Genomic DNA, 72,089 nt, shown 5'->3' on the forward strand with positions numbered 1-72,089 from the left:
GCCCCCCTCTTTTGCTATATGAAGGGTTTCGTTCCATAAAAACATCATTCGGGAGCTTTTTCGTGGTTTCGCCGGCGCCACGAGGCAGAACTTGAGCAGATCCAATCTAGAGCTCCGGCAGGACGATCCTGCACGGGAAACTTCCCTCCCGGAGGGGGAAATCGTCGTCATCGTTATCATCAACACTCCTCTCATCGGAGGGGAGGCATCTTCATCAACATCTTCATCAGTACCATCTCCTCTCCAATCCCTAGTTCATCTCTTGTAACCAATCTCCGTCTCGCGACTCCGATTGGTACTTGTAAGGTTGCTAGTAGTGTTGATTACTCTTTGTAGTTGATGCTAGTTGGATTACTTGGTGGAAGAGTTTATGTTCAGATCCTTGATGCTATTCATTACACTTCTGATCATGATTATGATTATGCTTTGTGAGTAGTTACTTTTGTTCCTCAGGACATGGGATAAGTCATGCTAATAATAGTCATGTGAATTTGATATTCGTTCGGTATTTTGATATGTTGTATGTTGTCTTTTCCTCTGGTGGTGTTATGTGAACGCTGACTACATAACACTTCACCATATTTGGGCCTAGAGGAAGGAATTGGGGATTAGTAAGTAGATGATGGGTTGCTGGAGTGACAAAAGCTTAAACCCCAGTCTATGTGTTGCTTTGTAAGGGGCCGATTTGGATCCACTAGTTTAATGCTATGGTTAGACGTTGTCTTAATTCTTCTTTCGTAGTTGCGTATGCTTGCGAGAGGGGTTAATCATAAGTGGGATGCTTGTCCAAGTAAGGGCAGTACCCAAGCGCCGGTCCACCCACATATCAAACTATCAAAGTAACAAACGCGAATCACATGAACATGATGAAAATAGCATGACAGAAATTCCCGTGTGTCCTCGGGAGCGTTTTTCCTCCTATAAGACTTTGTTCAGGCTTGTCCCTTTCTACAAAAGGGATTGGGCCACTTTCTGCACCGTTGCTACTACTTGTTACTTGTTACTTTTCGTTGCTACGTTTCACCTCGCTACACCATCACTTGTTACCGCTACTTTCAGTGCTTGCAGTTATTACCTTGTTTAAAACCGTTTATCAGAGCCTTCTGCTCCTCGTTGGGTTCGACATTCTTACTTATCAAAAGGACTACGATTGATCCCCAATACTTGTGGGTCATCAGGGAGCTAGCCACATATCTCTCCGTGTTATAGCTGTTACATGATGAATCACATCCGTCACACTCATCCATCACCGATCCACTGCCTACGAGTCTTTTACTTCTGGTTCTCGTTGCGTTACTTTGCCTTGGCTTGTCCCTTGCTACAAGAGGGATTGGGCCACTTTGCTGCTGCTGTCACTTTGTTGTTGTTGCTACTGCTGTTACTTGTTACTTTGCTGCTGCTGCTACGTGACAGCCCGATGCCGGCGTTCCAGAAGATTCCCCTTTTCTTTCCGTTTTTGTCGTGTGTCTATTTTCTTTCGTCTCATCATCATCGCATCATGCACATCATATGCATTCCATCGACATCCTGTTGCCGCCCATTTTGAAAACTTGCATTCGTTAGTAGTTGTCGGTTCTCGTCGTTGTCCGTTCTGAGCCCGACCGCACACGCACGCGTCCGCGGCACCGTCGTAACCCTGTTTTTAAAGCGTGTATAAAACTTTCTCTGATCGGGTTGAGATTTGACGTGCGGTCTTATTTTAATATAGGTAGGCCGCCTATCGAATTTCGTCGCGATCGGAGTCCGTCTCATACCCGAACGGTCGACCGTAGCGGCACCGTCTTTGGTTATTCGTCGGACGTCTGTCGGTGATTTAAAAATCGTTCCCGCGCCGCCCGCTCTCCCTCTCGTCTCCGGATATCCCCTCTACACGGCCGCGTACCCGTCCCGCGTGCGGAAACGTTCGAATCCGACCCTCGGTTGGATCCGGAACGCGATTCTGGTTAACCGAGCCCCTCTTTTCTCTATAAATACCCCACCGGTGCATTTTAGACAGCCCCCTCTCCCCTGCCTCGAAATTCGTGCCACCTAACCCCGAAACCCTAGCCTCTCTCCTCCCACCAGTCTCCTCCCACCGATAGGGCCCGCCAGGCCTACGGCTGGCCCGCCCGGGCCCGAGCCGCCGCCGCCTCGATCTGCCCCCGAGCTCCCCAGCGAGCCGCGCCGCCGCGTGCCCAACTCTTCGCCGGCCGCCGCGGGCAGCCCCACCACCGCCACCGGAGTGCCCTTCGCCGGCCGGAGCCACCGGAGCCTCGGCCTGACCCACCTGCCTCGCCGTGCTCCAGCTCCTGCCGTCGCCATGCAGATCTCGCCGGAGCCGCTGGCCTCCCTAGCGCCCGAGGTCCCGGCTGGAACCGTAGTGTAACGACCAAGATGCGGTCCTTTCCGATCTGGGGGTCGAGGCCCCTGAATAGGAAAGAAGCGCATCTAAGCGTTTCGCAAGCAGATAACACAGCACAAATAATAATAAAAGTAGACAATCCGGGATTCAATTGTCTTCTCATTAATAACTCAGAGTACATCACAGATACAATCAAGGTAGTTCCGCTACGGACTACAAAACATGAAAATGCTATGCTACCCTGCCTGCAGGCCCACAATCACGACCATGCCTCAGTCCTCTGGATAGTTCACATAGAGGCGGTTTGTCTCCTCGTCGTGCTGCCACGCCAGCTGAGTGCCGTCGGGATCATCTGTCTCTGCGATACCTGTACCTGCTGGGAGTTTCGGAGGAATCCGTGAGCCACGGGGACTCGGTAATCTAAGACCTTGGTGCCAGAACTAGTCATGTTATTAGGTAGGGTAAGGGTGAAGTGTATAAGGCTACAGCACCCTAAGCTTGATTTAGTGGCTAACTTACGTAAAGCAATTATGAAGGTGGTCTACACTAGCGGTCGTGGTTACTTGATCACTAAGTGATCCTGAACACCTACCTACGGCATTCATAACCCCACCGTGTTCCCGATCGAAGAGAGGTCTTCGAGGGGGACAGTCATGGTTACGCACACCGTTGGCAATTTTATTAGCTTATGTTTAAGTTCTCTAATACCGGATGTTAACAAAATATTCCAAGTTTGCCACATAACCGCGGGCACGACTTTCCGAAAGATTAAACCCTGCAGGGGTGCTCCAACTAGTCAATCACAAACGAACACAGGCCGCAAAGGCATCCTCTATCACGAATCTCGTGATCTCGTCGGATTCCTTAGAGGAAAACCTCAACTCTGGGGGAAACCAAAGCTTCACTGGGATTCCTATACGCAAGATATACTGCTAAGGTAAGGCAAGGCTAGCAGGACCTCCCGTCGTGTCGACGACCCCGATAAGAGCCGCGTATCTCAGTCTCAGGACACGACGGATGAGCGACGCGTACAGTGGCCTGATAGAAATCTCTCAAGTTGCCCTGAGTTGGCCCCGCACAGTGCTCTAGTTTGGACCAACACTCACGAGGAGCACTGGCCCGGGTTTTTGATTAAATTCCTCGGGGTAGCTATTCCCTATGCAATTTATTATTTAGTGATTAGCAAATTAACACCAATGTTGGGTCCTGCCGGACAAGCCTTAGCACTACGCGATTTATCGAGGGGGTCCCCATAACAACCCCGAACGTGTTAGGAGCGATCATTATGGAATCAAACACCGGTAACCGGTAACTAAGGCGGCAATAACGGAACAAAGCACCCGGCAAAAGGCTAGGCCTTCCGTCATTTACCAAGTGTATAGGTGCATTAATTAAATAACAGAATTTAAGATAATGATATCAAGCTCATGTTACCACATGAGTCAAAGCATCTCCATCTAGCAACGCTAACATTAGTAGCTGAGCAAAGCCTACTTAGCCATACAAGTTTTGCTAGGAAGGGGTACAATGTTTGGCTCATGGCATATGAAGAGGCAATTTAATTTCAGTGGTAGGCAGCGATCAATATGACATGGAAACGAAACTAGCATAACAAGTCTAGAGATGGAATCAAGGTCATATCATCTTGCCTCTAATATCCTCACCTTGAAATGGTTCTGGTTCGTCTTGCACGTACTCTCCTGACTCCACATATTCGTTCTCCGATCCCGGTGCTACCCAACATAAGAATAACAACCAATGAACAGCAGCACCACAATATGCAACAATCACATGATGCATGAGATGGAAAATGAGCATGCATCGCTATTTCATCACTAGCACAAGCAAAAGAAACTACTACCAGTTTCTGGACAGAACTGTACACTAAGCTATTTTGACATGCATGAGGATGGCATGAACATATGTGTCTCGTGAAAACATTGCAAAACCATATAAAGAACATTACAATCGGAGCTACGGATCAACGAGAATCAACGAAACAAGATATGAAGCCCTACGTGGAAGAATCAACACCACACACTCAATTGGCACAAATCTGGTATTCCCAGGTTACCAAGACATATAACAACCCAACATGAATGGATTGGAGCAAGGAAGAACACCACAACATCAACTAAGCACACACAATCATCAAAGAGACTATACTACACAATCTGCCATAATCTGCAACTTAGCTCTTTGTGAGCTACATGCAACATAGCTACAGACCTCCAAATATGACAAATAATATATGTGTCTGTAGCCAACCAAGAACACTACAAGCACCAGCAAGAATCACACCAAAAGGAATTAAACTCTAGAAGATACAAGGCCACAAACTTTCACAAAACCATCAGATCTCACGGACTTAGTGAAAGTTCCTGCACCTGACTTTCTCTCTTAGTTCTGAAGCTTTTTGAAAGCAACCAAAACATAATCTACAGGGCTCAAAATGACATGAAATTTGACAGAAAGCTTAACAAACATATCAGGTCCAAATTCCTAGCACTGAACTAAGGCTAGTACACAACACAATGACCAGCACAACCTCATCTACAGGAGAAGAAAATGTTTCCAGATTCTCAGACTTGGTGAAATTCCAGATTTCACTAAGCTGGACTTTTTTAGCCACATGCCCACTTTGTCTAGGCATAGCTTGCACACAAATAACACCAAGTGATAAATGACACCACTATTGTGTAGAGCAAAACCCCTACTATTACCACACAAAAACTCATGCCCTTGGGCTCCACCTATTCCATGGAAACAAAGAGCAAACTTGCATCAAATCTGAATATGTCAACTCCATAAAGTATCCTAATGGCAAAACTAACTTCACCACTGGATTCCTTGGGAGATTCTACCCCAAAATAATATATAATATGTGGGCACTTACTTGGAACAAGTGACCACAAATTAAGGGAGAGGAAACTACTCCAAATCATGCATAGTGAATAGGGCATCATTTCATGTAGTTCCACTATAACAACAACTACAAAGGTTGAGCTCATGTGCACAATGACAAAGTGACATGGGGTTTGAACCCCATGTTTGTGTCATGCACATCAACTTCATAAACACTACTACCAAGCTATCCACACAAACAACAAACCATGCCCCCTCACATATGGACATGTGGAGGTGCAAGCCTTGCTTGCCAAGGTGGGATGCTACCCACACACACACCTAGTCCACATCACCCACAAGCACAACATGCTCAAGATCAACACCACACACTTACACATGTTATCATAGCAACCAACTAGAACAAGGTCTACTATACTTATGCACACACAACCTAGTACAAACATCAATTGCTAGCATCTACAACAAAGAAGTACCTACACATGCTATATCTACACTGGCTATCATATCCCTAGGATCAACTAATAAGCAGCACCATCATACACACAATCTAGTGCAACTAACCCCATGTGTATGCCCACACACACACATGCACATCTCACAAGCACTTCCACAGACCACAACAACTAACACAAATATAACAGCAAAGGAAAAATTAAAAGAATGCCATTGCCACCTATGTTTTTGTCACAAGAACAGCAACAACAAAGAGGAAGTAAAATTGCAGCAAAAAGAGAAAAACAAAAGGAGGGCACCCTGCGATTCGATCCCAGAACCCACTGGTGCAACAAGCCTAGCCTTACCACTCTGCTAGGGCCAAGTTACTCGACAGTGGAGGTTCGATGCAGGGAATCTACTTACTGCGTTACCCTACTGTCGAAACAGTGAAAGGAAAACAAAAAGGGGGGTTGCTCCTACTGGGATTCGATCCCTGTACCTGACGAAGACACACACACACATCAACCACTGGGCTACGTTACGATGTCTGACAGAGTAGGGATCTAACGCAACGTATACTACCTCGATCCTACTGTCTGGCCTGCACCTGCGAGCTGGTGACAGAGAGATCACTGGAGATGGTCTCCTCTACCACGGACTCTACCACGCCCGCGGGAGAAGGGAAGACGCACCTACATCTACTCTGCATCTACTCACACCGAGCGCCCTACTCCTACACACACAACACAGCAAGCTCCTGCCGTTCTCTCCCCTGAACAGAGGAGCACGGCGGCCACTCCGGCAGATCCAACCGAGGGGAAGGGAGGAGGAGCGATCGTCACGTAGGGCAGGAAGAGGGGGCGCCGATCGGGAAGGAGGAGCCGCCTGGAGTCGACGAGGACGCGCTGACGAAGGCCTGTTGCAGATCCGACATAGGGGAAGGAGTTCGTCGGGTTCGCGCCAAAGACAAGCTCCTGCCCGTCGTTGTGGTCGCTCCCCGACCTCAACGACGGTGGGAATGGAGCGCGGGCACCCTCCCCAAGCTCCCGGACATGGTGGCCTTGCCGCTCGACGGTGCACGCGGGGGTAGACGCGGCGTGGAGCTCTCTATTCTCTCTGCTAACCTACAGAAACTTACCAGGAAAGGAGGAAGAAGAGAGATGGAGGGGGAGAAGAGAGGTGGCGGCGGCAGGATAGGGAAGGAGGGGAACCCTAGGCCGAGGAGGGGCTCGGACACCCAGCTTATATGGGGGGGACCTCGACGTCCGAGCTCACGGCGCCAACCCTCTGTCTCTCAGCGAGCTGACTGAAAGGAGGAAGAAAAGGGGACGGCGTCAGGGAAAGGAGAAGGGAGGTCGCGCGCGCCTCGGCTCTCGCTGGACAGAGAGGAACATGGGCCACCGCAGGGGGAAGGCCCATGCAACGCTAGGAGGAGAGAACTAACTCGCTGGGGGGGGGGTCTAATTAGAAAACAACACAGAAAGGGAAAACAAATACCAGACAAAACTAATGGGATAATTCAAAAGGAAATACCCCCTGGTCATATAAAAATATGACCTATTTAAATAAAATAAGATCAAGATTTTTAGGAGCAAATAATATTTCACAAAACAGAATTAATGTCTCTGTTTTGTTATCATTGCACCTGCTTAAAACACTCTTAAAAATCACCAAGCTAGCACAACTACACACTCACATTAATCCCTAAACATTAGACATTTTTAAAACGGGGAAGGAAGGAGTGTATCTTGACTTAGGAGAAATAGAGAGAAGGGGTGGAGATGGTTTTGAAACCTAAGCATTTACTATCACATGCACACCCCACATAAGCTTTACATCACATGCACATCATCACAAGGCATCACAAGGTGCAACCACAAGATCACCACCACCACATGAAATGCTAAGATCATATGGCAACAACATAAGACAAGGGCATGCAATGATATGCTATGCATGCATGCATTGGAAGGAAGGAAAAAAATAAACAAGGGACACCACATGAGGTCATGGCACAATTGGATACATCAACTCACTGACAAGGTGGACCCACATGCAATAGGTTCCAAATATGGCAAGGTTTACATCTCGGGCACTACATGGAGCCGCCGCTGGCGTCCTTCGTCCAGGCCGTGTCGGATCTGCGCCGGAATCCCGCCGTCACCTCAACCCCGCGCCAGCCCCGCCGCCAGCTCCGTCGCTCCGCGCCTTCCCCATCGCCGCAGCAGCGTGCTTCCGCTGCCAGCATGAGCTCCTGCCTCCCCTCGTCCCGATCGGATCTGGGGAGAGACCAACCCGCTCGCCCCCGCTCGGCTGGGCCCAGGCCGGCCCAGCTCGAGTGCGCCGCCGCCTCCCGAGGCCCAGGCCTCCCAGGCCAGGCGCTCGGCCTCCCACCGCCTCGCAGCCTCCCCTCGGCCCATCTCGCCAGCAGCAGCAGCCAGCCACGCCGGCCCAGAGTGAGGTGAGCCCCTCTATTCCTCGCCCATGGCGTGTGACTGCCATGTATGCCGTGCGTACTTTAGGCCCAGTAGTATCTTTTCCTTTTTAGGGATTTTCGGAATATATTAAATTCTAGAAATACGTAAATATTTAAACGTCCGTAGTTTCCAAGTCGTGTGTCGGATCGCGACGTGTAGCATATGTATCTTGTGTAACTTTTCGCGTAGATCACGAATTTACTACTTGCATAGTTGTTTGATGTAGTCTTGCGTGCCGAATGCATAGATTAGTGTGCTGTCCAAATAGAATATAGCCCGTATTATTTTTCCGCGCGTGTTCGTATAGCCCGAATGCCGTATTAGAAATGCCTATGTTTTAGGAACTATTTTTTCGTGTATTTTAGAGCGGTCATCTGTATTTTTGCGTGTGGGGAATTGCCACTAGTTTATTTTCCCGTATATAGGTTATTTTCCCGCATTTTTGTGTGGCATTATATTGTTGTGCAACCCCACATATTTTATATGTTTTCGGGGTGGGATTTTTCTGTGCAATTAGTTTTAGCTTTTGAGCAAATTAGTTCGCGCGATATTTTGCCCTGATGCCCTTTTGTTTAATTCGTAGGATTTATTCCGTGCTTCGTTTGACGGAGTTGTCAACTAGAGAGTTGTTCTTGGGTGTTTAGACTAGCCCCTGGTATTTTTGGTTGCAATAGAAATGCATGTCTAGGTGTGTTTTTGATTGCCCTCAAGTTGCTAGAAATAGTGCTGTTTTGGACGTGCTGAAATATTTCTAAGTCTGGGATCTGTTATTATTTTGTTGTTGTCTTGTCTTGCTTGCATCTTGTGATCTGTAGCTCTTTTGAGGTTGGTCCAATGGAGTTAGTTGTACCCCTTGTGTTTCTCTAGCATGCTGTAAATTTTCATGCCATTGGGAGCCCTGTAGCTATAGGTTTTGCTGCTGTCAATATAGCTTCAGATCGAAAACTGCACTTTCATGAGGTGTAATTTTCACTAAGTCTGAAATAGTGTGTGGGATGTCTTTTTGTGACTTCTTTCCCTAGTGATCCATGATGTCATGCTAGTTGTTGTTAGTTGTTGGTAATAGTGCTTCTTGCCCTCTTTCCTGTCATGCCTTGCTTGAGTTTATCGGAGTTGTGTAGCCCGTAGTTGTGGGGCGTAGAAAGTGCTATGTGGCTGATTTTGGCAGATTGTAGTGATTTCTTGTTTTGCTCGTAGATGTTGAACCGTAGCTCCGATTTGATCGTGGCCTACATGAAACTTGCTTAGAATCTCGTGTAGTTTCATTTTATCTTGCTGGTTGTGTGTTTTGAAGTGCTTGTGACCGTCGTTACACACATATTGCATTCATGCCATCATATCTTGCGGTGCTTGTATCTTTTGATCCGTAGCTCCGTTGGAGATGTTCTTTATGTGTAGATTGCTTGAAATGACGCTTAGAATCACGTGAACCTATTTGTTTTGCTGTTTAACAACCAATTAAATGTGTCAGTTCAGATCTGGACAGAATTGTAAATTAACTTGTGAGGTCGTCTCGGAGGTGCTATATGTCATTTCCGACCTCATTTAAAATGCCTAGATAGGTAGTTTAATTACGCTTCACCTTTTGCCATGTTTAACCACATTTAATATTGTCGTGTACCTAATCGGGATAGAACTAAATAATTAACGTGGAGTTTCGTCAATATGCAACTCGTTGCATATTAAACTTCACTTAATGTGTAGTGTTTGATCGTGTGAATTGTCATGACGTGACTTGCATATATTCAGCTGCTCATGCATCATATGTGTTGTGCATCGTGTGGTGAATATCGTGTGTTGATTCTTGCTTCCGGTTTCCTTCGTCTCGATAGAGTTCCACAAGCGTGTTAGATTGTGAGGACCCGTTCGACTACGTCGGTTCGTCTGCTTCACGAAGGCATTCTTCTTCCAAGCGGGATCTCAGGCAAGATGACCATTTCCCCAGATACCATTACTATCATTGCCATGCTAGTTTTATCGCTTCTACCGATTATGTCTCGTTGCCTACCACATGTTAAATATCAGCCTCTCAACAATGCCATGAAAACCTTCAACTTGTTCAACCTAGCAAACCACTGATTGGCTATGTTACTGCTTGCTTAACCCTGTTGATAGCGTTGCTAGTTGCAGGTGCAGTTGCTTCCATGTGATAACATGGGTTCCTTGTTATATCACCATATTAATGCTATTTAATTTAATGGACCTTTATACTTGGTAAAAGGTGGAAGGCTCGGCCTTTCTAGCCTGGTGTTTTGTTCCACCTTTGCCCCCTTAGTTTTCGACTACCGGTGTTATGTTCCATAAATGACCGCTCCTAACACGACCGGGTTGTTATGGGGACCCCCTTGATAAATCGTTTTAGATTAAAGCTGGTCCGACAAGGCCCAACTTTGGTACTACATTTGCCTAATCACCTAATAATAATGCATAGGGACCCGCCGGCACCCGCAGACTATTTTAATCAACCCCCGGGCTAGTGCTCCTCATGAGTGTTGGTCCCACCCGAGCGATGTCCGGCGCCCCTCTGGTCACCCGGAGGTTTAGCGATCCCGACGTCTAGCTCATCCGTCGTGTCCTGAGAACGAGCTACGCGACTCCTATCGGGATCGTCGACACGTCGGGCGGCCTTGCTGGATTAGTTTTACCTTTGACGGAATATCGTGTGCATCGGGATTCCGGTGATGCTTTGGGTAATCTCAGAGTTGAGGTTTTCCACTAGGGGATCCGACGAGATCGCGAGCTTCGTGATTGAGGATTTCTATGCGGCTTGTGGTAATTTGTGATGGACTAGTTGGAGCACCCCTGCAGGGTTAAATCTTTTCAGAAAGCCGTGCCCGCGGTTATGTGGCAACGTGGAAGCTTTGTTTAACACTGGTTCTAGATAACTTGAAGTTAACTTGATTAAAATATGCCAACTGTGTGCGTAACCGTGACTGTCTCTTTCGTGAGTTCCTTCTCCGATCGAGGACACGGTGGGGTTATGTCTGATGTAGGTAGGTGTTCAGGATCATTCATTTGATCATCTGTAGTAACGTCCGTTATACGTAGATCTTCCCTCTCTTATTTCTTGTACTCATAAGTTTAGCCACCAAATACATGCTTAGTCGCTGCTGCAACCTCACCACTTAACCTTACCTCACCCATTAAGCTTTGCTAGTCTTGATACCTTTGGAAATGAGATTGCTGAGTCCCCTGTGGCTCACAGATTACTACAACACCAGTTGCAGGTACAGGTAAAGGTTACTTGACGCGAGAGCGTTGATTGTTCATTTGGAGTTGCTTCTTCTTCTTCTTCTTCATCGATCTAGGATGGGTTCCAGGCCGGCAGCCTGGGATAGCAAGGATGGACGTCGTTGTTCTTTTGTCGTTTGTTTTCGTCCGTAGCCGGACCCTGCACTTACTCTTGATGATTATGTAATGTACTGAAGTGACTCTGATGTAGCTTGTGGCAAGTGTAAGCCAACTCTGTTATATACCTATTCTTTTCAGTACATGTACTTGTAACGATATCCATTCTTGCGACACGACGAGATGCGCTTCTATCCCTGACGAGGCCTTCGTGCCAAATTGAGGATAGGGTCGCATCTTGGGCGTGACATGCTACTACTGTTCCTTGCTACTCCGCTGTTACTTGTTGCAAGACTTTGTTGGCGCTAACATCCCATCAACAAGGCTTTTTCTGGCGCCGTTGTCGGGGATTGCCAAAGCTTTTTCTGGTGCCGTTGTTATCATACCACCTTGCTACTGATACTTTGCTTACAGACACTAACCTTTTAGGTGTAGTTGAATTGACAACTCAGCTGCTAATACTTGAGAATATTCTTTAGCTTCCCCTTGTGAGTGAATCAATAAATTTGGGTTGAATACTCTACCCTCGAAAACTGATGCGATCCCATACGCTTGTGGGACATCATCGGGACGGCCGATAGTGCCACATAGGCAAAAAAGGGCCCACCTGTCATAAACTAGCTTAACTGACCCCACCTTTGATACTATTGCAATAAGTAGAAGCATACGATCCTCTCTCATAGTAATTTTCAGTAGCATCATGAATGAATTCAACAATATAACCAGCACCTAAGGCTTTATTTTCATGATCTACAAGCATAGGAATTTTACTACTCTCCACATAAGGAAATCTATTCTCAAGAATAGTAGTGGGAGTATCGTAAAAGACATGAGCACTACAAATTGTGTCCACAATGAAAGAGCAAGGTTTAGCAAAGGGGTTTTCGAAAGTATGACAAGCTTTATCATCCCTCTTCTTCAAAGCATAAGTATCCTCACAATAATCATCATAGATAGGGGGCATGCTTTCATCAAAATGATTTTGATCATTCAAAGTGGAAGAACTAAAAAGATCATCTTCATCAAATATAGCATCCCCAAGCTTGTGGCTTTGCATATCATTAGCATCATGGGTATTCATAGAATTCATGCTAACAACATTGGAATCATGCTCATCATTCACATATTCTATGCCAAGCATTCTATGTAAATCTTCTTTCAGCACTTGAGCACAATTTTCCTTCCCATCATGCTCACGAAAGACATTGAAAAGATGGAGCATATGAGGCATCCTCAATTCCATTTTTTTGTAGTTTTCTAGCAAAAGAACAAGAAACAAAAAGATTCGATTGCAAGATCTAAAGATATACCTTCAAGCGCTAACCTCCTCGAAAATGCTTCGTTGACGGGATGTTAGTGCCGCTTACCTAGCCTCCCCGGCAACGGCGCCAGAAAAATGCTTGATGTCTACTACGCAACCTTCTCCTTGTAGACGTTGTTGGGCCTCCAAGTGCAGTGGTTTGTAGGACAGTAGCAAATTTCCCTCAAGTGGGTGACCTAAGGTTTATCAATCCGCGGGAGGCGTAGGATGAAGATGGTCTCTCTCAAGCAACCCTGCAACCAAATAACAAAGAGTCTCTTGTGTCCCCAACACACCCAATGCAATGGTAAGTTGTATAGGTGCACTAGTTCGGCGAAGAGATGGTAATACAAGTCAATATGGATGGTAGATATAGGTTTTCGTAATCTGAAATTACAAAAACAGCAAGGTAAAAAATGGTAAAAGTGAGCACGAATGGTATTGCAATGCGTGGAAACAAGGCCTAGGGTTCATACTTTCACTAGTGAAGTTCCCTCAACAAAGATAACATAATTGGATCATATAACTAGCCCTCAACATGCAACAAAGAGTCACTCCAAAGTCACTAATAGCGGAGAACAAACGAAGAGATTATTGTCGTGTACGAAACTACCATAAAGTTATTCTTTCTGGTCGGTCTATCATAGAGTTCGTACTAGAATAACACCTTAAGATACATATCAACCAAGACCCTAATGTCACCTAGATACTCCATTGTCACCTCAAGTATCCGTGGGCATGATTATACGATATGCATCACACAATCTCAGAATCATCTATTCAATCCAACACATAAAACTTCGAAGAGTGCCGGAGTTTCTACCGGAGAGTCAAAACGTGTGCCAACCCAAAGATAACTCCAAAGGGGAAACTCAATTCATTACAAGAGGGAGAGGGGGAAGAACATCATAAGATCAAACTATAGTAGCAAAGCCCATGGTACATCGAGATCAATACATCTCAAGAACACGAGAAAGAGAGATCAAACACATAGCTACTGGTACATACCCTCAGCCCCAAGGGAGAACTACTCCCTCCTCGTCATGGAGATCGCCGGGATGATGAAGATGGCCATCGGAGATGGATTCCCCTCCGGCAGGGTGCCGGAACGAGCTCCAGATTGGTTTTTGGTGGCTACAGAGGCTTGCGGCGGCGGAACTCCCGATCTAGGTTTTTTTCTGGGGGTTTATGAATTTATAGGAATTTATGGCGGTGGAATTGCGTCAGTTGGGCCCACGAGGGGGTCACAAGCCTGCACGGTGCGACCTGGGGGGTAGGCCGCACCCCATGGGCTTGTGACTCCCTCGTGGCTCTTCTGGCCTTCTTCCAAAGCTTCGGGGGTCTCTTTTGGTCAAAAAAAATCATCGTAAAGTTTCATTCCATTTGGACTCCGTCTGAAAAAGGGTCAAAAACACGGGAAAAACAGAAACTGACACTTGGCACTGAGTTAATAGCTTAGTCCCAAAAAAGATTTAAAATAGCATATTCATGCATATAAAACATCCAAAGTTGACAAGATAATAGCATGGAACCATAAAAACTATAGATACGTTGGAGACGTATCATTCACCTCCACATAAGTATGATGAATGCCTTGTCAATTACAATGTACCTTGTGATGAGCTACCATTACTTTGGTCACACCACCTATTTTAGAGGACTATATTCATGATTTGACTTTACCATGTGATCAAATAACTACAATATCAACAATGTTGTGTGAACCCATTGAATTAACTGTTGACGAGAAAGAACCATGTGAATAAGAGAATAAATCAAATTTGTGTCAAATATTTATAAAAATAAGTGTGCCAATGTTTAAACATTTTGATATGACCTCTAATCCTTTGTGATGATTCTATGTCAAATGACATGTTGCATATGTTTTATTTAAGCATGCTGTAGCATGTAAATTTGAAACAATGAAAGTGTATTCACCAATGTTAGGATGAATTAATGATGAACATTATCAATCTTTTGATATGAATAAGGACTTCACTTATATGTGCAACCTGAGTTGCAATATTTTCATGCCTTCTACTTGTGATAATATTTTGGCTTTATATTTCATAACATATGAAAGTTACTCATGTATACATGTGTCATATGTGCAAAAAACAAGGGAAATAAAAAATGGATGTCATATACATATACAACATGTATGCATTGTCTCTTTTGTTGGCCATATTTGAGATTAAGCAACACCGATGACGACTTTGTTTTCAAGAAGAGGAAGATGATGAGGACATGGCTACCTTGGGTACCACCAAAAATATTTCACATTTGCATATTTGCGAGGTGATTTCTTATAATAATTATGCAGAAATTTGTGTATATTATCCGAAACAAAAATACTTCACCTACTTTTACTCCATGCCTAAATGCAGAATTGCCGAACGCTTGCACGAACCACGTGTGAAGATAAAGGAAGAGGAAATGATTAGGTGTTCTTCAAGAAGTCCTCCCATATCAAAGCAAATTATTATGTGTTCTTCAAGAAGTTTTCTCATGTCACTTTTAGCCCAAGAGAAGATAAAGTCCAAGTCTCTCACGTTCTCGACTCATATTCGGACTACACAGACACACGTGTCTCAAAACGTCAACAACGTTTGCATGCAGACTTCGAATTGGGTTGTTTTTTTGAAAGTAGATTTTATCTGCATTCTAGCCCAATTGGAATCACTTTAAAATTTGTCCACAACATGGAGATAATGATGAAACAATCTGAGGTTGCATCAGAATCCGAGTCAAACTATAACTCCAAAGGTGTTGCATCACCTCTGCTTGGGCCCATGGGCCTTGTACGACCTAGGGTTGGTTTTAGGCTGCCTTGGGACGTCCTCCCACCTCCTTGGCCGCCACCCCTTGCTCCTATATAAGTAGATCAACCTAATAGATTTTTCCTTGAGATTTGTTTAGTTAAAAGTTAGCCATTGCAACTCCATGTACTTCGTTTATGTCCAACGACCAAACCAATACCACTTTCGGATCCCCACCCTTATCAATACTTCATATACATTCGTGATATTCAGATTGCTTCTACCACATTCTTGCTTGTTCTTCCATTGCTTGCAGGAAGAGACCTTCGTGGTCAGGTTGATCGTGCTCCAGCGTGGTCAATAACCTCTTGGAGTTGGTTTAGCGATTGCTAAGGTGCAACGTCGTGCACGTTTGTAGTCGGATCATCAAAGTCATCTTAACCAAATCGATAGCCACCATCTCACCGAAAGATCGGAACCTTTGCCTCTATCAATATGTGTATGAACTTGAACTACGTATGGCTTGATGGCCTAGGGTCCCTGCTTGCGATTGCGACACATTCACTGGTGCACCATTAGCTAATTTGGTTTGCAAGAGTGTTGTAGTTGGTGGCCTAGGTGGCTTGCACCTGCTTACAATTTTGAACACCTCCTCCTGTGTCAATGTGCACTGGAAATCAACTCTTGGTGATGCAGGCTTGCTTGGCTGCTGTGTGTTAGCTCTTGGAGATGGCAGTTGGGCAGGTTGATCACGTCCTTAGACATATGGCATTGAACCAGCTCTAGGAGTTGGCACCCTGGGCCCTGCAATTGCAGTGGTGGCTTCCTGAGCAACATTGATAGTTTTGGTTGTGACCCTGCTGCTAATTGACACTTCAGTTGGCGCAGTAATAGCTGCAGTTGGCATCTTTTCAACCTTAGTTAGCAGAAAGTTGGCTGAACTTGGCATTCGTGCATCGATTGTTGTGATACGTTGTTCTGGCTCATGTCTGAACCCCACACCTTTTGTGGCCTCTTCCCCCTTTGTGCCCTTGGCAAACTTAACAATCTTCTTCTGCTTAACTGATTTAGGTGGGAGCGCTGAAAGAGGGGTCTTCCCCTTGAATTATTGAACTTCTCGAATAGTTGTAGGCTCAACATGCACGACTGTCCCGTGTTCAGTAGTGTTGGCCTCCCTCCTCACAGCAGTTGGCGCCAAGTCTTCAGCGGAAGTAGCTTCCTTCTCCAAATTTATTTCAACATCTTCACTCAACACATGTTGCTTGGTTTCATGCAACTTCAAACTTTTTCTTCGTTGAAAGTGTATTGGGCTTCTGGACCACATGAGGGTTTGCCGCGGATGTTGCCTTCCTCTTGCTACATCTTAGTTCAGGAATGTTGCCCAAATATTCCTTGTATTTTGACTTTGAATAACACCAGTCAAGACCTTTTGTTGCTTCCTCCATACCAACTTGGTACTTTTCAACCTCACTTAAGAAAAACAACTCTTCCTCAACGACGAAATCGATCTTCTCAAACATCTCTTGAGGATGAAAAACTGGGATAGGGAAAGTGGTTGGCAAAGTTGGCTTCAACTTGCAAAGCTTGCAAATATCAATGCTCTCGCGAGACTCCGCTTCAACATTTTTCTTCGACTTTGGTAAATCCTCAACTTTCGAGCAAGTTTTGCCCATCCACAACTGTAGCGTGCTCTTGTTGTTCATTGAGTTGTTGTTGCTGCCAGGATTGTCAGTGCTGCTACCCCCAAGTTGTATTGTTGCCTATACCCCTAGAACCAGGGCTCGTGTCATCATCATCATCGGTCCCCCTGCAACTGTTGCACGTCTACTCCGCTTTAAAAACCGATACTGATCAACACCGTAATAAATAAATCAATGTGCATGGGAAAACAAGATTAATTATGTGGCCCACAAACCAAAAAAGTTGGTTATGTCTTCAGCATGACACTTACCTCACTCCCTTTCCCTGTTGAACAATGCGGGCAAAGCATGGCTGACGATCAGCGGGATGTTTCAAGTTCCGGCGAGAGGGCCGATTTGCAGAACCCTAATTAAGCAAGAAAAATAAAATAGAAAAAGCATATAAGCATACATGGACAAGTTGAAAAAACTCAAAGACAAAAAATGAAAAATACATCTTCTTCATTGCCATCCTCATCTCCTCCTATTGTAACCATTTTTAGCCTACGGAAAAAAAACTATAGTAGTTAGAAGATACGCAAACAGACTATAAAAAGGATAATCGATTGCTTTGATTTGCAAACCTCTACACATAAGCAGGACAACTAGTGCAAAACTCTAGAACATATGGACATCCAACTACTATAGTGATGCAGCAAACAGGACATGCAACTTGTGCAACTGAACAACATAGAAACATGACAACTAGTGCAACTGCGCAACATATGGACACCCAACTAGTATAGCAATGCGGCCAACTCAGTAGAATTTTTTGCAACTAATCAAAATCGCTACACAACAAGTTCGAATCAGCCATAAGTATTGCACACAACATTGCACAGATATAACAAACAAAACAAAACAACTTCATGTAATCATGCCAACTAAGCAGGACAACTTGTGGAAGTGGACAATATATGCACAACCAACTATAACAACCAGGAAGCCACCTAAGCAGCACAACTAATGCAACTACACAATATATAGACATCCAACTAATATAGTGATGTAGCCAACTAAAAAGAATTTTTTGCAACTAATAAAAAAAATCTTCTAAACAACAAGTTCAAAATTAGCCATAAAACATTGCGCACATCTAACGACAAGTTCATGAAATCATGAACAGATCTCAAACCCTTGTGCGAGAGCAACAACAACAAATTGGACATCAAATGCGCACAACGAGTGCTATGGTCGTGCATCCCATGCGACCTACCGTACACCGTCGCAAAACCATGTCTCCGTGCCCTGCCCAACTTCATCGTTGTGCCATGAATCCCCATCACCGTTGTGGCGTACTAACGGAGAAAAATCAACCGCAGGAGACTATAGATGCGCAAACGCTATAGCAAAATCGATTGTGAGAGGAGAAGGGTGGGGCAAACCCTAGGAATCCCTTCCTCACAAACCACCACACGCGTGCACATAACGACGACCTCGTACTCTGATAGGAACACGGCCGCCTGTTCCTTTCAATAAGTACGCGTGCACTTTTTAGATTTTAGGTACTTCCTCCGTTCCTAAATATAAGTCTTTAAAGAGGTTTTATTAATGGACTACATATGGATGTATATAAACATATTTTAGAATATAGATTCACTCATTTTGCTTCGTATGTAGACTTCTAGTAAAATATCTTAAAAAACTTATATTTAGGAACGGAGGGAGTACTAGTACATTAATACCCCACTTGCGAAAGGTGTTAAACCTCGCAGCTTCCTTCCCACAGAGTGCACTAAATCCAGCTCTAAAGAAGCGAGCTAGTTGGACACTGCATCGATTATTCGCCGAGGAGGGCATCGACGTGCATGAGCCAGGGATTTGCAAGAAGTCCAAGGTCTTATTTGCTGTTTACCAGGGAAGTCCCGACCGATTCGCTGTCTGAATCTTCTTTTCCCATGCAGCCGGCCGTCAGGCATAAACAAAAACTAAACTGGTGTACTTACTAGTATAATGACGTTGATTAGTTAGGAGGGTCACCTGAATGAAGAAAGAAAAGTAAACAAGCAGAAAGTATGCGGGTGGCTTCTCCGCCTTTCGGTTGCCTCCTCGGCGTTCCATCTGACTTGATTTGCTGCCAAAGACGAAACCGACACCGGCGTCCACACGGGGTCGCTGGACTCGTGCTATACCAAGCCACACAAAAAACAAAAAAAAGGAGGACGGTCGATCGTAGGTCAAATTATTAGCCGCCACCCATGCGTTGTTGCGCGACGATCATCATCATTCATTAATCATCGCTCCGATGCAGACAAGGCCAGAGGAGAGACGGCTGTCGTCCGAGGCTTAAATTTGCCTAATCATTGCCGGTACCATATACTCCCTCCGTCCCAAAATAACTGTCTTAGCTTTGTACTAGCTCTAGTACAAAGTTATACTAAGTTTAAGACATTTATTTTCAGACGGAGGGAGTATATCCACGTCTCCAAGCAACCATGAATAATGAGCTCGTGGTTGGTTTGGTTGTTGCTCATCATTTGGCTACCAGAACTTGAACTAGCACTAGTACTAACGCCAAGTCGCATGGCATTGACATGGCGTGGGGGCGTGGACCATGTCCACTCAGCCAGAGCCAGCCTCGCCCGTGGACTGGAGTATCGCATCCGACAACGCCGAGAGGCCCATGCGTGCTCTTCTCTTTGTGGCCATGGGTCCGGCCAGGGCTTACGCTTTCCACGCTGGCCGTACACGCTTCTTTGTGGGCTTTCACTCGGTGCTCGACGGGGTAAGGCCAACTCCACCCGGTCACTCAAATCGGAACTCCGTTTTACCCGAATTCTGTCCGTTTGGGTAGGGCGATGGGGTCGTGTCTGGACCTGTCCTGGGATGCGGTGATCGTGCATCCAGCGCGCGGCCGCATCCTTTTACCCCATCCTGTCCGCCGGGGTCTAAAATGTCCATATTTTCGTATCAAAACAAGTTTGCACATCAACCCAATCGAGATTGTCTCTAAATAAAATAGTTTTACAACCAAATCAAAATTGTCTTCAATGAACACAAAATGAACCAATACATCTATTGGTTGTCAATATGTTCCCACATGTGCTCAACCAAGTCATTTTGAAGATTCAAATGAGTGTGCCAATCACGCATCTCACGATGGAACTGGACAAATTGTTGAAACGTGGTCGGTTCTTGGTGCAGGGGCTCAACATTTTCACCTTGATAATCAAATCCTTGGTCGAAGATACTGTCATCACGCTCGTCCTCGACGATCATGTTGTGCATGATCACACAAGCAGTCATCACCTCTCAAAGCTTCCTTTCATCCCATGACAGTGCAGGGTTTCGAACGATACCCCATCAGGATTGAAGCACACCAAAAGCACGTTCCACATCCTTTCTAGCACTCTCTTGCATTTGGGCAAATTTCTTTCTCTTCTCGTCTTGGGGGTCCGAGATTGTCTTCACAAAAGTTAACCACTGAGGATATATACCATCAGCTAGATAGTATCCCTTGTTGTACTGGTGGCCGTTGATCTCAAGGTTGACAGGGGGAATGGCTTTCTGCAAGCATTGCGAAGACTGGAGAACGCTGCAGCACGTTGATATCATTGTGAGAACCTGCCATGCCAAATAAAGAATGCCATATCCAAAGATCCTGCGAATCCACCGCTTCTAATATGACAGTGCACGCTTTGACATGCCCCTTGTACTGGTCCTGCCAAGCAAATGGACAGTTCTTCCACTCCCAGTGCATACAATCTATGCTGCCAAGCATGCCTGGAAAGCCTCTAGCCGCGTTGGTCGCCAACAATCTCTGTGTATCAGCGGCAGTTGGCTGCCTCAAGTACTCAGGGCCAAACACCTCGATCACAGCCTAGCAGAACTTGTACATTGACATCAGACATGTTGTCTCACTCATACGCACATACTCATCCACCGGATCGTCTGGAATTCCATATGCAAGCATGCGGATGGCCGCGGTGCATTTCTGGTAAGAGGAGAATCCTAGCTTGCCAAGGGCATCCGTCTTGCACTGGAAGTATGGGTCATGAGCAACCACTCCCTCTCAGATACGATTGAACACATGCCTTGCCATACGAAAACGGCGACGAAATTTATCCAGCTTGAAGAGCGGTGTGTTCGCAAAGTAATCGGCATATAGCAGGGCCTGGCCTCTCTCCCTGTTGCGGTTCAGGTTCGGAGCACGGTCAGTGAGTGACCCCTGTACCGAGGAAGCTGCCGTTGAATGTGGTCGTGAACCATCACTACAGCCACCACAATATCTTCATCATCGGACGACGACTCGTCCGATGAATAAATGAAGTGGTGGAAGAAAAACTCATCACCACTGTCCATACCTTTGCGGGCAAAGTGTCGAACACCTTGCGCTCGTGGTGGCAAAGAGCCCGCGATGATCACCTCGATGCAGGGGTGGTCGGTGGTCGGCTACTGGCCGCTCTGGAGCACTCGTCGGAAGCTGACGTGGCCGCCGTGGTACGTCGCCTGCGGTCGTATCCACTCTGTCGCCGGCTACGACGACGACGGCCAAACCTCCTCCGATCGACGCCCAAACTACGGCGAAAGCGCGGCCGTGGTGGCAGCCATGTCGAGACGGGTTTTGCTATGGACGGCCGGGGGATGAGGTGGCCGGAGAATAGCGGCGGCGCCGTCGGCGGGGCGGGGCGGGAGCGGGGGTGGAGGCGTTGGAATTTCTGGGAGTACTTGTGTTCCCGACACGCGGGCCACGGACGAACAAGGGCGTGCGGCGAGCGCGTCCGCGCGATGTCCGATTCCCCCAAACTCGGTGCAAGTTTGGCCTGAGGATGGGTCAAAAACAGACGAAATCCGGACATTTGTCCGTTTGGGTCCGCGTGTTGGGCCGCGGTATTCGTCCGTTCTACCCCAAACGGACGTGCGCGGACAAGATCGGGTTGCACGGTGGAGTTGACCAACTCCACCGCACAACCCTAAACGGACGTCCGGTTTCGTCCGGATTTTGTTCATTTGGGGTAGAAAAACGGACAGCGGACGCCGGTCAGTGACCGGGCAAAGTCCTTCCACACAACGCTCCTACCCCATTTCTTGAGAGCTTGGTTAGATCCGACGGAGAGGAAGACGACAAGGTTGCCTGCTCCAACGCGGGCGGTAACACCAGTAGCGCGAATGCGAGCACGAGCTCTAGCACGGCTCCCAGTAGCGGCGGCAGGAGGATCGGCGGTGGTGCGGCGACGACAGCGGGCAGGTGGGGGAGCAGCCCCGTCTCGGGGTCGGGAGCGACCATTAACCTCAGCCAGGAGTACACGCTCGCCATCCAGACCAGCTCCTACAACGAGATCTGGGGCAAGATCCACGTCATCGTGGACGGCCAACGGGTGGACGGCGGCGACCAAGACGAGGACGAGGAGGACAAGACCACCCTCGCCAGCGTGCTCCGTCCGGAGGACGCGGTGGTGGACGGCGCGCTCCGGGACGCGCCCGACACCGAGCTCACATGCCTCGCCACCGACTACCTCGGCGGCACGCACCATGCCTCGCTACATTGCCTCTTCCTCCGTCGGGCGTTGCGCAGGCGCTGTACGGGCCCGTCACGGACGTTCTTGCGCAGTTGCGCTGATCCCGCACGCGGTGCCGCTCGCCGTGCCGCACTGCGACTGCGCGTTCGACGCCTTCCTCCTGTTCGACAAAATACCCAACCCGTTCCTGCCCCCCGCAGCCAACTTCCAGGGCATGCATCAGAGCTTTGTTGGCCTCAAAACCCATCTTGACCTCCGCCTCCTCAAGGCCCGGCGTAGGCGCCGACTGTTACGGTGCGCGACGCGCGGGAGAGAAGATGGGGAGAGAGGGTGACATGTGGGTTAGACGCGGACACACGCGGACGAAGAGGACGCGAAGGCGGACGTTTTCTGTCCTCTTTGGCCCGAAACCCAGACCGTTCTGTCCTCTTTGGCCCGAAACCCAGAGCAACTTTGGTCTAGAAATAGGATAGAAACGGACACGGACATGGCAAAAAATGGATACGCCCCCGAGCGGTGGGTCGTTTATTTTGTACGTTTTACCTCAAACGGACACACCCGAACGATTTGGGATCGCACGGTAGAGTTGGCCTAATGGACCATGGAGGGCGCCCAGTCAAAATGCAGCAAAGTAGAGGGACCAAAATGGTACGTACCCCAGCTGTGGCAGACATTTCAAACTTTAAGGGGTTGTTTGGATTGTGATTATCCTTGTCATATCTTATCATATTATTTTTATCACACTTGCCTTATTTGAGTTGCTTCCTTATTTGAGTTGCTTAAATTTTTAGTCATACATTGACTTGACTAAGAAAATCTTGCCATACTTTTTGTGATCACTCATCACTCAGATGGTCATCATGGAGATTCAGTCGGCCGACATGTGGTCGGAGATGCTCCAACATGACCGCGCCCATAAGGCTGGCAACAACGCCATTGCCAATGATAGCAGCAAGGCACAACGCACAAGTGACCTGTCTGTCATGGACAGGAATCTTGCACAGCATGGAACAAGACACCTCCAGATCACCAAAGCCATCACTGACAGATCAATCAACCACATCCCAGTAGCCATGAGCCTATCTATCATCATAAATTCATAAGGGTCTCGACAACTTTGCTTCCATGTGAAACATATGTACATATCATATCTATCTTCTTCATACCGTATATCCATATATATATGTATATTTATCGTAGTGTTTTCCCATGGACAAATATGTACTCACCACTTCACCTTCACCAGCCGTAGAGAGTAGTAAGTGGGATATATCATTGCCGTAGCTACAACAGGGCGACGTTTTTTTTTTACAGAGGAACTGGACGATGCACACGCCTGCCTACTCCTCCTTGGGGATCCACCGGCTCCACCAGATGCTCTTCCGCTGGCTGGTGAGCTCGTCCATGCTCTCGCTGATCGTCCTCACGATCTTCCTCTGCACCCGCAGCATCGACGCCAGCACGTTCCGCTGAGCGCTGTCTTTCTTCGGCTTGATCTCCTGCACAAGAACAGAATACCACAAGCCGTCAGTGTTATTATCACGCTGTACACCGGGCCGGCATTCTGAAAACGAAACGAAATGCTTGACGGCAAACTCATCCATCAACTCCACTTCTTAATCTCCAGGTCTAGTATGATCCTGTCATGCCGGCATGAATACATACCCTGAGCTCTTGAAGCTGTGCCTCTGTGAAGCCTCCTCCCTCCTCTGTTCCTGATTTTGCCATGAGGCCGATGATCCACCGTGCCGTCTCGCTGTAGTCCTTCTGGGTCGCGCGGAACAGCTGCAGCCTCAGGTTCTGCATCACCGAGAGGCCGAGGAGCCCTTCGCTGTTGAAATATGGATGCGCCAATGCAGCCTTGGCGCTGGTCCTTTGCCGTGCTTTGTATCGGACCATTGAAGTCAGGAGTTCCCATCCGATGCCGCCGTCTAGATCCAATATGTCGAAGCCCCTGCGAAGGTCTGGGGTGGCTCGTGGTTCCACCAAATTCCTCCAAGCTTCCAGGTCGTAATTGCATCTCTTCAGTTGGCGGTTGAATTGTATCAGGCTGCTGTCAGTTCTCAATGCTGGAAATGCCTGCAGAAGAATAATTTGTTTATTAAGGCAATAAAAGATGCATCATGCAATACTTTGAAAACAAAAGTTAGTGTACAATCTTGTCAATGAACTTTTCTGTTGTGCTAATGCAATGCGACAGAACAACCCTGGATCAAAAATGACAGTTCGAACATGTTACTTTGGCGCCCTGTCGTGTGGAGATGCATAGATGCTACCTGCAGCGAAGTGTGGAGATGCAGCTAACAGTACAACATGTTTCACATATATACTAAGAAGACACTCACAAGTAGTATAACATTACTCATTCTGAAGTTATGCAAGTACACCTCTGTTCCGAATTATAAGACGTTTTGGATATTTCAATATGGACCAGATACAGACTGAAACGAGTGAACAAACACACTAAAAAACGTCTATATACATCTGATTCAGTAAAAAGTTAATATATTATAATTCGGAACGGAGGAAGTACATATCAACAGATACTCGTATAGTCAAATATGTCATCACATGTTCATGATTATGCATGTAATGCTCTTGCAAGAAAATGCATGACATACACCAATCACAACAATCGAATGAACAAAATACTAGTTTTCCTTGCAAGTGAGGAAAGCAGTCTCTACAAGCTTGCAGCAACAAACAGGAAGGTGTTTCGACAAGATATGAACAGATGGAAGGGAGAATAGGATTAAGCATTCAGACAAACATATAAGAAGCTTCGCGTGAGGATAGTCTGAAAACTTCCAGTGCAATCAAATTTGAATTTCCATAACAGTGTGTTCTAAATTTAAGGCCCGTGGAACGAAGGGGGACCACACAGAAGACAGTTAAATTCTTGAAGTAATAAGGAAAAAAATATAAACAAACACTCGGATGCTATTTTTAGACATATAAAGCCGCCCCTACCTTCCTCTGGGTTTACAAGAACAAAGGGACATAAACCTAGAAGATACATAAATACAGTTACTGTGATGACATACCATCTGCAAGTATATGAGGCCCAAGCTGTATATGTCAAATCTGTCAGGAAGGTTCAGCTGTCAAGAAGAAATCGTTGCATCAGCTCAAGCAATTATGTTGATTGGAACAATTGTCGTAAACTGAGGGAGAGGTAAACAGCTCCATCATGAATTCAAACTTTTAAAGAATACCTGCCACAGAACTGGAGATAAAGCAGTTGCAACTGGAGCAGAGGGAGCAGATGGTGTTTGCGTACTCATGATATATTGCTCCGGAGCAGCATACCTGCAAATCATGGGTAAAGATTCAAGCGAACCCCTAGTAATCAGTTATATTGGAATATTTTTCCAGCAATACAGTTCTGAATCATGAGGGTAGCTTAATTACCTTGGATCCAAAAGGAACTCCTTAGGAATATAGTTGATGCCCACTCGTAAATCAGCTGCTGCTCCAAGATCGATAATTTTGAAGGTGCGAGATTCTTCCAGTGGAGAAAGGTGAATTGATTAGTACAGAAGATTTTAGCATGAAACTGCAAGCAATGTATGGCTTGGTTATTACCTTCTGAAAATATCACATTTTGGGGTTTTATGTCCCTGTGAACAATCCCCGTCGAATGAAGTCCATCAAGGGCAAACAAGAGTTGTCCCATCACCGTTTGGATAATCTTATTCTCTCTCGCTATTCCCTTTGGCAAATCTTGAACATTTCCGAGAATCTTAGTCTCAACCTGATCAATCGCAAACATATATGAACTGTCAAAAAATGCACCAAGGCACACTTTTTTTTTTGTTATGGAACTGTCGAATTCACAATTACATTACATGAATGTCTTTTGCCTTACAAATAGAAGAGAAGAAGAAATGGTTGTCATGCAATGAGAAGATGGCGTTACGGAAGGAAACTAACCGACTGTTCTCACTAACCGCAGTTGTCAATTCCTACATTATATCTAGCAAAGTATTTCTTCATAAATTAGAGACCTGGAGCTAAATCACCCCTATATGAGCTCAAAAGCTCCACTTAGGTCACTAAGGTAGCACAGTTCCGGAAAAACAGTACTGTTCATTTACCACCTAGTTAATTGCAAGGTTTCTGGTGCAGCTCAGTAAGTTAACCCAGCTGACTAATATAACTCAGGTCTCACCACCAAGGGCTAGAATCAGTTAACTGCCTACAGTATATGCCAACAACGAAATGCAGCATCCTACAGCTAAGAACTGGTTAAGTGAAGCCAATGCGAGCAAGCGACTTGGCTGATTAAAAACTCTGCTTTAAGTCTGATGCACTTACATTGTAAGGGAACTCCTTGCTTTGCATGAGAGCAGAAAGCGTGTCCTCGCCTTCATAGCGCCAAATAAGCCAGTATTCCTCGCCCTTACCTTTGGTTTTGCTCTAGGAAACAATTCAAATTGTGAGTTTAGGAATCGATCAGATACTAGCAAACGAAGGTAGTTCCACGAGATGGTAACAAAACAAAATGATTTAGCATTCAACCCAGAGTACGAATACCTCACGAAAGCCGTAAAGAAAATCTGCGCAGCTGCTAGCGCATGCCCTCCTGACGCGCTCGTTCATCCAAATCTCGACCGCGCCATACTCGGTCGCCTTCTTCACGACCACGTCACCTTGCTTGAAGATAGTCGAAACAAGTGGTGTGCATTAGTATCATAGTATGCCCGGTTGGTTTACAGTCCACTTAACTGACATATGCACTGTACAAGTCGCACTCCTCTTTACTACTCTGCGGAAGCTTGTTTTTGCAAATTTCTGACGGAGCTCTAGGCGTTTTAGCTATCCATCTGAAACCTTTTAGTTCTGCCTCAGCAACAACTACGCAACGGAGTACCATTACCGAACCAGGAAATCAATCAATGCTGAATGAGCTTGTCGACATGTGCACACAGATACATTTTCACTTCATTCATGACTCATGAGCAACTTCATTTGCCCAAATTCTACCAAAATTGAAGCAAAACATGCATATAAATCACAGGTGTTCACCTTCTCTGCAACTTTGGGGTCAGACAGGGACGCCTTGTACACGACCCCGAACGCGCCCTCCCCGAGCTTCTTCCCGGGCACGAAGTCGTCCTGCTCAAAGCGCACGACAGCAATCAGCACAGTACGAACGAATCCGGTGGGTCGCGGGGGCCGGGCCATGCGTGCGCTTATTGAGGCAGCAGATCGAGCACCTTGCGGAAGGTGGGGCGGAAGAGGCGCTCGGCGAAGGCGAGGACGAACATGTCGAAGAAGCCCGGGGCGACGCCGGGGGTGGCCCAGAGGTAGGACGCGGCGGCGAGCGCCAGCGCGACCCCGGGGGCCGTGATGGTGAGGCCGTCGTTGTGCGGCAGCGTGCTGCGGTAGATGACGTCGCCGCAGGCCATCACGGTGCAGGGGAGCCCCACGCCGACGGCCTCCACCAGCTGCCGCCCCACCTCGACCCCGAGCTCCGCCGACGCCACCACCGGCCGGAACGACGCCGCGGCGGGCCCCCCCGCCGCCCGCCGCCGGCGGCGGAGGCGGGTGTCGTGGCCGGGGAGGAAGGAGGTGGAGAGGCCGAGGCTACTGGTGGCCATGCGTGCTCCTGCTCGTCTCCGTTTCTTTTTTTTTCCCTTTATTTTTTCCCGCTTAAAAAATGCGGCCACGCCACTACTCCTATATTATCGTCGCGATAAAAAAAAAACTCCAACGTGTGGGAGCGGATGTCCGCGCCACGTGGCTTCGGGCCCGCCTGTCATTCGCAGACGAGGCCGGTGCCTGGCGCGCGTGCGAATTCGGTTCTTCGGAAAATGGCAGCTATAAATTTGTGAACCCACATGTCAGTGACTGTTGGAGTGGAGCTGGTGACTCCATCAAGCATTTTTATCTACGTGTAATTTTTTTTACTGTATTTTTTTCGCGAGTGATCTACGTGTAAATTAACTGCAAGTGTAAGTCCGGAAAACTGGAGATATAACTCGACTAATAAGACTATTTATTCATGCAGCGAAAAGAAACACCAAAGAAATGACGGTGATAATTGTGGCTGTGGGGAGACGGGGAAGGGGAGAAGCATCGCCTTGGGTTGAGCTTGTGAGTGGCTAGGCTTGGACCGGCAAACCTCGGTGCGATTGACACACGGCCAGACTACTGGTCGAGTTTGCGCCGTGACAAAATATCTGGGATGCGAATTACTGTGCTCCCTGTTAGAAACTAATTAGTAGATTAATTAGCTAAGGGACGTGTCCAACCCCGAACAGTCGTGTCTCATCTCTCTCTCTATTGCCAACATGCACATGTTCTGCAGGGATGCCTCCGAACACACACCTCTTCTTCGCACCTCTTCCACATGTATATATACTTGAGAATCAATAGAAATCAGGACTAATCGTCTATTCACTTTCATTCAATCTCGTTTTACTCTAACACGTTATCAGCACGTAGTCTTCTCCGCTCAGAAAGAGGGCCAAGATCGGTGGCTGCCGCCCGGCAGCGCCGCGTCCCGCGCTAGGCCGGCTCTGCGTCCGCTCGTGCCGTGGCCGCCGCCCGCGCCACACCCCGCGCGAGGCCGTCCACAGGTCGCAGCGGATGCAAAGCACGCAACGGCGAGGGGATGCTGAGCGCACAACGCGTTGCGTCGTCAAAAATGTTGCAGGGGCTGCTACAGCCGCTATACGCGCCGGCGCATCAGGTCGCATGCATAGGCATGCATGCATCCATTGGAGAAATCGATCATCAGAAGGACAATTTGGTTTTCGTTTTGAGATTAGCATCAGCGCGCATTCATCGCCTCTCTCGAGAACAGAGAGCGATCTTCTTTTTGCATGACAGAAAATCACTGAGAATGGATCAAACTTTTACTTGATTCAAGAAGACGGTGGCAATTTTTGGCTTGGCCCTGGATCACTGCATATTCAGATTCCCTGCAGCATCATCATTTCCTCAATGACGGGGCGCAGTGTAGCAGCAGCGACATGCAGCGGCAACGCCATGTTCCATGCATGCATTCTTACAGGAAATTAATCATCAGAATATTAATTCCGTTTGTTTTCTTGTGATTAAAAGGAATCTCATCCATTCTGCCTTATGTTAGAATCACTTCATCAAATCATTCATGAAGAGACGGACGACAAGCATGGGTACGTGATGCTAGCGGACACTTCCGTGAAGAGGCCGACTGCACTTCATCCACATCGCGATGGCGTTTCTTCTACTTGCAAAAATGATGCCCGGCGTGCCGAGGCCTCGATCCATACAAGACACCCCGAGAACGGCAAGCAACACCGGCCTCGACGAAACGGCGTCCTCCATCCCGGAGCGCACGGCGACCCTCGGTCCCGCGCTATCCTCCGGCGCACAGCCCCGTCATGGCCATCAGCCGGCTCCAACGGACAAGACACGAGTCCCGGTAGTGCGTCCTCAGACGCGACAGTCGTCCAACACGACGACCCGACCTCTCGCTCACGCTTGACCGCGGCGCCCTCGCGCCAGCCATGAGGCAGCATCCTCTTCGGTGGCGACCCAAACGAATCAGTTTGATTCTTATCCACGCAAAGGAAGACAATCCCTTACATATCCCCATTGAGCCCTCAGGCTTAGAATACTTTGTAGATTAATCGTTATACTTTCTACGAATGAAATTTCAGAAATATATTGGTTGTACTTTGAAGCCCTCTGGTTTTCATATATTACATAAATATGTAAATTATTAAGGTTTGCATCCATATGTATTACCACAATAATACTAAATGCAAAAGAATATTTTGCGTGCATTTATTCCTTCGGAATTTAAGACAATATATATGTCTTTGCCGCAAATATTTCCTAAGGCATGCGTTTTAGGAGAACAACTATTTTTGCACTTAATTTTAATTTTTGCAAATCTTATTTAATTCAAAACAAGGATCACGTATTCTCATACTTAATATGATGGCATCCAAGTTTATATGTGAATTACAAGGTATTTGATGGCATCTACTACATATTTTTGCAGATTATCCATCACTATTGTAAGATCTACGTTTTGTTATTTTGGCAAGATGACTATCTTCAAAGTGCTCTTCCAAATATTAATATTAGATGAGACTACCTCAAGATATCATAAGGTAATACTGTCATCTACTGCAAAATTTTGCAGACTATCCACTATTACTGCAAGGTCTACATCATATCATTCTGACATATGACTATCTTCAAAGTGATTTCATACATTTAGCATAACATAAGGTAATAGAATTATAAACATCTACTGACAATAGTCAGACTATGTCTTCTATTATTGCGAGATCTACACCATATTGGTGATTATCTTTAAAGTGTTATCCTATATAAATTGAGGTATACACATATGGCTATATGGCATCAGCCGTACTAAAATTTGCTCCTCTGAAGCAATTGTTGTTGTTCACTAAAATTATTTACTATCATAGTAAATTCATGCATGATTATTGCATGTTGAATGGTATTATCTACCAATATCAATTATTCAAGCCTCATTTTGTTTGAGTACGTCATAGAGAATTATGCAAATATTTGCATACTCCAATGATTACCTTTTATTACATTGGTAAAATACATGGCAATGGAGCCTACGTCACTATTTCTAATTAAAAGTGTCGTCCATCCATCAAGATGGATGCCATAATTTATAGTGAGTGTCTCAAACACTATTGCAAGATCCACGTCACATTGTGGTTGTTATTTTCATAGTGACAAAGCAATGTTAAAATTGCAAAGTCTATGTTTTTGACCGTGACTCTAAAGTCACACTTTTTATCACGAATGAAGCCCAAAACATTAGCAACGATTTCATCGCATGCACTATATTGGAGGTTTACACCCCATGTTCACCAAGCATCACCTTGACGGATTGAGCTCAACAAGATCATTTCATCCATATATTTTATTTTACTCTATGAAGTAAATTAAACAATGCATGATCATTTCATGTAATACATGGCTATTCTATTGATGCACATATGCATTTTATATATCACCAACTTCACTTGGTTATCAAACTAAGTACATATTGGTTGAATATTTATTAACCTTGAATATTTCCCTTAAGATAAATATGCTTCCATGAGCACATCGCGAATGATCTCCCATTCGTTTTTCAAAGACATCAAGTCCTATCGCGGCTAACAATTTTATCACCTTAATCAACTTCAAGTTGAGATCTCATAATCAAACATTTTGCTATGCAGATCCGGTTGAAAAGCCCTTGATACACTTTACATCTCCTTATGATGGTACTACCATTTTGCATGGTAAAGAAACATTAAAAAAATCATTAAAATCATCATATTCACCCAGCGGGTGCTATACCATTATTTCGAAATATTTGCTAGTATTGAGAAGCAAGTCAATGGTCACAAATAGAATCATGAGGAATTCAAAGTAAAGTGGAGGCTAAAGACAACCAATGACGGAATTATCTTTTAGTTGGGAATTGATCATTTCCAAATGGTCACAAAGACAACTCTTAAGTTTGTCAAATGTGTGGTTACATAAATATCGTACATATGATTACCAAACCCTTAAATATATGGTCAAACCACACCATGAGTTTACTAAAAGGCAAATAAGTTCATTGGGGTATTTGAAAATTTGCAAACATACGACCAGAAACTATTCTGGTAAATGATGTTCTCAAATCTTCATTAGAAGAAGAACCAAAAATATAGTGCAATGAAAGAATGATCAATTCGTTTGCGCCTATGATATGTTTGCATAATTCATTTTTCAGTAATATGGGAGACCTCATGTAATATCTCGATTATTCCCAAAATATTGTTTGCCTATAGTTGTACTACTACATGTAGTATAATGTCCAATATCCTATTTCTTGGACATCATGTTTGATAAAATTTGAATGTATGAATCAATTCATACTTAGTTTTGTTGCGTACAAAATAATTTTATAAATCTTACAAAATATTTGGTTATAAGCCTTACAATCCTGGTTTGGGGTTGATTAGAAAATTATGGACAATTCTATTGGTCACAACTTAACAAGTTGCAAAATTTCCCAAATCATCAGATTTTATGTGCACCACATGTGTGATAGGGGAAATTAATTTAAGGCACTCTCACCTTACAATTCTAAATGAGCAACTCATTCTTACTTGAACACATTCAGAAGATATGTGGATTACTCAACCATTATGTGGTATTATATAGATACTTCATGGTGCTCATGGAAACATTTATAAAATGATTTCCAGTGTGTCTCTTGTCACACAAACCATGAATGATATAAGTGAATTAATTGCTCAAATTCTAAGAGCAAGTTATCCTAAACAAGGGATAAATCCATTCGAATGGACAACTTCGTTGAACTCATTTCACAAGCAATGTCTGATTATACATAATACATTATGTAATAGACATAATGGTTTAGTTCAATATCTTATCAAAGATAATGAAATTAATAATATGACCAAACTTATAGAATCGTAATTTACTAGCCTCATGCTAGACAAATACGGCATTACACACCGTAAGTATGATATAAATCATATCAACTGCATAGCATACTACTTTCCCCTTGTAGTAAATACGTGGAAATCAACAAAGTATTTCCTATCTGCGATAATTCGGTTACATACCGATATCACCACTCCAACATACATCAATGGGCTTCCATAGAAAATTAGGGATCTATGTGAGTAAAAAACAATTTATTCGTCAATCAAAATTATTCATAGCCCGTATGCTGATTGCTTCCGCAATAAGGACATTTTTGGCATTAGGGGGAGATAAGTACCACAAATAATGCCAAGAAAAAAATATAAATGTGATTCACATTCACTCCTTATATCCACGTACTCAAAGAATTTGAACAAGAAGTTTAGAATCACATATTTGCAACACATTGCAAATCTGTCACATACATTTACTGATCACAAAGGTGTTACTCAAATTTATATTCCTGCAGTAAAGTGTCAGATAGAGTGGAGGTACCTCATAAACCACTCTTATCCCCAAATGAGAGCAAGAGGGGGAGAAATCTGACCTCATGAGAGATAATCTCGCATATGCTTCCGCGGAAACAGAGGAAATCAAATCTTCAACCAGTAAATGTAATTCAACATCGTTGAAAGACACCTCACCGGATGCTCATCATCCAAATCCCGACATAAATGTGCACAAATGTTTTGGTGTCGGGATATCGAAACACCTTGACTCGATTGTTGTAGGAAATCACAAGGAGTTAAAAGAAATAAATACATTTTCACAAATTTCATTGATTCCTCCAGAATCATATAACATAAGTCTACATTTGTCGACATATATTTCTTCTGAAAATTGCTAAAACCTTTTGGGCCCTGAACCAAAATCCATGGTAGAGTGCCTCTTGTACTCATATTGGTTCACATAAAAGGAAGCAAGTAATGAAGAATAGCACTCGCTCATCAAAGAGTGGTATTTACCACAGTAATACCTACTCCTCATAAGTATCTTCCATATGGAATACTAAAAAACTTCTCATTCATAGACAAAGTCAATGAGGTGGTGAAAAAAGCGAGGCTTGTAGCAAAAGGGTTCACGCAGAAACCCGACATCGATTACGATGTAACATACCTTCTTGGTATGAGTGGAACTATGTTTCGATAATAAATACCATTGGCAGTACAAATAATGTTATCCATGCAGTTGATGGATGAAGTTGCCACATACTCATATGAGTCACTCATTTCGGAAATCTATATTAAAGTCCCTGAAGGACTTACATTTCCGAATCCAAAAACAAATCGCAACATGTATTGTGTAAAATTTCAGAAGTCACTCTATGACTTGAAATAGTCGGAAATCATATGGTACTACCGACTAAATGAGTTCCTTCTTCAAAGGATTACTCAAAGGATGATAAATTGTATATGTGTTAAATAAAGGAATCACAAAATTTGATTTCTTTACATCACCTCTGTGTATATCGATGATTTCGTCATCAATGTCTCTACAAGACCTAAACATACATAAAATCATCTCAAGACGGAAAATTTGGATTCAACCAAATTTAGCTTAAGTTTACAACTTAAGCATTCTCTCAAAGAATACATATCAGTCTACATATATCCAAAACATATACGAGAAGTTCAGTGTGGATATATCATAACAACAAAAGACATGTATGGCCATGCTACCTTTGATAAGGTACAAATCCATTCATACCTAGGGGTGATAATGAAGTGATACTAGGACCTGAAGTTCTATATTTCACTAATGTCAAAGCACTCGTTACTTGCAAACTACGTCAGGCCTGACACTATATTTGCTATCTTTATTCGGAGTGCAACCCCAAACAAAAGGTATATGGTTGATATAAGTACTATCATCTTATATCTGAAGATTACAGTAAATCTTGAATATTTCCATCAGGAAATAGAAGATATGACCATGATATGATGTAATGATATTGGCTCTTTATTTGATCCCAACGACGCCATATCAATGATTGAATTTGCTGGAATAGCCTTCACATGGAAGTCATATAAATGGATTTTAATGGTTATTTCCAATTGTCATTCTAACATGATTACTTTATCTAAAGGCATTGCAAAATATGCATAACTTAGTAGAATGGTTAACCACCCTCAAAATCATGTGGTTGAGATTCATCAGAATCACATAACTTGATTTATCAAGATACTTCCACTTGTGTTACTCAATACCTATAGGTTATATGAAGAGCAATATCATAAATCACATTGCTCAGAAATTACTTATCCTCACGGATTATAGAAAATTGAGGAAATAATTTGCAAACAAAATATTGTTATAATCCAACATATTATACACAATCTCATGTTCATGTCAATGGAATTGGTATGAGACGTCCTTCATATTTGCAAAGTTCACGGGGAGTAATCTCCCAAACTATAACCTATTAACAATCATCAGATTGCATATACTGTACTATTTTTCCCTTGATGAGTTTTCCCCTAATGGTTTCTCATAAAGGTTTTTAACAAGACAATATAAACACAAGTGTCTTTATATGCCATATCATTTTCTCCTTGTATTTTTCCCACTGGGTTTTAAAGGAGTTTTCAATGGCATGTAAGATTGCACTCTTTTCCCTTATGAGTTTTCTCTCAAGTTTCTCATAATGGTTTTTAATGAGGCAATATATTCTCAAAGATCATATGTCATACTTTCTATTTTCCCTATCGGGGTTTTTAAAGGAAGTACTCAAGACATATTAATTGTTCTCTAAACTTATCAATGAGTTTTCTCCTTTTTCAAAGGTTTTCTCATATGAGTTATCAAGAGACAATGATCATCATATGTTGTATCATTTTCTCCTTATTTTTCCCACTGGGTTTGAAGGAGTTTTAGCAACATATCTACTCTATTCTCCTCATATTTTTCCCACAGGATTTTTGAGGGAGACTCTCAAGATTATCTGGAAGATTTCTCACAATGAAAGATCTATATGCAAGAAGCTTTCAACGATGAAACATTCAAGGAGCGGTGTTGTACAAGGGGGAGTGTTAGAAACTAATTAGTAGATTAATTAGCCAAGGGATGTGTCCAACCCCGAACAGTCGTGTCTCATCTCTCTCTCTATTGCCAACAGGCACCTGTTCTGGAGGGATGCCTCTGAACAGACACCTCTTCTTCGCACCTCTTCCAGATGTTTATATACTTGAGAATCAATAGAAATCAGGACTAATCGTCCATTCACTTTCATTCAATCTCGTTTTACTCTAATACTCCCCACCGGTAGTATATGGAAGGAGTTTGGAACGACGACAAAGGTTAATAATAACAAAAGGAATTTAACCCCGGCCTGCAGAAACAACAAAGGCCGACTCTGGCCTCACGACAACCATTTCGCTTCATAATCTATTTCTTCGCAAAAGCATGTCTAGTTTGAAATAGGGCGACTCTTGCCTCACGACAATCATTTCGCTTCGTAATCTATTTCTTTACAGAAAAAACATGTTTAATTTAAAATAGGACGACTCTTGTCTCACGACAACCATTTTGTCTTCTTGTTCCCCAAGTCGTGCGATATTTTGGGTTGGACTTGACAAGATCCCAAGCCCGAGCACGGCCTGGCACGGCCCGAAGCACATTACTAGTGCCATTCATTGATTAAAATACTTTTTTTAAAGGTACAAAATAACATATTATAATAAAATAAAATGGTCGTATGCAGTAATTTGATGCAGATGCCGCGGATATTCCTTCCTTTCATAAAAAACGAAATAACATGTTATACTTATTTTAAAAATTCATTTTTGATCATTTTGGATTTTTTGGGGGCTTTCGTGCCAAGCTTCGGGCGGAGAATTCAAGCCAAGCCTGGTCTGGATGATGGGTTTTGGCTGCCCATGACCAGGTCTATTTCAAGGCGTGGGTATATGAGATTGTAATTTTGTTGGTAATACTCCATTCCATAATATTTGTCGCTAAAATGGATGTATCTAAACGCATTTTAGGGCTAGATACATTCGTTTGAGTGATAGTTAATATGAGACAGAGTATATGGTACTTTGTAGTCTTCCTTGATATGCTATGCTTGACAGCATGAGCAATGATCACTTCAAATTTTTGAAGAAATGCCAACATTGAATGGGTTGGGTGATCACTCCGATTGTGATCGGAAGAAGCTGATGCAATAATCATTTGTGTGTGTGATCATATATGTTTGTATCGTTCACACACAACTTAGTCGATCGGTCTCCTGTAAGGGTGGAAAAAACCTATTGGGAAATATATTTTTCTTATGAGTAACATATCATTTCTGAATCATATCACCGAGTAGGAATTAAGTTATAAAATGCCAACGGTAGCTATATGGACAAGATAAACTAAAGTTTTTACATGCATTTAACCTGCAAATATTTGTGCTATCGGTATCTTGACAAAAAAACAAGTTTTTATCTTGACAAACCATAAATGTGACGATACTTTAAAATGGGATATGCCAACAACAATCTTTGAATTCCCAATGTGGAATGCATGATTACAACTCACTCATTTCTCATGTAGCAATGTGCAGCTGTTACTCCAGTGAGAACATGCTTCTTAAGAATTTCAGACTGCTGGGTGGATATTTTGATCCATTTTTAACAACAACTTGTTTGCTGCAAGATGGCTGAAGATAGGGGATGCATGGATGATCCATTTTGATCCATTTTTAACAACAACTCATTTGAAATTACAGCATAAGACATTAGATGTATATGAGAGGTGTTTTCATGTGATGTAAATTAAAAGAACAAATACCTCTCCAAATTTTGACACGCTATTTTTTTCATAGAAGACATACTACCACTATTATAAAGCAAAAGCGAATTAGACCTCACACCTCTATGAACTCACCTAATTCCAAATTAATTGAAGTTCTAAGTTTGCCCCAAGTCAAACTTCTTTAAGTTTGACCATGTCTAGTAAAAAATATGCTAAGATCTACAACATCAAATGCATATAATATAAACTATATTTTATAAAGAATCCAATGATAAATTTGATGTTGTAGATGTAAATATACTTATCAATTGCTTTAAGTAGGATTTAGGACAAAACTGGAACTTCAATTACTTTGGAACAAAGGGAGTAGTAGATAGCCTGCATGGCCACATGCCTGAAATGCGAGAGGAGCGGGACTCGGTGTTACCACACACCGCTCAGTACCGCATCGAGACCTCAAGTAAAATTATAAGCTGGTTTTGGGTCGACGTCTTATACTGTGCGACGAGCGTGGTTAACACTCACTCAAAAAAGAAAAAGGAAGAACTTGATACATTATGCAAGCCGCATTCAGACATGTCATGGCACTCCGACGTGGTGTGCAAGCTTTTTGTTTTTTTCAAATCTTTTCCTGTTATACGTTGTCTCGTGGCTGCTCATAGCGGCGAAGATCCCAGCCACATTGACCAGTCGGAATGCAGGTTTCCAGCACATGTACTTGCTGTTTGAAGTTTGAATGGAAGTATGGTATCGAATATGCATGACGGCCCATACATCTTATGGAGTTCCACAACTGTGCCTGATGTACTGAACATTTACATACATTTCTTGTGCCGGTATAAGATGGCAAATCTGGCTAGGGAGTCATAAAAAGGAGGGCGTTAGACGTTAGTTATCCCCAAGCATATAGAAGTAGAGAATATTAAGAGTGCAATACTAAGAAACCTATCTACATAATAAGCTCCGAAGATCTCTGACAGAAAAGATTGCAGAATGCAAATGAAATGGTATTGTGGAGATGCAGTCGTGAGGCAGGTCCAATGTGGATGGCCTCTGGTTTTCTTCCTTTTTTTCTGTAAGTAAATGTATTCTGTTTGAATGCTTATTGTTGTTATTAATAATAAATGACATATGGTTGTGTGCATCAATCAACGTAGAGACCGGGGTTTTCCACTTTTTCAGAGAAAAAAAATTCTTGGCCGTCTCTCCTTCTAATTCTTCACCACCACAGCTTCCCACCTAAATGGTGCACCTGGATCGAAGTCATCCTTTGTGTGGGCAAAAACATCAATCCTTCTCAACAATATCCTAGAGATTGAAACGGCTGCAGAAAAATGGCCTTTTGTCGGAGGGCGATACCTTGTCACCCACTCATCGTCGTCACCGGTGTTCTCCAATAACTTATCCTCAAAGCCCACTCACACGACTTGATCCTCCACCCAATATATCTCCATCTGTGATACTCCCTCCGTCCTAAAATTCTTGTCTTAGGTTTGTCTAGAAATGAATATATCTAAATACTAAAACGTGACTAGATACATTCATATCTAAACGAATCTAAGACAAGAATTTTGGGACAGAGGGAGTATTCAGGTGTCTTCCCATCAAGGACAATCTCAATACCAAGGCTCGTTCCGGAAAAAAAAAATCTCTGCAGGTGCCTCTTCTTGAAAATTTGGAATGTCGGCAATGCCAAGGTGCTCAGGAATGTGGACCACATGGACTATGTTGCCTGCAGTATTGTATTATACTCTCTCCGTCTGGAATTACTTGTCATAGAAATAGATGTATCTAGACATATTTTAGTTCTAGATACATCCATTTCTTTCCATTTCGGCGACAAGTAATTCCGGACGGAGGAAGTACTTCACTATTTTGACTCACAGGTTTAAAGAACAAACTGACAAGGTCGTGGGCATGTCTTACCGGCAATACCTTTCCTCACATGCTTAGTGAGAAGGTCACATGGTTGTGTGCCCCTATAAAACCTTTGCTCTGGTTAATACATTCAGGTGGTCTGGTGCATATATTTACCAAATGGGTACAGCTTTTAGCATGAAAATAAAAGGGATAGCATAACATGAGTCGTTACTGGCTCTAATTAAGTTAAATAGATATGATCGCCTATCAACTAAAAAAGGCCATATAATTGCCACAAGAAACAGGGGGCATAGTGCTCAGTGCTCTCACCTGATTCCTTAAACAAGTGCATAGAAGATGAGAAGCATACTGGCAAAAAAAACATGTGAGAAAGATGAGAGGACAAGTGCACCTTCATAATGCCTGCAGTCTGCAGATCAGCGACAGACACTGTATGGTCAAGCAGGGAGTAAAGTTCTTCTTGATGCACGTTAGAACCATAAGCCCCCATACATTTTCGGTACCTTGCCCCTATACCGAAAGAAGTCTCTCGCCAGGGTCCTGCGAGCCACCGTCAGAAGCCGGCGGCATTACGTCGAACACCTTGCGGCCATGGCGTCCACACGAGACCACGCAGATGCTCCGACCGGTTCACACGCCAAGTGCCGACTAGCGGAAAGGGCGAGGCAGAGAACACACAGCGCCGCCCCGCCGCCCTCCCTCCTCCGGTGCTCCCGGCCTCCCCGGCCGCCGCCGATCTACACCCCACCAAAAGTTATTTTTAGGAGCCTCCAGAAGTGTAATACAGGCCCGGGCTAACTAACGGTTTGGCCCGTCCATTTTTCCCCCCTGTGCCGGGCCTTCGGTTTGGCCCACCGTCAAGGTAATACGAGAACGAATCGATGTCGGATATGTAGTACCACACGGCTTACGAATAGGGACCCAGACCGATTTATAAGCTGGTTTTTAGAGGTGGTGTTCACCATTCACCATGGATGGTGAGCTATCTCAAAAACAATGAACAATCATAAAATGTGATTTCACCATGGCATGGCTCGTCCAAGGGTTATTTCCTTGACATGAGCACATTATTGAGTAAATAGGCAATTTTCTAAGTAGATTAATTCATGAAATAATTACTAACATGGCATTGACTAGGTTCATGACATACTGATCACGGACTATACTAGCAAGTACTATGCATATAGCAGCCTACTAGGCGGGCGGCGGACGAGGAGTGCGGGAGGGCACCTTCTCTTCTCACTCTCCAATAGCATGTGGAAGAGAGACCCTTATAAAGGGGTCCAACTTCCCACCACCTACATGGGCCCTTGGAGATTTTTCTGAAATTTGTCTTATGGGGCTAAGGCCCATCTCTAATTTCAACAACCCCCCACCAGATCTCAAGGGCACATCGTGTTCCCTCGTTCCAATCACTGTTTTAATATACCAGCATTTCAGTGAAGACCTGTTAAGGTTAAGCTTCACCTAGAGCAAGTAACTACACCCCTTTACAACTGAACAATGGACTATGCCTTGAATTGTCAGTTTGGCGTAAAGGAGCTTCAAGTCTTACTAGTACTAGGCTGTCGAAGGTGACCCCTCGGTTGGAGCATATTAGTCACACTCCTGGCCTATTCATGAGTTTACTAGAGATCACCCAAATTTCATAGACTGTGACCAGCAGTCAAGCTCATATAGGTGTGTTCATCCAAAGATCGCTCTGTAGGACAGCATCTTGCTTACATATAAGCTTTAGAACACATTAAGACAGTAGTCATCCTACCATACAGTATCCGAGAGTATTGCATCTCCAACGGAGTGGGTTAGTAAAGTTACTCTCCTCAGTTCACCATTGGCTTGTTTTCCCAGGTCCTACTTCACGGGATCTCCGACCATATAGGTTGGGTTACTGCCATGGCAACTCATGTGGGTCTCATACCCATCTCCCTCGATGCACTGTCTATCACAACACGTGATAGCCCTTTAGTAAAGGGATCTGCCAGATTCTTAGCCGTTTGGATGTAATTCAACGCTATCACTCCGGAGTCTCTCAACAGCTTGATGTTCAAGATAACATCAGCCACCCCAAGGTCCTTCATCTCAAAGTTTTGAGACAGAAAAGACTTAACCTCCTCAATTACTTTGAGGTTGGTTCCAAGTATCAGTATGTCATCAACATACAAGCACAATATAACTCCTTTGCCCCCACCATGGCGATAGTATACACATTTCTAAGCTTCATTAACAACGAAGGCAACAGATGTCAGAGTTGTATTAAACTTCTCATGCCATTGCTTAGGTGCTTGTCTCAGACCATATAAAGATTTCAGCAACTTACACACCTTTCCTTCCTGACCTTCTATCACAAAGCCATCTAGCTGTTGCATATAGATTTCCTCATTTAGCTCTCCATTTAGGAAAGCCGTCTTAACGTCCATTTGATGAACGAGAAGACCATGAGAGGCCGCCAATGAGAGTAGTACTCGAATGGTGGTCAGTCTAGCCACAGGTGAATAAGTATCGAAGAAATCTTCTTCTTCTTTCTGGGCATAGCCCTTGGCCACAAGCCTAGCGTTGTACTTTTCAATCGTACCATCGGGCCTAAGCTTCTTTTTGAACACCCACTTGCATCCCAATGGTCTGCAACCATAGGGACGATCAGTGATTTCCCATGTCCCGTTAGCCATGATGGAATCCATCTCGCTACGGACCGCAGCTTTCCAGTAATCAGCATCTGGAGAAGCATACACTTCTGAAATAGAAGTGGGATTATCATCCACGAGGTATACGAAGAAATCATCACCAAAGGTCTTTGCAGTCCTTTGTCTCTTGCCCCTACCACGGGCTTCCTCGTCGTCCTCCTCAGGATTTTCATCATGTATTTGTTCATAGTATTCCATAGGAATGGCAGGCTCAGGTGTTATCTCAGATTCCTGTCTAGAAGTGCTTTGCATATCTCTCATGGGAAATATATCCTCAAAGAATGTAGCATCCCTCGACTTCATTATTGTACCGACCTTCACGTCAGGTACCCCAGATTTCACTACTAGAAATCTATAGCCTACGTTATTCTTAGCGTATCCCAAATTAACGCAGTCCACAGTCTTTGGTCCAAGCTTACGCTTCTTGGGGATCGGTACATTGACTTTCGCCAAGCAGCCCCAAGTACGTAAGTACGAGAGCGTCGTCCTTCTCTTCGACCACTCCTCGTAGGGAGTGACCTCATTATCTTTTGTAGGAACTTTATTCAGGACATGACACGCGGTCAATATAGCCTCCCCCACCATGCCTTGGATAAACACGATGTATCTAACATGGCGTTGACCAAATCAGTTAGAGTACGGTTTTTCCGCTCGGCAACCCCGTTTGACTGGGGTGAATAGGGAGGCGTCCTCTCATGAATAATGCCGTTTTCCGCACAAAATGAATCAAATTCGTTTGAGAAGTACTCTCCACCACGATCAGACCGGACTCGTTTAATTTTCTTTTCAAGTTGATTCTCAACTTCTGCCTTATAGATTTTAAAGTAGTGTAGAGCCTCATCTTTAGTATTTAACAGATACACATAGCAAAATCTAGTGGAATCATCTATCAATGTCATGAAGTATTTCTTTCCACCTTTAGTCAACACACCATTCATCTCACAAAGATCAGAATGTATGAGCTCTAATGGTGCCAAGTGTCTCTCCTCTACAACCTTGTGAGGCTTGCGAGGTTGCTTTGCTTGCACACACGAATGTCACTTAGAACTTTGGCTAAAGTGAAAGTTGGGATTAAATTCAGTTTTGCTAGCCGCGACATAACACCGAAACTTATGTGACAAAGACGTGAATGCCAAACTTCAGATTCATTAATACTCAAATGAATATTGTTCACGACTTTATTACAAAAATCTGCAAGAGAAAGGCGGAACAGACCTCCGCATTCATAACCTTTTCCAACGAAAAGTCCATATTTCGTAACTACTACTTCATTAGACTCGAATACCAACTTAAGCCCTTCTCTACACAGAAGGGAGCCACTAACGAGATTCTTCTTGATGGCGGGGACATGCTGCACGTTCTTCAGCTGCACGATCCTTCCCGAAGTAAACTTCAGATCGACCGTGCCAACACCAAGAACAGAAGCACTCGCGCCATTCCCCATCAATACGGACCCGCGACCGGTGGCCTGATAAGAAGAGAACAATGATAAGTCAGCACACACATGAATATTTGCACCCGTGTCCACCCACCAATCGGTGGACTGACAAACTGTAAATACAGTAAGTAAATTACCGTACCCAGATGCACCACTTTCATTGTTGCCCACAATCATATTGGCAGACTTGGAGTCTTGTGTTGGCTTCTTGTACTTGTTTGGGCATTTGTTCGCCCAATGTTCCTCTGAACCACAAGTATAGCAGCCATCTCCCTCTTATTCTTCTTGAAGGGCTTCTTTCCCTTCTTCTTGAAGTCGGTATTCTGTTGGACAGAATTCTTTCCCTTGGGCTTGTGGGAATTGAAGTTCCTCTGATGTACCATATTGGTAGCAGAAGAGCTTTCCATCGCTTTTCCATTGGAGTCCTTTGCTCTCGAGTTCTGCTCAACACTCAGATGGCCGATGATGTCCTCTACTGAGAACTCACGCCTCTGATGTTTCAGAGTAGTAGCAAAGTTCCTCCAGGAATTAGGGAGCTTAGCAATTATACAGCCCGCGACAAACTTGCCTGGCAAATTGCACTTAAGAACCTCAAGTTCCTTAGCTATGCATATTATCTCATGAGCTTGTTCCAATACAGAACGGTTGTCAACCATCTTGTAATCGTGGAACTGCTCCATAACATACATCTCACTCCCAGCATCGGTGGCCCCAAATTTAGATTCGAGCGCCTCCCACAAGTCCTTGGCAACATGCATATGTGAATATGCATCAACCAGCTTATCTCTGATCACGCTAATGACTGCTCCAAGGAATAGGACGGTGGCCTCCTTAAACATCTTCTCCTGTTCAGGAGTGATAGTTTCCGTAGGAGTGACACCGGCTACCCAAAACACGTTCATAGCCGTGAGCCATAAGGTGGTTTTTGTTTGCCAACGCTTGAAAAAGGTACCGGTAAACTTATCCGATTTCAGTGCAGCAGCAAAACCATTACTCGAAAAATTCCTACACAAATTAGGTTTTTGGATTGTTGAGTAAATAGGCAATTTTCCGAGTAGATTAATCCATGAAATAATTACTAACATGGCATTGACTAGGTTCACGACATACTGATCACGCAGTATACTAGCAAGTACTACGCATATAGAAGAAACATCTACGCATATAGGCAATACTACTACTGCAGACAGAAACAGGAGAGAGACAAACATATCATACCCTCTCATAGGACGGTCAGCTTCGCTTGGTGAAGACATGGCGATGACGAGGGCGACACGGACGTAGACGAAGCAGACGGACGGAGGCGAGCAGTCGCGTGATCGCTCCCCAAAAACCTAATCGCCCCTCTCCCGTATCGGAACCGGAGAGGCAAGGTTTCGGAGGCCTGCTCTCCCGTCGACCGTGTACGCGGTAAACCGGCGGCAGCAGCAGTCAAGGAACGAACGCGTGAGGCAGATGTGATCTGATTCTCGTGACGGCTAGGGTAGGCGATAGCCTGCTTATAAAGGCGGCTGGGTGGAGAGACGTGGGCCAAACCCACGTCGGTAACAGCCACGATCCGACGTCTCGGATTGTGCTTTGTCTGTTACGTATTCTCCGTTCCTGACCAGCAAAAATAAGCGCGTAGGTATGAGCTCGGCTCGGCTCATTCCCGCAACCCGCGTCGTGACGAGGCGAGGCGAGGCGAGGCGTGGCGTGGCGAGGCGGGCGGCGGAGGAGGAGTGCGCGAGGGCACCTTCTCTTCTCACTCTCCAATAGCATGTGGAAGAGAGACCCTTATAAAGGGGTCCAACTTCTCCTCCAATAGCGGGGTGGGACTAAACTTCCCACCACCTTGTCATGCCACCACCTACATGGGCCGTTGGAGATTTTTCTGAAATTTGTCTTATGGGCCTAAGGCCCATCTCTAATTTCAACAATCCCCCACCAGATCTCAAGGGCACATCGTGTTCCCTCGTTCCAATCACTGTTTTAATATACCAGCATTTCAGTGAAGACCTGTTAAGGTTGAGATTCACCTAGAGCAAGTAGCTACACCCCTTTACAACTGAACAATGGACTATGCCTTGAATTGTCAGTATGGCATAAAGGAGCTTCACCACAAGTCTTACTAGTACTAGGCTGCCGAAGGTGACCCCTCGGGTGGAGCATATTAGTCACACTCCTCGCCTATTCATGAGTTTACTAGAGATCACCCAAATCTCATAGACTGTGACCAGCAGTCAAGCTCATATAGGTGTGTTCCTCCAAAGATCGCTCTGTAGGACAGCATCTTGCTTACATATAAGCTTTAGAACACATTAAGACAGTAGTCATCCTACCATACAGTATCCGAGAGTATTGCATCTCCAACGGAGTGGGTTAGTAAAGTTACTCTGCTTAGTTCACCACTAGCTTGTTTTCCCAGGTCCTACTTCACGGGATCTCCGATCATATAGGTTGGGTTACTGCCATGGCAACTCATGTGGGTCTCATACCCATCTCCCTCGATGCACTGTCTATCACTATTGGGAAACGTAGCATAAATTCAAAATTTTCCTACGCATATTCAGATCTTCCTATGGAGAGACCAACAACGAGAGAGGGGTAAGAGCATCTTCATACCTTTTAAGATCGCTAAGCGGAAGCGTTGCTAGAACGCGGTTGATGGAGTCGTACTCGCAGCGATTCCAATTTAGTGCCGAACTACGGCACCTCCGCGTTCAACACACGTGCAGCCCAGTGACGTCTCCCGCACCTTGATCCAGCAAGGAGGAGGGAGAGGTTGGGGAAGAACTCCAGCAGCACGACGGCGTGGTGTCGATGGAGAGACGAGGTCTCCCGGCAGGGCTTCGCCAAGCACCGACAGAGAGGAGGAGAAAGAAGAGCATGGCTGCGCTGAGGGAGAGGGAAAAGTCTATCTCTCAATGGCCAAAAGTGCCCGATATATATAGGGGAGGGGAGAGGGGGTGCCACCCCTAGGGTTCCCACCATAGGGGGTGCGGCAGCCCCCCCAGATGGGAGGTGCGGCGGCTAGAGGGGGGAGGAGGGGGTGGCGCACCATCTGGTGGGCCTTAGGCCCACCTGGCTTAGGGTTTGCCCCCCCTTTTCTCTCCCCTGCGCATTGGGCTGAGTGGGGAGGCACACCAGCCCACCTAGGGGCTGGTTACCACCCCCACTTGGCCCACCTTACCTCCCGGGGTCGTTGCCGTTACCGGTGATGCCCAAAACACTTCCGGTATCCGAAACCATCCGTCCTATATATCAATCTTTACCTCCGGACCATTCCGGAGCTCCTCGTGATGTCCGGGATCTCATCCGGGACTCCGAACAACTTTCGGTAACCTCGTATAATAATTCCCTATAACCCTAGCGTCATCGAACCTTAAGTGTGTAGACCCTACGGGTTCGGGAGACAGGCAGACATGACCGAGACACCTCTCTGGCCAATAACCATCAGCGGGGTCTGGATAACCATGGTGGCTCCCACTTGCTCCACGAAGATCTCATCGGATGAACCACGATGTCAAGGATTCAATCAATCCCGTATACGATTCCCTTTGTCTGTCGGTATAGAACTTGCCCGAGATTCGATCGTCGGTATACCTATACCTTGTTCAATCTCGTTACCGGTAAGTCTCTTTACTCGTTCCGTAGCACTTCATCGTGTGACTAGCTCCTTAGTCACATTGAGCTCATGATGATGTTCTACCGAGTGGGCCCAGAGATACCTCTCCGTCACACAGAGTGACTGTTGGAAATATGCCCTAGAGGCAATAATAAATTAGTTATTATTATATTTCTTAGTTCATGATAATCGTTTATTATCCATGCTATAATTGTATTGATTGGAAACACAATACTTGTGTGGATACATAGACAAAACACTGTCCCTAGTAAGCCTCTAGTTGACTAGCTCGTTGATCAAAGATGGTCAAGGTTTCCTGGTCATAGGCAAGTGTTGTCACTTGATAATGGGATCACATCATTAGGAGAATCATGTGATGGACTAGACCCAAACTAATAGATGTAGCATGTTGATCGTGTCATTTTGTTGCTACTGTTTTCTGCGTGTCAAGTATTTGTTCCTATGACCATGAGATCATATAACTCACGGACACCGGAGGAATGCTTTGTGTGTATCAAACGTCGCAACGTAACTGGGTGACTATAAAGATGCTCTACAGGTATCTCCGAAGGTGTTCGTTGAGTTAGTATGGATCGAGACTGGGATTTGTCACTCCGTGTGACGGAGAGGTATCTCGGGGCCCACTCGGTAATACAACATCACTCACAAGCCTTGCAAGCAATGTGACTTAGTGTAAGTTGCGGGATCTTGTATTACGAAACGAGTAAAGAGACTTGCCGGTAAACGGGATTGAAATAGGTATGCGGATACTGACGATCGAATCTTGGGCAAGTAACATACCGAAGGACAAAGGGAATGACATACGGGATTATATGAATCCTTGGCACTAAGGTTCAAACGATAAGATCTTCGTAGAATATGTAGGATCCAATATGGGCATCCAGGTCCCGCTATTGGATATTGACCGAGGAGTCACTCGGGTCATGTCTACATAGTTCTCGAACCCGCAGGGTCTGCACACTTAAGGTTCGACGTGCTTTTATGCGTATTTGAGTTATATGGTTGGTTACCGAATGTTGTTCGGAGTCCCGGATGAGATCCAGGACATCACGAGGAGCTCCGGAATGGTCCGGAGGTAAAGATTGATATATAGGAAGTCCTGTTTTGGTCACCGGAAAAGTTTCGGGCTCATCGATAGTGTACCGGGAGTGCCGGGAGGGGTGCCGGGGACCATCGGGAGGGGTGTCACGCCCCAAGGGGTCTCATGGGCTATGGGAAGAGATAAACCAGCCCCTAGTGGGCTGGAATAAGTTCCCACTAAGGCCCATAAGGTTTGAGAAGGAAAAAACACAAGGTGGAAAGAGTTTCCAAGTGGGAAGGTGGAATCCTACTCCAAGTAGGATTGGAGTAGGACTCCTCCACCTCCAATTTCGGCCAAACCTTGAGGGTTTGAGGCTGCCTCTTCCCTCCCCCTCCCTCCTATATATACTGAGGTATTAGGGCTGATTTGAGACAACTTTTGCCACGGCAGCCCGACCACATATCTCCACGGTTTTACCTCTAGATCGCGTTTCTGCGGAGCTCGGGCAGAGCCCTGCTGAGACAAGGTCATCACCAACCTCCGGAGCGCCGTCACGCTGCCGGAGAACTCTTCTACCTCTCCGTCTCTCTTGCTGGATCAAGAAGGCCGAGATCATCGTCGAGCTGTACGTGTGCTGAACGCGGAGGTGCCGTCCGTTCGGTACTAGATCGTGGGACTGATCGCGGGATTGTTCGCGGGGCGGATCGAGGGACGTGAGGACGTTCCACTACATCAACCGCGTTCACTAACGCTTCTGCTGTGCGATCTACGAAGGTACGTAGATCGGAAATCCCTCTCGTAGATGGACATCACCATGATAGGTCTTTGTGCGCGTAGGAAAATTTTTGTTTCCCATGCGACGTTCCCCAACAGTGGCATCATGAGCTAGGTTCATGCGTAGATGTCTTCTCGAGTATAACACAAAAGTTTTTGTGGGCGGTGATGTGAGTTTTGCTGCCCTCCTTAGTCTTTTCTTGATTCCGCGGTATTGTTGGATCGAAGCGGCTCGGACCGACATTACTCGTACGCTTACGAGAGACTGGTTTCATCGCTACGACTAACTCCGTTGCTCAAAGATGACTGGCGGGTGTCAGTTTCTCCAACTTTAGTTGAATCGGAATTGACCGAGGAGGTCCTTGGATGAGGTTAAATAGCAATTCATATATCTCCGTTGTGGTGTTTGCATAAGTAAGATGCGATCCTACTAGATACCCATGGTCACCACGTAAAACACGCAACAACAAAATTAGAGGACGTCTAACTTGTTTTTGCAGGGTATGCTTGTGATGTGATATGGCCAATGATGTGATGTGATATATTGGATGTATGAGATGATCATGTTGTAATAGATAATATCGACTTGCACGTCGATGGTACGGCAACCGGCAGGAGCCATAGGGTTGTCTTTATAACTAACGTTTGTGCTTGCAGATGCGTTTACTATTTTGCTAGGATGTAGCTTTAGTAGTAATAGCATGAGTAGCACGACAACCCCGATGGCGACACGTTGATGGAGATCATGATGATGGAGATCATGGTGTGACGCCGGTGACAAGAAGATCGTGCCGGTGCTTTGGTGATGGAGATCAAGAAGCACGTGATGATGGCCATATCATGTCACTTATGAATTGCATGTGATGTTAATCCTTTTATGCACCTTATTTTGCTTAGAATGACGGTAGCATTATGAGGTGATCTCTCACTAAAATTTCAAGACGAAATTGTGTTCTCCCCGACTGTGCACCGTTGCTACAGTTCGTCGTTTCGAGACACCACGTGATGATCGGGTGTGATAGACTCAACGTTCACATACAACGGGTGCAAAACAGTTGCGCACGCGGAACACTCGGGTTAAGCTTGACGAGCCTAGCATGTGCAGACATGGCCTCGGAACACATGAGACCGAAAGGTCGAGCATGAATCGTATAGTTGATATGATTAGCATAGAGATGCTTACCACTGAAACTATTCTCGACTCACGTGATGATCGGACTTGAGATAGTGGATTTGGATCATGTACCACTCAAATGACTAGAGAGATGTACTTTTTGAGTGGGATTTCTTAAGTAATATGATTAATTGAACTAATTGTCATGAACATAGTCTAATGGTCTTTGCGAATTACGATGTAGCTTGCGCTATAGCTCTACTGTTTTTATATGTTCCTAGAGAAAATTTAGTTGAAAGTTGATAGTAGCAAACTTTGCAGACTGAGTCTGTAAAACCGAGGATTGTCCTCGTTGCTGCACAGAAGGCTTATGTCCTTAATGCACCACTCGGTGTGCTGCACCTCGAGCGTCGTCTGTGGATGCTGTGAACATCCGACATACACGTTTCTGATGACTACACGATAGTTCAGTACAAAAATACTTAATGGCTTAGAAGCAAGGCGCCGAAAACATTGTAAAACGTCACGGAACATAAGTGATGTTCTAAAGAGATGAAATTGTGATTTCATGCTTGTGCCCTTGTTAAGAGGTACGAGACCTCCGACAAGATTCTTTGTCCACAAAGTAAAGGAGAAAGGCTCAATCGTTGAGCATGTGCTCAGATTGTCTGAGTACGACAATCGCTTGAATCAAGTGGGAGTTAATCTTCCAGATGAGATAGTGATAGTTCTCCAAAGTCAGTGCCACCAAGCTGTGAGAGCTTCGTCATGAACTATAACATATCAAGGATACATACAATGATCCTTGAGCGATTCGCGATGTTTGACACTACGAAAGTAGAAATCAAGAAGGAGCATCAATAGTTGATGGTTTGTAAAACCACTAAGTTTCAAGAAGGGCAAGGGCTAGAAGGGATACTTCGTGAAACGGCAAAACGGTTGTTGCACTAATGAAGAGACCCAAGATTAAACCCAAACCCGAGACTAAGTGCTTCTGTAATGAGGGGAACAGTCACTGAGGCGGAGCAACTCTAGATACTTGGTAGATAAGAAGGCTGGCAAAAGTCGAAAGAAGTGTATTTGATATACATGATGTTGATGTGTACTTTACTAGTACTCGTAGTAGCATGTGGGTATTGGATACCGGTTCGGTTGCTAAGTGATTAGTAACACGAAATGTAAGCTACGGCATAAACGGAGACTAGCTAAAGGCGAGGTAACGATACGTGTTGGAAGTGTTTCCAAGGTTGATATGATCAAACGTCGCACGCTCCCTCTACCATCGGGATTGGTGTTAAACCTAAATAATTGTTATTTGGTGCTTGCGTTAAGCATGAACATGATTGGATCGTGTTTATTGCAATACGATTATTCATTTAAAGAGAATAATGGTTACTCTATTTTCTTGAATAATCACCTTCAATGGTTTATTGAATCTCGATCGTAGTGTTACACATGTTCATGATATTGGTGCCAAAAGATACGAGTTAATGATGATAGTACCACTTACTTGTGGCACTGCCGCTTGAGTCATGTTAGTATAAATTGCATGAAGAGGCTCCATGCTGATGGATCTTTGTACTCACCTGATTTCGAATCACTAGTGACATGCAAATCATACCACATGAGCAAGGCCTTGTTTTCATTGAGATGAAATAACATAGTAACTTGTTGGAAGTGATACATTTTGATGTATGCAGTCCAATGGGTGCTGAGGCACGTAGTGGATATCATTATGTTCTTACTTCACTCACGATTTGAGTAGATACAGGAGTATTTACTTAATGAATCACAAGTCTGAAATGTTGAAAAGTTCAATTCCGTTTCAGAGTGAAGTTCGTCGTAACAAGAGGATAAACTGTCTACGATATGATCATGGAAATGAATATCTGAGTTACGAGTTTTGGTACGCAGTTAAGACAATGTGGAAATTGTTTCGCAGTTCATGCCACCTGGAACATCATAGTGTGATGATGTGTCTGAACGTCATAGCCACACACTATTTGGTATGGTGCATACTATGATGTCTCTTATCGAATTACCACTATCGTTTATGGGTTATGCATTAGAGACAACCGCACTCACTTTAAATAGGGCACCGCGTATTTCCGTTGAGATGACACAGTATAGACCGAGGTTTAGAGAAATCTAAACTGTCGTTTCTTGAAAGTTTGGGGTTTCTACACTTATGTGAAAAAGTTTCAGTCTGATAAGCTCGAACCCAAAGCGGATAAATGCTTCTTCATAGAGTATCCAAAACAGTTGGGTACATCTCCTATCTCAGATCCGAAAGCAAAGTGTTTGTTTCTAGAAACGGATCCTTTCTCGAGGAAAGGTTTCTCTCGAAAGAATTGAGTGGGAGGGTAGTAGAACTTGATGAGGTTATTGAACCATCACTTCAACCAGTGTGTAGCAGGGCGCAGGAAGTTTTTCCTGTGGCGCCTACACCAATTGAAGTGGAAGCTGATGATGGTGATCATTGAGCTTCGAATCAAGTTACTACAAACCTCGTAGGTCGACAAGGTCGCGTACTGCTGCAGAGTAGTACGGTAACCCTGTCCTGGAGGTCATGTTGTTGAGCAACAGTGAACCTATGAGTTATGGAGAAAGCGATGGTGGGCCCAGATTCCGACAAATGGCTGGAAGCCATGAAATCCGAGAGAGGATCCATGGATGAAAACAAAGTGTAGACTTTGGAAGAATTACTTGATGGTCATAGGACTATTGAGTAAAGATGGATATTTAAAGGAAAACAGACGATGATGGTGATAAGTCACTATTAAGAAAAGCTCGACTTGTCGCAAAGATGTTTTCGACAAGATCAAACAGTTGACTATGATGAGACTTTCTCACTCGTAGCGATGCTAAAGGTCTGTTAGAATTATGTTAGTTGTTGATGCATTATTTATGAAATATTGCACGTAGGATGTCAAAACATTGTTTCCTCGACGGTTTCCTTGAGCAAACATTGTATGTGATACAACCAGGAGGTTTTGTCGATCCTAAAGATACTAGCAAGTATGCAAGCTCCAGCGATCCTTCAATGGACTGGTGCAAGCATCTCAGAGTTGGAATATATATACTTTGATGAGATGATCAAAGATTTTGGGTTTGTACAAGGTTTATGAGAAACTTGTATTTCCAAAGAAGTGAGTGGGAGCACTATAGAATTTATGATAAGTATATGTGGTTGACATATTGTGGATCAGAAGTAATGTAGAATTTCTGTAAAGCATACAAGGTTGTTTGAAAGGAGTTTTTAAAAGGAATACCTAGATTGCGCTACTTGAACGTTGAGCATCAAAGATCTATGGAGATAGATCGAAAGCGCTTAATAGAAGTTTCAACAAGATGCATGCCTTGACAAGTTTCAACAAGATGCATGTGTTGGAAATATGCCCTAGAGGCAATAATAAATTAGTTATTATTATATTTCTTAGTTCATGATAATCGTTTATTATCCATGCTATAATTGTATTGATTGGAAACACAATACTTGTGTGGATACATAGACAAAACACTGTCCCTAGTAAGCCTCTAGTTGACTAGCTCGTTGATCAAAGATGGTCAAGGTTTCCTGGCCATAGGCAAGTGTTGTCACTTGATAATGGGATCACATCATTAGGAGAATCATGTGATGGACTAGACCCAAACTAATAGACGTAGCATGTTGATCGTGTCATTTTGTTGCTACTGTTTTCTGCGTGTCAAGTATTTGTTCCTATGACCATGAGATCATATAACTCACGGACACCGGAGGAATGCTTTGTGTGTATCAAACGTCGCAACGTAACTGGGTGACTATAAAGATGCTCTACAGGTATCTTCGAAGGTGTTCGTTGAGTTAGTATGGATCGAGACTGGGATTTGTCACTCCGTGTGACGGAGAGGTATCTCGGGGCCCACTCGGTAATACAACATCACTCACAAGCCTTGCAAGCAATGTGACTTAGTGTAAGTTGCGGGATCTTGTATTACGGAACGAGTAAAGAGACTTGCCGGTAAACGAGATTGAAATAGGTATGCGGATACTGACGATCGAATCTTGGGCAAGTAACATACCGAAGGACAAAGGGAATGGCATACGGGATTATATGAATCCTTGGCACTGAGGTTCAAACGATAAGATCTTCGTAGAATATGTAGGATCCAATATGGGCATCCAGGTCCCGCTATTGGATATTGACCGAGGAGTCACTCGGGTCATGTCTACATAGTTCTCGAACCCGCAGGGTCTGCACACTTAAGGTTCGACGTGCTTTTATGCGTATTTGAGTTATATGGTTGGTTACCGAATGTTGTTCGGAGTCCCGGATGAGATCCAGGACGTCACGAGGAGCTCCGGAATGGTCCGGAGGTAAAGATTGATATATAGGAAGTCCTGTTTTGGTCACCGGAAAAGTTTCGGGCTCATCGATAGTGTACCGGGAGTGCCGGGAGGGGTGCCGGGGACCATCGGGAGGGGTGTCACGCCCCAAGGGGTCTCATGGGCTATGGGAAGAGATAAACCAGCCCCTAGTGGGCTGGAATAAGTTCCCACTAAGGCCCATAAGGTTTGAGAAGGAAAAAACACAAGGTGGAAAGAGTTTCCAAGTGGGAAGGTGGAATCCTACTCCAAGTAGGATTGGAGTAGGACTCCTCCACCTCCAATTTCGGCCAAACCTTGAGGGTTTGAGGCTGCCTCTTCCCTCCCCCTCCCTCCTATATATACTGAGGTATTAGGGCTGATTTGAGACAACTTTTGCCACGGCAGCCCGACCACATATCTCCACGGTTTTACCTCTAGATCGCGTTTCTGCGGAGCTCGGGCAGAGCCCTGCTGAGACAAGGTCATCACCAACCTCCGGAGCGCCGTCACGCTGCCGGAGAACTCTTCTACCTCTCCGTCTCTCTTGCTGGATCAAGAAGGCCGAGATCATCGTCGAGCTGTACGTGTGCTGAACGCGGAGGTGCCGTCCGTTCGGTACTAGATCGTGGGACTGATCGCGGGATTGTTCGCGGGGCGGATCGAGGGACGTGAGGACGTTCCACTACATCAACCGCGTTCACTAACGCTTCTGCTGTGCGATCTACGAAGGTACGTAGATCGGAAATCCCTCTCGTAGATGGACATCACCATGATAGGTCTTTGTGCGCGTAGGAAAATTTTTGTTTCCCATGCGACGTTCCCCAACAGTGGCATCATGAGCTAGGTTCATGCGTAGATGTCTTCTCGAGTATAACACAAAAGTTTTTGTGGGCGGTGATGTGAGTTTTGCTGCCCTCCTTAGTCTTTTCTTGATTCCGCGGTATTGTTGGATCGAAGCGGCTCGGACCGACATTACTCGTACGCTTACGAGAGACTGGTTTCATCGCTACGACTAACTCCGTTGCTCAAAGATGACTGGCGGGTGTCAGTTTCTCCAACTTTAGTTGAATCGGAATTGACCGAGGAGGTCCTTGGATGAGGTTAAATAGCAATTCATATATCTCCGTTGTGGTGTTTGCATAAGTAAGATGCGATCCTACTAGATACCCATGGTCACCACGTAAAACACGCAACAACAAAATTAGAGGACGTCTAACTTGTTTTTGCAGGGTATGCTTGTGATGTGATATGGCCAATGATGTGATGTGATATATTGGATGTATGAGATGATCATGTTGTAATAGATAATATCGACTTGCACGTCGATGGTACGGCAACCGGCAGGAGCCATAGGGTTGTCTTTATAACTAACGTTTGTGCTTGCAGATGCGTTTACTATTTTGCTAGGATGTAGCTTTAGTAGTAATAGCATGAGTAGCACGACAACCCCGATGGCGACACGTTGATGGAGATCATGATGATGGAGATCATGGTGTGACGCCGGTGACAAGAAGATCGTGCCGGTGCTTTGGTGATGGAGATCAAGAAGCACGTGATGATGGCCATATCATGTCACTTATGAATTGCATGTGATGTTAATCCTTTTATGCACCTTATTTTGCTTAGAATGACGGTAGCATTATGAGGTGATCTCTCACTAAAATTTCAAGACGAAATTGTGTTCTCCCCGACTGTGCACCGTTGCTACAGTTCGTCGTTTCGAGACACCACGTGATGATCGGGTGTGATAGACTCAACGTTCACATACAACGGGTGCAAAACAGTTGCGCACGCGGAACACTCGGGTTAAGCTTGACGAGCCTAGCATGTGCAGACATGGCCTCGGAACACATGAGACCGAAAGGTCGAGCATGAATCGTATAGTTGATATGATTAGCATAGAGATGCTTACCACTGAAACTATTCTCGACTCACGTGATGATCGGACTTGAGATAGTGGATTTGGATCATGTACCACTCAAATGACTAGAGAGATGTACTTTTTGAGTGGGATTTCTTAAGTAATATGATTAATTGAACTAATTGTCATGAACATAGTCTAATGGTCTTTGCGAATTACGATGTAGCTTGCGCTATAGCTCTACTGTTTTTATATGTTCCTAGAGAAAATTTAGTTGAAAGTTGATAGTAGCAAACTTTGCAGACTGAGTCTGTAAAACCGAGGATTGTCCTCGTTGCTGCACAGAAGGCTTATGTCCTTAATGCACCACTCGGTGTGCTGCACCTCGAGCGTCGTCTGTGGATGCTGTGAACATCCGACATACACGTTTCTGATGACTACACGATAGTTCAGTACAAAAATACTTAATGGCTTAGAAGCAAGGCGCCGAAAACATTGTAAAACGTCACGGAACATAAGTGATGTTCTAAAGAGATGAAATTGTGATTTCATGCTTGTGCCCTTGTTAAGAGGTACGAGACCTCCGACAAGATTCTTTGTCCACAAAGTAAAGGAGAAAGGCTCAATCGTTGAGCATGTGCTCAGATTGTCTGAGTACGACAATCGCTTGAATCAAGTGGGAGTTAATCTTCCAGATGAGATAGTGATAGTTCTCCAAAGTCAGTGCCACCAAGCTGTGAGAGCTTCGTCATGAACTATAACATATCAAGGATACATACAATGATCCTTGAGCGATTCGCGATGTTTGACACTACGAAAGTAGAAATCAAGAAGGAGCATCAATAGTTGATGGTTTGTAAAACCACTAAGTTTCAAGAAGGGCAAGGGCTAGAAGGGATACTTCGTGAAACGGCAAAACGGTTGTTGCACTAATGAAGAGACCCAAGATTAAACCCAAACCCGAGACTAAGTGCTTCTGTAATGAGGGGAACAGTCACTGAGGCGGAGCAACTCTAGATACTTGGTAGATAAGAAGGCTGGCAAAAGTCGAAAGAAGTGTATTTGATATACATGATGTTGATGTGTACTTTACTAGTACTCGTAGTAGCATGTGGGTATTGGATACCGGTTCGGTTGCTAAGTGATTAGTAACACGAAATGTAAGCTACGGCATAAACGGAGACTAGCTAAAGGCGAGGTAACGATACGTGTTGGAAGTGTTTCCAAGGTTGATATGATCAAACGTCGCACGCTCCCTCTACCATCGGGATTGGTGTTAAACCTAAATAATTGTTATTTGGTGCTTGCGTTAAGCATGAACATGATTGGATCGTGTTTATTGCAATACGATTATTCATTTAAAGAGAATAATGGTTACTCTATTTTCTTGAATAATCACCTTCAATGGTTTATTGAATCTCGATCGTAGTGTTACACATGTTCATGATATTGGTGCCAAAAGATACGAGTTAATGATGATAGTACCACTTACTTGTGGCACTGCCGCTTGAGTCATGTTAGTATAAATTGCATGAAGAGGCTCCATGCTGATGGATCTTTGTACTCACCTGATTTCGAATCACTAGTGACATGCAAATCATACCACATGAGCAAGGCCTTGTTTTCATTGAGATGAAATAACATAGTAACTTGTTGGAAGTGATACATTTTGATGTATGCAGTCCAATGGGTGCTGAGGCACGTAGTGGATATCATTATGTTCTTACTTCACTCACGATTTGAGTAGATACAGGAGTATTTACTTAATGAATCACAAGTCTGAAATGTTGAAAAGTTCAATTCCGTTTCAGAGTGAAGTTCGTCGTAACAAGAGGATAAACTGTCTACGATATGATCATGGAAATGAATATCTGAGTTACGAGTTTTGGTACGCAGTTAAGACAATGTGGAAATTGTTTCGCAGTTCATGCCACCTGGAACATCATAGTGTGATGATGTGTCTGAACGTCATAGCCACACACTATTTGGTATGGTGCATACTATGATGTCTCTTATCGAATTACCACTATCGTTTATGGGTTATGCATTAGAGACAACTGCACTCACTTTAAATAGGGCACCGCGTATTTCCGTTGAGATGACACAGTATAGACCGAGGTTTAGAGAAATCTAAACTGTCGTTTCTTGAAAGTTTGGGGTTTCTACACTTATGTGAAAAAGTTTCAGTCTGATAAGCTCGAACCCAAAGCGGATAAATGCTTCTTCATAGAGTATCCAAAACAGTTGGGTACATCTCCTATCTCAGATCCGAAAGCAAAGTGTTTGTTTCTAGAAACGGATCCTTTCTCGAGGAAAGGTTTCTCTCGAAAGAATTGAGTGGGAGGGTAGTAGAACTTGATGAGGTTATTGAACCATCACTTCAACCAGTGTGTAGCAGGGCGCAGGAAGTTTTTCCTGTGGCGCCTACACCAATTGAAGTGGAAGCTGATGATGGTGATCATTGAGCTTCGAATCAAGTTACTACAAACCTCGTAGGTCGACAAGGTCGCGTACTGCTGCAGAGTAGTACGGTAACCCTGTCCTGGAGGTCATGTTGTTGAGCAACAGTGAACCTATGAGTTATGGAGAAAGCGATGGTGGGCCCAGATTCCGACAAATGGCTGGAAGCCATGAAATCCGAGAGAGGATCCATGGATGAAAACAAAGTGTAGACTTTGGAAGAATTACTTGATGGTCATAGGACTATTGAGTAAAGATGGATATTTAAAGGAAAACAGACGATGATGGTGATAAGTCACTATTAAGAAAAGCTCGACTTGTCGCAAAGATGTTTTCGACAAGATCAAACAGTTGACTATGATGAGACTTTCTCACTCGTAGCGATGCTAAAGGTCTGTTAGAATTATGTTAGTTGTTGATGCATTATTTATGAAATATTGCACGTAGGATGTCAAAACATTGTTTCCTCGACGGTTTCCTTGAGCAAACATTGTATGTGATACAACCAGGAGGTTTTGTCGATCCTAAAGATACTAGCAAGTATGCAAGCTCCAGCGATCCTTCAATGGACTGGTGCAAGCATCTCAGAGTTGGAATATATATACTTTGATGAGATGATCAAAGATTTTGGGTTTGTACAAGGTTTATGAGAAACTTGTATTTCCAAAGAAGTGAGTGGGAGCACTATAGAATTTATGATAAGTATATGTGGTTGACATATTGTGGATCAGAAGTAATGTAGAATTTCTGTAAAGCATACAAGGTTGTTTGAAAGGAGTTTTTCAAAGGAATACCTAGATTGCGCTACTTGAACGTTGAGCATCAAAGATCTATGGAGATAGATCGAAAGCGCTTAATAGAAGTTTCAACAAGATGCATGCCTTGACAAGTTTCAACAAGATGCATGTGTTGGAAATATGCCCTAGAGGCAATAATAAATTAGTTATTATTATATTTCTTAGTTCATGATAATCGTTTATTATCCATGCTATAATTGTATTGATTGGAAACACAATACTTGTGTGGATACATAGACAAAACACTGTCCCTAGTAAGCCTCTAGTTGACTAGCTCGTTGATCAAAGATGGTCAAGGTTTCCTGGCCATAGGCAAGTGTTGTCACTTGATAATGGGATCACATCATTAGGAGAATCATGTGATGGACTAGACCCAAACTAATAGACGTAGCATGTTGATCGTGTCATTTTGTTGCTACTGTTTTCTGCGTGTCAAGTATTTGTTCGTGTGACCATGAGATCATATAACTCACGGACACCGGAGGAATGCTTTGTGTGTATCAAACGTCGCAACGTAACTGGGTGACTATAAAGATGCTCTACAGGTATCTTCGAAGGTGTTCGTTGAGTTAGTATGGATCGAGACTGGGATTTGTCACTCCGTGTGACGGAGAGGTATCTCGGGGCCCACTCGGTAATACAACATCACTCACAAGCCTTGCAAGCAATGTGACTTAGTGTAAGTTGCGGGATCTTGTATTACGGAACGAGTAAAGAGACTTGCCGGTAAACGAGATTGAAATAGGTATGCGGATACTGACGATCGAATCTTGGGCAAGTAACATACCGAAGGACAAAGGGAATGGCATACGGGATTATATGAATCCTTGGCACTGAGGTTCAAACGATAAGATCTTCGTAGAATATGTAGGATCCAATATGGGCATCCAGGTCCCGCTATTGGATATTGACCGAGGAGTCACTCGGGTCATGTCTACATAGTTCTCGAACCCGCAGGGTCTGCACACTTAAGGTTCGACGTGCTTTTATGCGTATTTGAGTTATATGGTTGGTTACCGAATGTTGTTCGGAGTCCCGGATGAGATCCAGGACGTCACGAGGAGCTCCGGAATGGTCCGGAGGTAAAGATTGATATATAGGAAGTCCTGTTTTGGTCACCGGAAAAGTTTCGGGCTCATCGATAGTGTACCGGGAGTGCCGGGAGGGGTGCCGGGGACCATCGGGAGGGGTGTCACGCCCCAAGGGGTCTCATGGGCTATGTGAAGAGATAAACCAGCCCCTAGTGGGCTGGAATAAGTTCCCACTAAGGCCCATAAGGTTTGAGAAGGAAAAAACACAAGGTGGAAAGAGTTTCCAAGTGGGAAGGTGGAATCCTACTCCAAGTAGGATTGGAGTAGGACTCCTCCACCTCCAATTTCGGCCAAACCATGAGGGTTTGAGGCTGCCTCTTCCCTCCCCCTCCCTCCTATATATACTGAGGTATTAGGGCTGATTTGAGACAACTTTTGCCATGGCAGCCCGACCACATATCTCCACGGTTTTACCTCTAGATCGCGTTTCTGCGGAGCTCGGGCGGAGCCCTGCTGAGACAAGGTCATCACCAACCTCCGGAGCGCCGTCACGCTGCCGGAGAACTCTTCTACCTCTCCGTCTCTCTTGCTGGATCAAGAAGGCCGAGATCATCGTCGAGCTGTACGTGTGCTGAGCGCGGAGGTGTCGTCCGTTCGGTACTAGATCGTGGGACTGATCGCGGGATTGTTCGCGGGGCGGATCGAGGGACGTGAGGACGTTCCACTACATCAACCGCGTTCACTAACGCTTCTGCTGTGCGATCTACGAGGGTACGTAGATCGGAAATCCCTCTCGTAGATGGACATCACCATGATAGGTCTTTGTGCGCGTAGGAAATTTTTTGTTTCCCATGCGACGTTCCCCAACAGTGACAAATCCCGATCTCGATTCGTACCAACCCAACAGACACTTTCGGAGGTACCCGTAGTGCACCTTTATAGTCACCCAGTTACGTTGTGACGTTTGATACACCCAAAGCACTCCTACGGTATCCGGGAGTTGCACAATCTCACGGTCGAAGGAAAAGATACTTAACATTAGAAAAGCTTTAGCATACGAACAATACGATCTAGTGCTATGCTTAGGATTGGGTCTTGTCCATCACATCATTCTCCCAATGATGTGATCCCGTCATCAATGACATCTAATGCCCATGATCAGGAAACCATGATCATCTATTGACTAACGAGCTAGCCAACTAGAGGCTTGCTAGGGACACACTGTGATCTATTTATTCACACATGTATTACCGTTTCCTGTTAATACAATTATAGCATGAACAATAGACGATTATCATGAACAAGGAAATATGATAATAACCATTTTATTATTGCCTCTAGGGCATATTTCCAACAGTCTCCCACTTGCACTAGAGTCAATAATCTAGTTACATTGTGATGTATCAAACACCCATAGCATTATGGTGTTGATCATGTTTTGCTCATGGAAGAGGTTTAGTCAACGGGTCTGCAATATTCAGATCCGTGTGTACTTTACAAATATCTATTACTCCACTCTGGACATGGTCCTGGATGGAGTTGTAGCGGCGTTTGATGTGCTTCGTATTCCGGTGAAACCTGAGCTCCTTGGCTATGGCAATGGCCCCAATGTTATCACAGAAGAGTGTCATTGGACCCGACGCGCTTGGAACCACTCCAAGGTCGGTGATGAGCTCCTTCATCCAAATTCCTTCATGAGCTGCTTCTGAAGCAGCTATGTACTCCGCTTCACATGTAGATGCTGCCACGACTTCTTGCTTGCTGCTGCACCAGCTCACTGCCCCACCATTCAACACATATACGTATCCGGTCTGTGACTTAGAGTCATCCGGATCTGTGTCGAAGCTAGCGTCGACGTAACCCTTTACGACGAGCTCTTCGTCACCTCCATAAACGAGAAACATTTCCTTAGTCCTTTTCAGGTACTTAAGGATATTCTTGACCGCTGTCCAGTGTTCCATACCTGGATCAGCTTGGTACCTCCCTACCAAACTTATGACAAGGTTTATATCAGGTCTTGTACACAACATGGCATACATTAGAGAGCCCACGGCTGAAGCGTAGGGGACATAACTCATCTTCTCTCTATCCGCTGCCGTGGTCGATGACTGAGTCTTACTCAATCTCATACCCTGCAAAACTGGCAAGAACCATTTCTTTGAGTTTTCCATATTGAACTTCTTCAATATCTTGTCAAGGTATGTACTTTGCGAAAGACCTATGAGGCGTCTTGATCTATCTCTATAGATCTTGATGCCTAATATGTATGCAGCTTCTCCAAGGTCCTTCATTAAAAAACTCTTGTTCAAATAGGCCTTTATGCTCTCCAACATCTCTATATTATTCCCCATCAATAATATGTCATCCACATACAGTATGAGGAAAGATACAGAGCTCCCACTCACTTTCTTGTACAGACAGGCTTCTCCGTAAACCTGTATGAACCCAAACGCTTTGATCACCTCATTAAAGCGAATGTTCCAACTCCGAGATGCTTGCACCAGCCCATAGATGGAGCGCTGGAGCTTGCACACTTTGTTAGCACCCTTAGGGTCGACAAAACCTTCTGGTTGCATCATATACAACTCTTCCTTAAGGTTCCCGTTAAGGAACGCTCTTTTGACGTCCATTTGCCAAATTTCATAAGCATAAAAGGCGGCAATTGCTAACATGATTCAGACTGATTTCAGCTTCGCTACGGGAGAGAAAGTATCTTCGTAGTCAACTCCTTGAATTTGTCGAAAACCCTTTGCGACAAGTCGAGCTTTGTAAACGGTTACATTACCGTTTGCATCAGTCTTCTTCTTGAAGATCCATTTATTTTCTATGGCTCGCCGGTCATCGGGCAAGTCAACCAAAGTCCATACTTTGTTCTCATACATGGATCCTATCTCGGATTTCATAGCCTCAAGCCATTTGTTGGAATCCGGGCCCGCCATCGCTTCTTCATAGTTCGAAGGTTCACCATTGTCTAACAACATGATTTCCATCACAGGGTTGCCGTACCACTCTGGTGCGGAGCGTGCCCTTGTGGACCTTCGCGGTTCAGTAGTAACTTGATCCGAAGCTTCATGATCATCATCATTAACTTCCTCTTCAGTCGGTGTAGGCGCCACAGGAACAACTTTCCGCGCTGCGCTACTATCCTGTTCGAGAGGGGGTGTAATTACCTCATCAAGTTCTACCTTCCTCCCACTTACTTCTTTCGAGAGAAACTCTTTCTCTAGAAAGGATCCGTTCTTGGCAACAAAGGTTTTACCTTCGGATCTAAGATAGAAGGTATACCCAATAGTTTCCTTAGGGTATCCTATGAATACGCATTTCTCCGCTTTGGGTTCGAGGTTTTCTGGTTGAAGTTTCTTCACATAAGCATCGCAGCCTCAAACTTTAAGAAACGACAACTTAGGTTTCTTGCCAAACCAAAGTTCATACGGTGTCGTCTCAACGGATTTAGACGGTGCCCTATTTAAAGTGAATGTTGCAGTTTCTAATGCGTATCCCCAAAATGATAGCGGTAAGTCGGTAAGAGACATCATAGATCGTACCATATCTAATAAAGTGTGATTACGACGTTCAGACACTCCGTTGCGTTGCGGTGTGCCAGGCGGCGTCAGTTGTGAAACGATTCCACACTTCCTTATGTGTGTGCCAAACTCGTGACTCAAATATTCTCCTCCACGATCAGATCGTAGACATTTAATTTTTCTGTCACGTTGATTCTCAACCTCACTCTGAAATTCCTTGAACTTTTCAATCGTCTCAGATTTGTGCTTCATCAAGTAGATATACCCATACCTACTCAAATCATCGGTGAGAGTGAGAACATAACGATAACCACCGCGAGCTTCAACGTTCATTGGACCACACATGTATTATTTCCAATAAGTCGGTTGCTCTCTCCATTATTCCTGAGAATGGAATCTTAGTCATCTTGCCCATGAGGCACGGTTCGCATGTGTCAAATGATTCAAAGTCAAGAGACTCTAATAGTCCATCAGTATGGAGCTTCTTCATGCGCTTAACGCCGATATGACCAAGGCGGCAGTGCCACAAGTATGTGTGTCGTGGTTTTGTCACGGCAGATGTCCTCGTGAAAGGACTTAGTATGGGAACCATCGCACTTTGGTGGCGACTCAAAGGGGTTGAATAGGAGGAACGCGGCGGGTTACCCAGGTTCGGCCCCTCGCGTGGAGGTAATAGCCTACGTCCTGCTTGGCGTGTATTGATGTGGATTCGATTACAAGAAAGGCGTAACTCGCCTTACCTAGCACTCGATGATTTCTCCCCTCTCTATCCCCCTTCAAACTCGCCTTTATATAGAGGTCGAGGCTTTAGGGTTTACAAGAGTCCCTTCCTCTTTACAAATCGTGACCACCGCGGTCTCTGAGTCGCCGTCTTGCAAAACCCAGAGACCTTCCATAAATCATAACCATCCTGCGACCTTGAACCGCCCAGGCTGAGGCCCAACTAGCCCTAAAGGATGAATCGCCTTACTAGTAACCCGGCCCATATTGGGCGGGTCACTTAATAAGCAATATCCCCAACATTAGGCCCCAAATTGACTTGAATCTTCATGCCAATGCTTCTATTTTAGTTGAAGGTGATTCACTCCTTTGTGTTCCTCCATACTCCAGAAATTTTAACTCGCCAACTGGTATCGGAAAAAGTCTTTGAGCCGCCAATGCATTTCCCGTCAGCACTTTCCTTAGCCCTCGATTTTCGGGAAATTTAACACAATCCCAACGGATCTTTTAGTGCATCATTATCCCAAAATTTTCGGACGTCATCATGGCGAATCTTTTATTCCCAAACGGTTCCCGCTCACGGTGCCTCGATTCCAGCGCCCGTCCTGATAAATAGGCGGAAGGGACAGGGCTGACACTGGCCACCTACTAGTCTCGTCAGTCCCCCCCCATTATCCCAACAGAAAACCGCACCGCTTCCCGAGGGTTTCGCCGCCGGCCTCAACCTCCGCCCCCGTTCGAGGAGCTCCAGCGCCGCCCGCAAGCCATCGCCGTCGTCGAGCTTCGCACCTTGGTCAATCCGTCCGCCATTATTATCCATCGCACCATCACCGACAACCTCGCCGATCGCCCCGAGCTCCGCCGCCGCCGAAGGCCTCTTCGTTCGTCGGGACCCCCACGCTTCCCCGGCAATCTTTGTCACCGCCGGTCTTCTTCGACCGAGAGCATCAGGTTAGGTCCTCGTTCCCCCTCTTAGGAGTAGGTTCATTCTTTGCTCGTATCTTCGCCATGGCCGTAGCTTTGAAGCTTTCCGCTCGTAGTCGTTTATCTCCCTCGAATCCATGAGCCCGAGCGCCGCTAGGGTAGCCAGTGCTTCGAATAATTTTAACCATTCGTTGTTCTTGCGATTTCCTGAATACAATACCTTCTCCAAATGAGGGGCATTAGCTGATAATATATTGTTCATGCTCAGCCGTATTCGTAGGTCCTATATCTGTTCGGCAGATCCATTCCTCATTCACTGTTTATAAAAAACTGTTTGTAACCTTCGTCCCCCCCTTAGTGCTTCAGAACGAGTAGACCTTACTATCCACAATAATATTGCCTTTGGAAATAGCCCTGCTTTGATAAGTTGCCACATCAACCCAACCCGGCCCCTTAGTCTGGCGGGTTAATATGAACTGATCCTGACTCACACAGTAGATGTTCGAGACATGTAATACCATACTTCTACCTATTTGTAGCATGGGTGCCGTTTTCAAGAGCGATTGGCTTCCTACCAAAGTTGATGACGCTGTTCTAGCTAATTACGTGAAAGCCGGCTGTTTGGATCCTCAAGATGTCATTGGATGGCGCACCGGGTTGGGAGAAGATCTCCCCAACCCCAAAGAAGGGGAAATAGTAGTCTTTGTGGAACACTTGGAACGGGGCTTTAAGCCGCCCGGATCTAAATTTCTTAGGGACGCTTTGACCTTCATGAATGTCCGACTCCAGGATTTGGGACCCAATTCGATAAGCAACTTGAGTCAGTCCCCTATTCTGGCACTTTTTCCATTTGAATCGCCAGACAGAATTCCACAATGGCCCCAGTTTGGAACTCGGCGGTGTCAACGTCCAGCGCCGTAGGGACAGTCCGTTTCCTTCACTCACCATGCCTAGCCATCCCAAGGGCTGGGGTGAATCTTGGTTTTATTGTAAAGAAACGTCCCCCGCTGGTGAGAACAAACTTCTGGGCTACAGGCCAACCCGCCTTCCAGTTAACTTCAAGCTCCCCGACAAGCTCACCGAGGAAGAAGAGTTGGAGTTCATCCCAATTTTGTCTGAACTGAGATCCCTGACGAACAATGGTCTTACCGGGGTTGACCTGATCCGCTGTTGGGTCGAATGGCGGATTCTTCCTCTGAGCCGCCGAGATGGTCTAATGTGTGAATTTGACGGCACTTTGGACCATCCCCAATGCTACTTTCACACAGCATTAACGGAGAAAGACATCGTCGCCATCATCAAAAAACTGACCGGCGAGCCCGCAGGAAAGTGCGGCCAAATCGGCCTTAAGCCCTTCTGCAAGATCAACCCGACGCCCAAGGTAACCAAAGCTGACCCGCCCTTGATTTTTATTCCTTCTGTTTTATTGTCATTATAACTTCATGCCATATATATTTTCCAGAAAGGCGACAAGTTCTGGTCTAGGAGACCCAAAAAAACAAGCCATGAAGACTGCTAAACCGCCCTCCAAGAAAAACAAGGGCAAAGGTAAATCTGCTGCGGCCGAGCCATCTGAAGTCGACGAATCTCAAGCCGGCGACGCACTTTCAGAGGTACAAATCCGTCCCCTTTTTACTCGCCACTTATTACTTTTGACCTCTTATTCATATCTCCCATTCTTCTTGTAACAGAATGAAGATAACGAAAGCCAAGAGGACTCCGTCGAGGTAATTTCTGTTTCCTCCGATTCATCTCCTTCCCCGCCTAAGCCGGCCCGGCGAATATGTGGGAAAGTCCCCTTCTCACATCCAGATGCCCATTTGGACCCAAATTTCTTATTGAAGAGAACACAGCACGCCTCAAACCGGAAAACACGAAGTCACTTCGGCGATCTAATATCTGGCTTGCCAGCCACAAACAAAAGAAAACCAAGCCAGGTACCCCTTTTTTATATAAGAACAACCATTGTCCTTGCTGCTTTGGATTACATCTGCAACCCGCCTGCATTATTAATGTATAATTCTTGCAGAATTCTCCCCCTTCTACCGGCAACTCAGCAATGTCAACACTTCCACCAATGATTCGAGTTCCGGGGTAAGTCTTTGGCCTTGACTTTTTGAGAATAATGATCTTTTTCAATTCCTTAACACGTTTATCTCCTCTGGTTAGGGCACAAGCCAAAAAAAGGAAAACCAGTGGATCAATCCCTAACGCAACTTCCGAACTTCCAAGGAAATCAACTCCGACTCAAGAGGATCCGGGTCATGCTGAGCCGGCAATTCAAGTGGATCTTCCTGAGTCGCCGAAAGGAAAAGCGGACGGTCCTGGATCGCCAAACATATTGGCAACAGCGGATGACCCAGATGCTGTAGTCATTACTGGTTCTGGCTTTTCCAAGCCGGCGGCGACAGTTCTGTCCAAACACGTAGCATCCTCCTCTCAAGCAATCCCCGAGTCTGGGCTCTCCAAGGCGAAGCTTTCCGACTATGCAAATCTGGAGTTTAAAGAACTCTGTTCTGGCTTCGCAAGTCGCCTGGAAGCGAGCTATGAGATGGAGAAGAATCTGCTGAAGATGTTAAACGACAAACATGAGGTACACTTTATACTCTATATTATTCCCAGTAACCCCCAAGGGCCGGGTCATCAGTAAAAGGTGAGCCGGGTCTTTAAAAAGCTTCGCGACCAGTAACCCCCAAGGGCCGGGTCATCAGTAAAATGATGAGCCGGGTCTCGATTTCTGTATAATTTCCCTTGAGAAATTATACATTAGCCCCCAAGTGTCAGGGGTATTGCCTTGCAATAATTCTGAGACTTGTCTTTGTTTTAAACTCTCTTTTTTTTAAATAGGAAAACCTTGCCCAGACCGAATTAGCGCTGGGCGACTTAAGAAAAAATTTGGCTGATCAACAAGATGCCCGAACTCAGTCGGAAGATAAATACAAATTGGCTCTGGTTGAACTGGAAAAGCTCAAAGCCGAGTTAGAAAAAACTCAAGCCGACCAAAACGCGGCTTTGAAGAGAGCAGAGAAAGCTGAAGCAAAGCTGGCGACTGTCCAACAGGAGTTGTCCGGCTTAAAGCGTCATATCACTAACATGACGCAAGCCATCTTCGGTAAGCCTTACCTAAATCTCCAACCTTATCCCCTCCTTTGGGCCAAATTTCTGACGTTAAGTTACTGGTTTATAAAATTCCAGGTCCAAGAGTCGCCAACCTGCAAGACTGTGTGTTGATACTGAAGGCGATCTATACACTGACAGAGCAACTATACACAGGCAGTGTGTTGACCGTCAAAGCTGTAATGGGCGCAAAAGAGCCGATTACTTCCATCAAGAAAGTACTTGGATGTCTGTCCACACTTCCTCCCCAAATTGGCGAGTTAACTCGGTCAGCCGCACGGAAAGGCGTCCTGACGGCCCTGAGTCGCTGCTTAGCGTATGCTCCGGAGATTAATTTGGAAGAAGTGGCCGCCGGCTTCCCTCATCTCAAAGACGATGGCTCGGAATTCGTGGAAGAGGATTACCAGAAAGTTGTCAATGATTCTCGGTTGGCTGCAACTCAACTCGCCGCCAGTCTTGATTTAACGAAGTATCAGGCGGCTTATGACGGTAAGAATAAGAAAATCAACCCGCCAACCTTCGTGGTGACCAACCTAATTCCTCGGTGACCCAAGAATCCCTTCGACTGGGAAACAGACCTGGCATCAATCTTGACCGATGAAGACGATTTTGCCTCTTTGTCCAGGTGCAATTGGGTCTTGGGCGATTTACAAATCGAAGCTGGTCAGAGCTCACGCCAGGACTTAGCGGAGTAGGCTTTTCTTGAATTTGGCCCAAGAGCCATGTAATAGTCAGTACTATCTTTCGATGACATCTTCTGCAAGAAAAACCCTTATACCGCTTTTGAGGCGGTTTGAAATATTTTGTTAATCCTTATAAGAATCTCCTGCAATGCTTAATCCGCCATGGATGAAACCTTGAACACATTATCTGGGAAAACAAAAGAACTACAAATAGTTTCAACGAATATGCAGTAAGGATAAAAATCTCCAAGATCAAATCATAACACGAGTAATTTTGTCGGCTCATACGGTCGCGACAGGGGGAGGCGAGTCAGAAAGCTCGTGCACCCACCCTCAATGCAGGTTTGTCGGCTCATACGGTCGCGACAGGGGGAGGCGAGTCAGAAAGCTCCTGCACCCACCCTAAATGCAGGTTTCGTCGGCTCATACGGTCGCGACAGGGGGAGGCGAGTCAGAAAGCTCGTGCACCCACCCTAAATGCAGGTTTCGTCGGCTCATACGGTCGCGACAGGGGGAGGCGAGTCAGAAAGCTCGTGCACCCACCCTAAATGCAGGTTTCGTCGGCTCATACGGTCGCGACAGGGGGAGGCGAGTCAGAAAGCTCGTGCACCCACCCTAAATGCAGGTTTCGTCGGCTCATACGGTCGCGACAGGGGGAGGCGAGTCAGAAAGCTCGTGCACCCACCCTAAATGCAGGTTTCGTCGGCTCATACGGTCGCGACAGGGGGAGGCGAGTCAGAAAGCTCGTGCACCCACCCTAAATGCAGGTTTCGTCGGCTCATACGGTCGCGACAGGGGGAGGCGAGTCAAAAAGCTCGTGCACGCACCCTAAATGCAGGTTTCGTCGGCTCATACGGTCGCGACAGGGGGAGGCGAGTCAGAAAGCTCGTGCACCCACCCTAAATGCATGTTCTGTCGGCTCATAAGGTCGCAACAGGATGACACAAATTGCTCTTTTTAAGGAAGAAGCCCCCAAGTCGGGGAACATTTTATTACTTCATAATGAAACTGAAAAACTTACAAAGCATGGAGTTTCTAAGAACTCAAGTGTAGTAAGGCCGCAAATGGGCAATATTCCAAGGGCAGTTGACTCAGCCCCCGTAGTCGGTCGATTAGGCCGAAGATCCATCAAGTAGTAAGAGCCATTGCGGAGATTCTTGCTGACGACGAAAGGCCCTTCCCAAGGGGGCGAGAGCTTGTGCATGCCTGCCCGATCTTGTATCAAACGAAGTACCAAGTCGCCCTCCTGGAAAGCCCGACTCTTAACCCGGCGATTATGATAACGCCGCAGATCTTGCTGATAGATAGCTGAACGAGCCGCCGCTAAGTCACGCGCCTCTCCCAAGGCATCCAAGGAATCCTGACGCGCCAACTCATTATCTTGCTCCACATATGCGGCGACTCTAAGAGAATCATGTCTTATGTCGGTAGGAAGGACAGCTTCTGCTCCATAGACCAAAAAGAAAGGGGTGAACCCCGTGGATCGATTCGGGGTGGTCCGGATGCTCCATAATACCGAAGGTAGTTCCTCAACCCAACACCCTGGAGTTCTTTCCAGGGGAACCATGAGGCGAGGTTTAATCCCTCGTAGGACTTCCTGATTCGCCCGCTCTGCTTGCCCGTTTGACTGCGGGTGAGCAACTGCAGAGATATCAAGCTGGATATGTTCACGGCGGCAGAAATCCAGCATCGCTCCTTGGGACAAGTTAGTACCATTGTCCGTGATAATACTGTGTGGATATCCAAAACGGAAAATCAGCTTTTTCAGAAATTTGACCGCAGTCTCCGCATCACAAGCCCCAACAGGTTCCGCCTCAATCCATTTAGTGAACTTATCAACCGCCACCAATAAGTGAGTTTTCTTGTTGGAGGACATCTTAAAGGGACCGACCATGTCCAGCCCCCAGACCGCGAAAGGCCAAGTAATGGGAATCATCCTCAATTCTTGAGCCGGCACATGAGCCTGTCTCCCATATCGTTGGCACCCCTCACACTGCCGTACCATATCTTCTGCATCTGCGTGAGCCGTCAACCAGAAGAAACCATGTCGAAAGGCTTTTGATACCAAAGAACGTGACCCGGCGTGATGCCCGCAGTCTCCAGAATGGATGTCATTTAGGATTATGCATCCTTCCTCGGAAGAAACGCACCGCTGAAAGACCCCTGAAGCACTTCGTTTATATAGCTCGCCATTAATGATGGCCA

General features: G+C 45.1%; 1 protein-coding gene and 1 pseudogene across 1 annotated transcript; one reads left to right on the top strand and one right to left on the bottom strand.

Annotated features, from left to right (window-relative positions):
• The first annotated feature begins 21,791 nt into the window (after window positions 1–21,791).
• Window positions 21,792–23,076, top strand: LOC123401381 (annotated as a pseudogene).
• A 658-nt stretch (window positions 23,077–23,734) lies between these two features.
• Window positions 23,735–28,318, bottom strand: LOC123447811 (serine/threonine-protein kinase STN7, chloroplastic). The gene is made up of 10 exons (XM_045124495.1): window positions 27,886–28,318; window positions 27,695–27,784; window positions 27,203–27,322; window positions 26,984–27,085; window positions 26,252–26,420; window positions 26,078–26,171; window positions 25,882–25,975; window positions 25,711–25,767; window positions 24,332–24,745; window positions 23,735–24,165 (listed from the first exon to the last, which is right to left on the bottom strand). Exons 1-10 carry the CDS (start codon window positions 28,267–28,269, stop codon window positions 24,007–24,009), a joined length of 1,683 nt encoding a protein of 560 aa, XP_044980430.1. The 5' UTR covers window positions 28,270–28,318; the 3' UTR covers window positions 23,735–24,006.
• Between the last annotated feature and the right edge of the window lie 43,771 nt (window positions 28,319–72,089).

The sequence above is a fragment of the Hordeum vulgare genome, chromosome 1H, assembly GCF_904849725.1.
Source record: "Hordeum vulgare subsp. vulgare chromosome 1H, MorexV3_pseudomolecules_assembly, whole genome shotgun sequence".
Lineage (NCBI taxonomy): Eukaryota > Viridiplantae > Streptophyta > Magnoliopsida > Poales > Poaceae > Hordeum > Hordeum vulgare.

Bases quoted from the DNA above. Each gene is read 5' to 3' on its own strand.
- LOC123447811 (XM_045124495.1), bottom strand. From the start codon at position 28,269: ATGGCCACCAGTAGCCTCGGCCTCTCCACCTCCTTCCTCCCCGGCCAC. The intron at 26,172-26,251 runs GTAATAACCAAG...CTCCACTGGAAG, and splicing joins AAATGTGATATTTTCAGAAG to AATCTCGCACCTTCAAAATT. The intron at 25,976-26,077 runs GTAATTAAGCTA...CATGATTTGCAG, and splicing joins GAGTTCCTTTTGGATCCAAG to GTATGCTGCTCCGGAGCAAT.